This window comes from Diuraphis noxia, unplaced genomic scaffold (genome assembly GCF_037042655.1).
Source record: "Diuraphis noxia isolate RWA-SAM2 unplaced genomic scaffold, SU_Dnox_SAM2 contig0001, whole genome shotgun sequence".
Taxonomy (NCBI): Eukaryota; Metazoa; Arthropoda; class Insecta; order Hemiptera; family Aphididae; genus Diuraphis; species Diuraphis noxia.
Genome location: NW_028301711.1, coordinates 106,038,974 through 106,111,062, shown reverse-complemented (window position 1 = coordinate 106,111,062; position 72,089 = coordinate 106,038,974). Strand labels below are relative to the sequence as shown.

The window sequence follows — 72,089 nt, the reverse complement described above, 5'->3', positions numbered from 1 at the left end:
GTTAACTTGGTAACCTATTATAAACATTTTTAAATTTAGGCTTAGTAAACATTATTTATGATATTCTAATTCAATGTTAGCCATTGTACGTTTATTCAACATTTAATACAAATGTAAAGTTTAATATTTAAAATTTTAACTAAATTTAATGTTTATATAGCATTGAAAATGTATTCTAGTTTTAATGTTTAAAAAAAAATACTTCATAAAGTTTTAATAAATTTTATTTTCTGAACCTTTCAAATTCAACTCAACTTTAACATTGATAGAAGTTTTAACATTGGAAAATGTTATGTGGGATATAATTATATAATCGGCAATACACTAACCCGAAACTGCCGTTAAGCAATGCTTTAGGTGGTGAGTAGCCATCATTTAACAAACTAAAATGATTACAATGACGACTTTTTTGGGGAGCAGAAAGGACAATCCCCCAACCTCAACCTCTCACATGATCAATTACAGGTTGAGCAATGGGCATGGATGTGCCAATCCCCCCGCCATGGTCCCTAACAATGCAAATTACAAATATAGATGGCCCCAGAGCCAAAGACCGGAGCCCGGCCACCAGTGGTACGAGGCCAACCGGGCCACCGTCCCCGGGAGGCACCCCACATCACCTCCGACGCCTTGACGGAGCGACACCCTGTCGGGACTGCCTGTCCCGTTATGCCCCTCCTTGGCTGACATCACGTCCTTCGCAAATCCGGCAACCACCTCCCAGTTAGTCGGACTCTCTAGCATATTGGGTACAAGTCCGCCCGGGTCGATTTGTCCGATCGCGCCGATCAAACGCTCACGTTCACCCCTGAACGCCTAGCGGCAAACGAAGATGTGATGGGCGTTTTCGACTTCCTCGCCGTAGCCACCGGGTGGGCCGCATTGGGAACACCCTTCAGACGGTGCACGGTTCCAGAGGAACCGGTTGAACCAACCATGGCCCGTCATCAGCTGGGTGAGGTGAAAGGACAGCTCTCCGTGCTTCCTGGAAACCCACCGACACAGCAGGTCCGGGGGAACCAGAACCAGAGTCCACTCGCGTTCACTTCCCACAGGTGGCACAGCCTCCTGCAAGCCCCGGGCCCACTTTGCCAGCACACGATACCAGCGACTGAGGATTGTCTGCCCGCACTACCTCCGCTGAGTCGTCCGACTGAGGGGATCCCCCGTCACGAGTTCCGACCGCCTCGCCCTCTGACCTCGAACGACGCGAATCACTCTTCGGCCATCAGAAGATGGGGATGGTACGTTCGACGACTGCCGTGGTCTCGTGGGACACGACTGGCGTGTCTTCCGCGTACCCAATGATGGTTACACCAGTGGGCAGCGGTAAGTGGAACACATTGTCGAACGCGACGTTCCACAAGAGCGGATAGCCGAGCACATAGCCCCGGGGGACTCCAACCGTGACGGTAGGTCAGGTTAGGTTAGGTACCCTATACGTTAGGGGATATAGCGGGTTAACCCTGCTTGTCCCTACTTATGATGTATTGATTTGTAAAGTCATAACAGGATAGGGATATTCGCATATATACCAGATTGCTGTGGAATGGGTATCCCCAGACTGTTATGACTAATCATTTGTGTAAATATTTATATTGATTTTATAAATAAACGATGTTACATGGGGGCTAAGCAATATGAAAACAGTTCGGCCTCCATGTAGCGATTTAACAAGAAAAAAAAAAAAAAAGGTACCCTATACGTATAACCTAACCTAACCGGGTCGCCTCCGTTGTCGTAGCACACGTGCAGGACCCGGTCGTTGAGGTACAAATCGAGGACCCGCCAGACGTTTACCGCGAAACCCATACACACCAGCGCCGCATACCCAACGCCCCACCCGACGGAGTTGAATGCGTTCCGGATGTCCAGACTCACATACTATTACCTGTTAACCTTCGGCGGAGTATAGCCGGCCGCGAAGCAACCGCAACGCGTCGTCAGTGCATAGCCCGCTCCGGAAGCCAAACTGCCTATCGAACAGCCCGACCCCGGAAGCCGCCATGTGACTGTTCATCAGGGTCGCCAGCAGAAACTCGAAGATCTTGCCGACGTCGTTGAGAAGATACAGCGGACGGTACGAAGACAGCATTCCCTCCGGCTTCCCGGTTTCGCGAAGAGCGCAAGCCGAGTGCGCTTCCATCAGACGGGAAAGACGCCTTCTTTAAGGCAGAGATTGAACACGCTGAGAAGCCGCCCGGAACTCTTCGGATGCAAGACGCTCCAGACCCGGCACCCTGGAGCGGCTCCTGAAACAACGAACGCCCGCACCAACCTCCTCCAGAGAGAACTCCGTAATAACCTCGGACCAGTCTCCCCGTCTGTATTCGCTTGGGGAAAGAGGACACGAGGACTCCCGGGTTTGATGCATTGCGGCTACAACCGTGGACCTCACTTTAGCGCTGTGCTTTCTTTAGGTGTTCCCTTTGATTATCAATTCTTGGGCACGCGAGAAGGACGTGCTTCACAGTCTCGCTGCCGTTTCCGCAGCCACATCCTGGAGCTGGTACCAATTTGAACGAATGGAGCTTCCCGCGGAAGTCTCCGTGTCCGGTTATCATCTGGCTCGTGTAATGATCCATGGTTAGTGGTAGTCCGTACCGGTTTATTACGTCTGGGATGAGCTGGAACGTCCATTCACCTTTTCCCTGCGAGAACCATCGATTTTGCCAAACCTCTAGTAACTCTTGGAGGCCCCGTTCGAATTCTGTGTGCGAAATGTCGCTCGTTCTGAGGGCTCTGTGAAGGACAAAGCGTCGCACTTCTAGATCGAGTGATAATTGATCTGATAGGACTTGTAGAGCCGCAGTCGACGTAGTCTTATATGCCCTGTGATGGCGAGCAGCGCCTGCCGTTGAATGCTTCCAAGCTTTTTTATTGAGCATTTAAGCTCTAACGCTTTTTGCCAGATGGAGGTGGCATAAGTGATCCTCCATCTGAACGCCGCTTTGTAAATAACCATTGACGTACTCTGTTCAACTCCCCAGTTAGCCGATGTCATGGAGCGTAGACGTTTGAACATTTCCGAGGACTTGTCCGAGACGCTTGCCACATGGTCCCAAAAGAATCTTCTCGGGTCTATGGTGACTTCGAGGTATTTTACCATCTTTGAAAAAGAATTGTGAATTATTATAATAATTGGTAATATATTATTATATTATATATTATATAATTGCAATGTATATAATCTAATTTATATATTATAATAATTATTATATAATTATATATATACAGGGTGATCTTTTTATCGTTGAACACTCATTATTTCAAAAAGTATTTAATTTTTTTCAAATTTTTAGATTCATGCTTTTCTACAATTGTATAACATTTAAATTGTTTTCACCCTTATATTTATTAGGTAAACCACTATCAACTTTTGATTTTCAAATAGCAACCCATACAAAAATTGTTATAAACTAACAAAGCTATTTTTTTTATGAATTATCACGTTCAAATTTTCATTTTTCATTAATCCATTGGCGAGTTATAGCTGCCTAAAGTTGGGTGGTTTTAAAAGGTTTTACTACACAATCAGCACCGTCGGAACAAGTAGTCGAGACCAGTAGCTATAATAGAAAAAAATTCGATATCGTTAAATCCACGATTGATAATCATTGTACTTTGTACCTATTATAATTTAAGGTCTCAAGACATGCACGGCGCGCGGCGCACGCACACTGTCTTACGTACAGTTAATAGAAACAGTTATTATAGTTATTACTTATTTACCAATAGATGGTGTTCATAAAAAAAAATCAATCCCATGAGAGAAGTAGACCGTTTTATATTTTTTATATTGACTAATCTGGGCCGTTCAGCCGTTGTGGCTCAATTTCCCCTACTATGTGACAGTCGGCATAGACGCAAGTATAGTAAATCATGCACTCGCAGACACCGCACGAATTTTGTTGTCGATGACGGCGCACGATCGGTGATCTGGCTGTTAAAGTGGTGGGAATGCGTGGAAAAATACGAGTTTTGGACAACTTCTCTCTTTGGACGGAGGTATAGTACGGACCACGGTTATCGATAGATAACGGTAGATAACCGTGGTACGGACAATGCTATTCTATTTATGGACATTTTATTGATGTTCTTTTTATTATTTTTGCTTATGTCATTAACTTGTAATCTCAACTCTTGGTAACCATTCTTATCGTTCTGTAAAATTTACAACCGTGGTCTTGTGTTTATCTGGTTCCAGTGTTAACAGTAAAGTAGGTGTAAACAATAATTAAACAGTATTATAACAGAACAATAATATTATAGCGTATAACTTTTAGAATATGGTTAATGACGGTGATATTATTTTTTCATTGATTTTACCACGATCACGTTATAGTTTTTGATGTTTGCCAAACATATCTGCCCGTAAGTATAAAGGGCGCCGTAAATGCCCGGAAAATAATAAGGCGGACTGTAAAAATCCGGAATTTTTCCGTAATATCGCGGACCGTAAGAATCCGGAAAAAGAATTACTACGAACCGTAATTGTCCGGACTGTACTTATCCGGAATTAAAAAATAGTGAACCGTAATACCACAGACCGTAATATCCCGGAAAATCAAAAACCTTAATCTCCTGGACTGTAATTGTACGGAAAGCTAAATGACACGGACCGTAATCTCACGGAACGTAAAATTCCGGAAAAGTATAACATACGACGCTAACGCCATCAAGTGGAACAAAAATATATATTGGTCACTGACTAAGGATAGGTACAGTCGTTGCCAGATAAATGCCAGATAGATCAATATTATTACCGAAAATACATCAATAAACCAACTATTGTTACAAAAAATATTTTACGATATTAATTTAAAATCAAATATAAAAAAGTAAATAAAATACAAAAAGTAGAAATTGTAAAATAATATAATTAATATAATAATAGTAATAATAATACATAGCATACATAACTATATAACAATAGTTTGTTATGGCTGTAGTGGTGCCAGGCGCGGCTTCAGTGACTTACAAGGGGAGGGGCCATTTTTTTTTGCTATGACTAAATAGCAAAGGGGACTTAGAGAGTATCCGAACCTGGAACGTAAGATTGTCAATAAATAATGTCTTGTATTTACACATTATACATGGTTTTATTTAATAAATTATTTTGTATAATTATGTATCTAAGGACTATTATCTTAAATAAATATAGGTTATAGGTACATAAACCGTCCGTCAACAATAATAATATGTTAAAATGTTATGACTGTAATTGAGTATTCACTGATAATAGTCGTTTCCCCAAATTAGTACAGTTTGACTACGTTCCTATATTATATGATACACGCCTCATATTAATATCATATTATCATAATATGGTTTTTTTAGACAAAATATAATTGTTAGGCAGGTATTTCACAAAAACAAATATGCAATAGTATGTAGAAATCAAAATGTTTGGAAAGTCTGGGGAGGGGCCATGGCCCCAGTGGCCCCCTTCTTGGAGCCGCGCCAGAGTGGTGCTACACCTAAATCATCGTCTTCATCTTCAGTACTTGTATCACTGTCGTCAGTTGTATCTTCTCAGTACGTTACTATTAATTTATCCATTTCGATGTCCATAAAACTTTCATTTTTCCACATTTCTTCTTCTAATTTTTTCACGTTTGCACAAACTGATCCCCACTCAGAATCACACATAGATTCCATTTTTTGTTTACACAGTTCTGCGATTTTTTTTATGCTACCATTATGATTTTGTTTTGCAATGTACTGTTTTACTTGTGACCGGATGATACGGCGGTAGTCTAATAATATCATGGCCTTCTTTACTTAATATACCATCTAAAGAATATTTAACAAACACTTGTTTGCAGTGGCGCCGAACTAATTTTTTTTAGGTGTGGCAATGGACATTAATTTATACCCACCCACCTACCTAAGCGCTTTGAAACCTAAGCCGTGGGGGGCTAAGCCCCCCACACCCCCCCCCCCCCAAAGACACTACAGATTTTTTAACTTAGAAAATATAATTTTAATAAATAAATATATAACCCATATATTATTTACTTTATTTTTGCATTATTTCAGTAGGCTACCCCTTTATAAATGTACACCCAAAAAGTGGGGGCTACCCCCCCCCCCCTTTTACAGCAATCAATTTTTATTTTATAATCAACATTCATACATTTTATATTTGCAAAAAAAGATTATATTGGTACAAATAACAATTAATTATATAATTTAACAAAAGTGTAATAATAAAATATAATTAATATATACATTATAAAATTAAAAAAAAAAAAAAACCGTTAAATAATTGTCTTTTATAATAGATTTTTAAGAACAGTACTATACGTTGTAAGGGTTTTTATTACCTCTTCATTATCAATGTTAATATCTTTTTCACATGATATAAGCATAAGTGATTCTAATCGATCTTCTCCCATAGTACTTCTCAATCTACTTTTGATTAGCTTCAATTTAGAAAAGGCTCTTTCAGGAGAAGAACTTGAAACCGGTAAAGTTAAACATATACATAATGCAATATAAATTGATGGAAACACTTCTTTTAAATCATTTTGGTGACACACCTTAAAAACCGTCGAAATATTTCCTTGGTTTGTTGCTAAGTCTAGATCTTCTGGATCAATATCACTTTCAGTATTATCACTTGTTTCTATTTCTTCGTCTATATCATCTGTTTTGTGAATTTTTTCTGGTAGTATCATTAATTTTTTAAACATAAAATATGAATCTGAAAATTGTTTGTATTCACGTCTTAAATCATCAGCTTTTACAAATTTCCCATAGACCATTTCAAACCCATCAAAAGCATCATTGGGTAAATTTGACTGCTCTGCTACTTCTTTTAATCTTTTTTCTTGAAAAAGTGAAATATCTTTATAAAGTGGAGTAGATTGATCACTGAATCGCTCTACTATCTGTGTACTTACAATATCAATTATTGTGTAGTAAGTATTAACTTGAAAATTTTTGATTGGACAACTGATTTGTTCATCTGCTATATTTTCTCCTGGCATTATTTTTTTTTTTCTTATCCTGTTTAATGACAATGGAGTAAAGAATTGAGATTTTGAATTGTTGAATATGACATCCACTTTCTTCGAATTAATTCTCCGGTAGGTAATTTTTTCCAAAACCAGTTATCGTGGAACGATCTCCCATGAGAGTCTTTTGGAAAACAGTTTTTGGGCATTTCACTAGATGATGGCTGCATCGGTCCACATTTGAACAAATAATCCAGTAATTCAGGGCTTATGCTTTGAGTTTGAATAGAACTGAATATCGCTGGATCACTTCCAAATTTAGATACTAAATTAATAATTAAAGATATAGCTTATTAGATACAAATAAAACATAATTACCTACTATAAAAATATTAATATTTTTATATATTTGTTAAATCGATGAGTATCTATTACACTTTTATTTCATAATCATTTATTATTGTTTATTACTTTATTAGTAATTTGAACATTATTGGTACCTATAGAAGTCTGAAGTATAGAAATAGAGAAGTTGATAATGTTTTATATATAGCAATTAATAAAAAAATAATTTAAAGAACTTATTCATTACACATACATTCATTTCCAAAAGTGTTCTTATACGTCTCTATTTGTGATTTTAGGTCTTTGTTGGTAGATATAGCTATTAATTCATCATATTGATTATCTATAAACTCTGTAGAAGGTTCAGTTTCCATAACCACAACATCAGCAGCAACTAAATTTATACTACCTATGTAAACATATAACAAATATGTATATATTGTTATGTTATATTTGTTATTGTAATTATTATATGGAAGTTTAAAATATTGTTTGTAGATATTAAAATATAAAAATATCTCCATATAGCAAGTCTAGTTATTAGAAACAATTATATATTCTTCAAAATGCTGTATAAGTACCTAAACTCGTAGGTATATGCTAGAAATAAGCTAAAAAGACATACAGTACTTTTAATTTACAACCCTAATGATAATTCATACAATTAACTTATTGACATTTATAAAACTATTGAATTTAAATTTAATTTATTTATAAACTTATTTAAAATAGGTACATACATTCATTTCCAATTGAGTTACTGCATGTCTCTATTGGTGCTTCTTTTTCTATGTTGGTGGATTTAGTCGATTTAGAAATTAATTCATGATAATTTGTACACTCACCATACTGGTTTTCTAAAAATAAAATATTCTCAATCAAATATATAGGTAACAAATTAATTTAGATATTCATCTAATAGTTATTTTAATACAACCTGGACTGTGTGTTTCATTGTCTGTAGAAGGTTCAGTTTCCATAACCACAATATCAGCAACATCTAAATTAATATTATATGTGTATATATATGTATAAAAATATATATATATTTGTTCATGATGATACATTGATACAGATAAATATTGTCAGCATCATAAAAATATTTTAAAAGATAATGTCAGTACCATTTGGCATTTAGAATAAAACACTAATAATTAAAGTATTTGACTATAGTATTTTATAGTATGACTATTATTTTGTCAGCACTTAAGATGTCAGGGCATTCTTTGTTTTCTCTCTCTGACTCACGAGCAATATAGACAAAATGCATTTACGCAGAATCATTTTTTTTTATGGTTTTGTAATATTAGAGTAAAATAAGTATTAAGTAATAACCCATTTCAAAAATTATAGAGAATAATATTTTTGAGGGTATAGGTATGTCAAAATATTTCTCAAAACAATTTAAACATCATTTAAATTTCTAAATTTTTTTATTTTGAAACCGAATTCTTAGTGAAATAATGATAAAATATATAACCGGCAAGTTAAACCTAAAAAATATTGCCCTCTATGATTTTAGTAATAGGTGATTTCACTCTTTATATTACATACATAGATACAAGCCATAAAAAAAAACGAATTTAGTCGAAAGCGTTTTATCTATGTTGCGCGAGGGTTTGAGAGAGAAAACGAATATTGCTCTATAAAATAAAATATTTCTCTTAAAAGTAAAATTTAAATACTATAATAATATTATATACTTACCGTTTTTATTTGTTTTGATAAAATAATTTAACCTGTCTAAACTTTGGGACCCTCCATTATGTATTATTTTGCATGCCATAAGATGTCGATTCCAATTGTATGTATTCATTTTTTTCAAATCGCGTTGACGTCCACAATATATGCACTTCATTATAACAACAATAATGTTAATGTATTATAATAGTATATAATAATTAAAAATAATTAATAAACACTCGAGACTCGAATAAACTTGCACTCAAGTATTAACAAATGAAAAATAATACCGATGTATACACACATACGCGCGCTCTGCAGTCAGTTTTATTGTTAACAAATAATAACTATTTTCTATTTTTATCTTTCCAGCAGTTAACTATTATCATTTATCAGTCGATCGCATAATAATATTATCGGATAATGCGAATTGGTATATTATATTCTAGGTATTTACTATTTAGTATTTCCCATTATTGGCAATTGCGATAATTGGAATATTTAATAATTTTATATTTTTATTTTTAAGACTTTTTAGATTCTGAACGGCGGAGTGATGAATTTATTGATTTTACAACTTTTTTTTTCTGCTCATCAAACAAATCTCTTAGAGACTTAGACCTAGATGATAACCAAAGACTTGGAATTTCGAATGTAGCTAACAACGTAATTGAAAAGGTTGGCGACCCTTGGCTTAGCTGGTGCTTACAGTTAACTCTTAATATCATTAATTAGTTCTCAGTTCTCAATTTCTCATATATAAATGCCACAAATTACAATTACCTAAGGTACAAAATGTACAATACCATTAGATACACGAGGACTCCCGGGTTTGATGCCTTGCGGCTACAACCGCGGACCTCACATTAGCGCTGTGCGCTAGTCGAGAGCCGCGGAGGCTCACGGTCGACGTACGGCGGTGTTACCCACCGGCCGCCGGCCGCGCGTCGTCTACGGACCACGAGCACCGGGCGCACGCCCGTTCCCACCGAAGTCGGGAGAGAGTGCGCCCGTACCGTTGGCTAAGGCGTACACGTGCCCTTCGCCACCCTGGTCGGGTCGCGAGCTATCCTCATCGCTTCCCGTATCTGGTCACGGGCAACCTCCGGTGCATATAGCCCCACCAGTAGGCTGGGTGTGCGCTAAGGAGTAATCTCACTCGGCAGCCTTCCCCTAGACCCAGCTTGGTCTGTTAACCACAAGGTTAGCTCCTGCTAACAGCCACTCCGAAACCAATCCGCCACCGACCGCCCACCGACCGAGGCCGATGCGCGACCGGCGTGTGAGGGCACGACGCCAATTCCCTCAGCGCCGCGGGGCTCCCCCACATCCCGAAGTACCATTCCCGCTCCCGTTGGGTCAGCACATCAATGGTTGGATGGTGGGACCGAGCTTCGTCGGCGTGATGCCTCAGCTGTGATCCTACCGAGATTTGGGCCGTGTACCGCGGGCTCACGGTGGGCCCTCACCGGGCAGCGCTCGCTGCCGGCACGGTGGCCGCGACCCCCAAGTTAGAGGCTCGGTAGCCTTGGTGTGTAGCAACGCCTCCCTGAGGCCTCTCCTAAGAGAGCGACCCGCTCTTCTCGAGGTCACGGTCAGAACCTCTCAACGCCCTAGTCCCCGAAGGTTTCGATGCGTCCGCCTCTCCGAGGTCTCTCCGAAGAGAGCGACCCGCTCTTCTCGAGGTCACGGTCAGAACCTCTCAACGCCCTAGTCCCCGAAGGTTTCGGTGCGTCCGCCTCCCCGAGGCCTCTCCAAAGAGAGCGACCCGCTCTTCTCGAGGTCACGGTCAGAACCTCTCAACGCCCTAATCCCCGAAGGTTTCGGTGCGTCCGAGTCCCAGACTCCAGCCCCGCCTGGCCAGTCCCTTTTAGTCGCCTTTTACGACAAGCAGGGAGTACTGTAGTCGTATTCTGTCCTCGGCCCCGACTACAGGTCCCCACTCCTCGTCTACTCCTGACGCGTGAGCACGCCCCGGGTCAGGACGCGCTCGAGCGTGACCCGCCTCTTGTGCCGCTCTACTCCGTGCGTGCTCACCCGGGTCACCCCGAGTCTATGCACATACACCACCTGGTGTGGCTGCGTCCTGACCCAAGTCCATTTTCTGGACATCATCTATCTGACCTGCCTTCTAGACTCTTCCGCGCGAATTTTCTAAGCGCTTCGTACGTGCGTCTTGTCTTCAGGAACGCACCGTCCTGAGGTGGCCACTCTTCATCTTCTTCGCTCATGGTCCTGATGAGATCTATTCTATGTGTCTCTGTCCTGCGACATTGTAGTAAAACATGTGCAACTGTTTCCGAGCCTCCAGCCGAGCACTTACAGTTTGGGCTGCTAACTAGTTTAAATCTGTGGAGCTGTGCCAGGAAGTCGCCATGGCCAGTTAGCATTTGGGACGTATAGTAATCTAGCTCCAGGGGTAGTGTGTACCTTCTTCTGACATCAGGAATCATTTTCTTTGTCCATGCACCCTTTTCTTCATTGTCGTATCTTTCCTGCCATTCTTCCATTAAACTACTAAGTTTACGCTCGTATTCAATCTTGGTTATGTTTCCTCTCTTAAGGCTAACCCCGAGGGCACATTTTCGGATCTCTAAGTCCAGCGGGAGAACTCCTGCTACGGCTGATAGACTGTTCGTCGAGGCCGTTTTGTAGCAGCTGGTTATTGCAAGTAGCGGTGCTCTTTGTATGCTGCATAGCAGCTTAACGCTTTTCTTTAGGAGGCATCCTTTTTCCCAAATTTCGCTTGCATAAGTGATCCTCGGAAGAAAGACTGCTCTGTATATTATTTTTGCCGTTATTCTGCTCATGCCCCAATTGGCCGATGTCATCTGTCTTAGACGGTGGTACATGTCTTTAGATTTGTCCCTCAGTGACTCGATGTGTTGCCAGGAACATCTTTTCGGGTCAAGAACCACGCCCAGGTATTTGACGGAGTTCTGTGAGCCTATTTTGTCCGCGTTTTCTTGAGTCCCAAAACTCACGGTATATCCTGGCTTCAATCCACCTTTTAGAGACATCATTTGGCTTTTTGTTGGGGAGAAAGCGAGACCATAGTCCGAAGCCCACTGCTTTAGTAGTTCTAGATTTTCCTCAATTCTACTGAACGCTGTCTGTGGTCTCGCTGCACCCACGATGAGTGCAATGTCATCTGCATACATTACGATAGACGCCGAGTCATTTAACGCTAGTGAGCTGATGCCAGTCATGGCAACCTTCCAGAGAGTGGGCCCAAGCTGAGATCCCTGTGGACACCCTCTATCCAAGGTTATTGCGTATGTTTTATTCTCGAGTACGAGACTGACCGTTCTCTGTTTGAGGTATTCCAGTACTATTCTTGTGGTTCTTAGTGACGCTCCCAGATCTACCATTCTGGTCATCACCGGGCCCCACTTGACATTGTCAAACGCGCCTGTGATGTCCAGGAAGACGCCAAAGACGTGCCTTGATCTGTTATCGTCTGTCAGATGGTACAGTTTGTTTATTGCCGTTATCGTTGACTTACCTGGCACAAAGCCATGTTGTTGTTCGTACTCATTTAGGCGTGTCTCAGTCACTAGGTCTTGTATTATGATTGTCTCCAAGGCTTTTGCCAATGTAGGTAATAGGCTTATCGGTCTAAAGCTTTTCGGGTTTGTTTTATCCTTTTTACCCGGCTTGGGTACAACAACTAGTTTGGCCACACGCCATACCTGTGGGAATTTGGCTGATTGTAGGCAGTTATTGAAGAGGCTTGTTATTTCCTCGCCAAGGATCGGCCATGCCTTCCTAAGCATGCCGGCCGTAATCCCGTCAAGTCCAGGAGCTTTAGAGGGTTTCATCCGCCAGATGGCCGTCTTGACTCTGCAACTGTCTATCGTTTCATACTTAGTGAGAGGACCAGATCTGGTAAGTGCCTCTGGGTTGTCTTCCCTTGGGAAAAACGACCCAAGGAGTACCCCAGCCGTCTCATCTAGTGTTTTCGTGTGCGTGCCATCTTCGCGTTCCAGCGTGGTCGGGATGTTTTGAGCTCTTGATCCGGTTTTCGCCCAGCTAAACGCTCTGCCCCATGGTCTGAGATTTATGTCCTCGGCAAAGGTGCGCCATGCCGACATCTTTGCCCTCCTAATTTCGCTAAGGTAATCATTTTTCAGTCTATTGTACGCTTGTTTACTGTTATTTTGTCTCCTAATCTTATTGAGCTCTTTCCTCATAGTTGACAATTCGTTGTTCCACCATGGTTGTTTGCCTACGTGGTTCTTGCGCGAGGTTCTAATCGGCATGGATTCAGTGGCCGCTTTCTGAATTGTACTGGCTATAGTAAGAGCATGTGTCTCAATCGATGATGTGTCTATATAGGTTTTATTTACAATAAGTTTGTGTTCGAATTTTGCCCAATTTGCTTTTCTAACATTAAATCTTTTTTCCACAGGATCTGTCAGCTTGGACACTGGGAGAGCTAAGTCGTAGGCGAGAACATTGTGGTCACTATCGGTTGCGTCAGTTACAGTCCAGCTTTTTATGTACTTCGCGATTCTTGGCGTTAGAAGGGTTATATCAATGTTGGATGATCCCATGCCATCACGTTCGTAGGTGGGAACGCTGCTAGGCTTGTTCGCAATGGTAAGGTTGTGATCCTCCACCAGCTCCTCCACATAGCGACCTCTTGCATTTCCATCATTACAGTGCCATAGTTTGGAGTGACCATTTACATCTGCCCCAATCAGAGTCCTAGGCTCATATTCAAGTACTTGTCGAATTTGATCAACAAAACAGGGTGTCGGCATGTTGTATTTAAAATATGACGACACCACTGTTAAAGCCATTGTGTCATCACCTCTAATTATTCTGGCAGTAACAATATATTGGGCAGTGTATCTTTTCAACGTTAAGATTCGGAGTCTGTTGTCGAGAATGATTATTGCAGCCCCGGCGTTTTCGCCGTCGAGGATGCACCTTTGGTCCTCAAAGCAATAAACTCGGCCAGTCTGTATTAGTGGTTCTTGGAGTAATATTACGTCAATTTTGTGTTGAGCACAATAGTCCCTTAGCTGGAGTGATGCAAGCCTACTTTTGTTTAAATTGTGCTGGGCGATCTTAATATTTTGTGTCATTTTGTGCCGAAATCTGTGCGGCGCAGCGTCGTCATGACTGCGCGCGTTCGAGCCTTACACAAGTTATTGGTTGCCTTATGGGGTCCTTTGCAGTTAGCACAGCTTATCTGGTCGATTATGCATGTGCGGGAGTCATGTTCGCCCGCACAGTTTTTACATTTCGGCTTCTCTTCTAAACATTTCAGAGATGTGTGACCATAACCCTGGCATTTATAGCATTGGGTCAGTGTCGTGTATAGCTTTACGGGGCAGCGGGTCATGCCTATGAACACTTTTTTATTTTCCAGTTTACGGAGCACCTCTGAATCTGTTTCAAGTACCCAATGGACGTTGTGTTTGTCTCGTGGTCCTGTCTTGAACAAAACACGCGTTTTGTCGATATCAGCTTCAGTTAAGCCTAACTCCGGGTTCTGGTGGAGTAGCCCCTTTGCGACTTCTGCCTCTGATAGATCGCTCTCTACGTCATAGATTATAAGTCTCGGTTTCTTAGGGCCAAGTTCCCTAAGGTTCTCAGATTTTCTTAGTATGTCGATTGTACTTTCATCATCCGGTATTAGTATAAGGTTACGCTTTCCCCTGATGACATTTAACCTGGGGGTCTTTGTTCGGGATAGGACCTCCTTCCAGACCTGTTTTCTGGAGTTTTCTAGGTCATTTATGTCCTGGCACTTCAGTTCGAAACGTGGGGTAACCTTACTATTCCGGTTCTTAAGTACTGCCGCTTTATTTGCCTGTTTAGCTGTTTTCTGTTTGGGCTTAGGGTCAGGCTTAGAGCTTGCATTTACTGTCGGCTCTACCTTCTTATTGGGTATGTGGGCGACTGATGCATATGTTGCCTGTTTAGGTAATGGGTTCTCCATTGGCTGGCCATCCTCAAGCTCTTTGACACGCTTTTCAAGTTCGGCCACTTGTAACTTAAGTGCCGCGTTTTCTTCCGTTTTGGAAATAATCTTACTATTGCTCTCCATCAGCACCTCCCTAAGGTCCTTCTCACTTGCCCCATTTGCATCTGACAGCCTGCAGTTGTCCAGGCAAATGGTTGTGAACAGGTCACGTATGCACGCTATCTTTTCGCTAAAGCCTTCCGCCGAGGAAACCGTTAGCTTCTTTGACCTTTCTTTTTCCACTGTATGGTCCATAAAATTAAAAATAAAATAAAAAAAATAATAAAAATAATAAAAATAAAACTCGCCGGAGGGATGAGACCGTGTCACGAAGGCGAGGAGAGAGTTCGCCCGTGCAAGACGGATAAGGGCTTGAAACACAGCCACCGGGGTCAGAGCCTCGTTTCTCCCCGTCACAAAGTTGGTTATGTATGGTCCATCCAGCCCACGAGTTCATTGAACTGTTTCATGATCTCCCTGTAGTCATTTGGCGTACAAGTCTTAGCCCTTTTAGACTTAATACCATCACTGGTAGTGGGAGAGTTAGCTGGTCCACGCTTTGCTGTTCTGTTTTCAGGCCTGTCTACATCAATATCACTTTCAGAAGAGTCTCCTGCTCCACCACGGAGCCTTAGCACCTTTTCCGAAGATTTGTGTTTGCGTGCCATAGGCACGACTGTCTCAGCAGTTGTGTGTTTGGATGCCTGGCTGGACACATCCTTAGCGCAGTTGCTTGATAGCGACCGACGGGAGCCCGCTTGCTCACTCCCGCCTGCCGGGTCTGCTTTTCTGAAGTCCGATCCCTCCCAGTAGGAGGGCTTCAGAACAGTTTTATCTTTTGGTGTGTTATTCATATTAGTAGTGTTATAGGGGGGCTGCCCCAGGTAGCCCTACACCCTCCGGCCGACGGCGGGCTAAGTCGTCGGTTGCATTTGCTCCGCGCCTAGGGGTTAGTTCGGTTCGGGGTCGGCCTGCCCCGAACGAGGGTTAAGGTGAAAGCCTCTTAGCGACTGGACAGTGGTCCAGCCGGGCGGGGTCGCCACGACAAGGCGGGCTTTCATCGACCCCGACCATTAGAAACAGCTGATATGCTAAATGCTAATACTAACAGCCTATGTGTTACATGAAGGAAAACTCTTTGCTCTATCTTGATAACTATACAATGACTACTCTTCTACTGTTCCAAGACTGGTTTTCTATCACAGAACTAAAGTTTTAACTTTAAAGTTCCCAGTCCTCGGACCACCCACCCCCTTAAAAAGGTGTGGCGACTGCCACACCTAATACATGGGTTCGGCGCCACTGCTTGTTTGTGTTTACGTATTATATCGTGAAGTTGTGGTTTAAACATAGTTGAATTAAAACTTATATTATTTTCAGTCAACCAATTTACCATGTCTTTTTTTAAGCTATTTGAGTTTGGAGCACGGTTAGATTGATGACAATGATAAGTCGTATTATCCAATACCACAACAGAATTTTTACTTAAATTTGGTAGTAATTTTTCTGTGACCCATTTATAATAATTATCTTTATTCATATTATCGTGGTAATCACCACTAGAGCTTTGAGCTTCCCATGTTAGTAATGCATTAGGAACAAAACCTTCTTCTCCTCCAGCATGAACAATTATTAAGAGGCCGTCACAGTAGGAAAAAATCGACCGTAAAAACATACTTTTTTATTTCCAATAGTACACAGGCCTCATTGATCGTAGAAACATGATTTTAGTATCAAAATAATCACGAGAAGTTGTACTTAAAAATCTTGGAACAGATTTTTGATTTATGTTTTCTAACCAATTTTATTTGCATTTGAAGTTTGTAACAAATTTTAATTTTTTTAAAAAATTATATAAAATCAGCAAATTGAGGTATCGAAAATCTGTTCCAAGATTTTTAAGTACAACTTCTCGTGATTATTTTGATACTAAAATCATGTTTCTACGATCAACGAGGCCTGAGTACTATTGGAAATAAAAAAGTATGTTTTTGGCAAAAAAATCATGAATTCGCCGTCGTCATGTGCTGCTCTAGTGACTACAGTGGCAGCATTTTGAACAGTACTTCTGCCACCACCCCGTGTTCATAAGCAGCGGTACCGCTCAATAGGTCAAAACTGGTTATCTATCTCGGCCGCGCGCTGGTTATAAATAGCCAAATCGTCAATATGAAAATAATAATTTTGTCATTGAATAATATTATTTTACATTTCCAATATTTTCGTATTCCTAATTCCTATTACTATCGTATTTTACGCAAAATGGAACTAAATCTTAAAACTGTAACTAATCAGCAAGAAAACGTCCGATTCAAACAATTTTTTTTTTCAAACTGTAGTTAACTATTCGATAAAATTGGAAATTTTTATTTCAGATGAATTTTTTTACATTTAAATCAGTATAACTGTATATTATTTAAAAACTTTAAATCATACGCTGTAAAAAAAATTATCAACGATGGATAAATAAATATGTAATATTTCATAATACTAAGTACACAAATTATTGTTTTTGTATATTAATTAACATTTAATCAGCATAATATACGCCAATTTTATTATTGTCTGTCAAACAAAATTTGCTGAAACATTAAACGATTTATATAATATTACTAATTTACGGATATATTTTTCAAGATTACGTATTACATTACGTTTATTAATTTATATTGTATTTGTAAGGTGCAAGTACTGTAGTAATTATATTCTAACAATTATTTAACTATTTAATTATTATGATAAAACATTAAATATTGAAATAAATTGATTCAAATATTGACATCCTGCATGTCTAACTGTTCACGCCAGTAATTATTGGTAGTAGTAAACTAGTAACTAATACATTTTCGCTAGATTTTTATTACGGTTTATATATTTTTTAATTATTTATTCACGTGAAAATGGATCAACTCAACAAAAAAACTCGTCGCTGCGCATCAAAAAAATTATCAGTTAAAAAATCGCTGAGTTCTCGAGTGAAGAATATTCTAGGAATTCGTGATAAGACTAAGAGGTAGGTACCTATATATTATTATTATTAATTTAATACAATTCACTAAAATTATGTTAACAAAGTCCCAATCCAGAAATCGCAGAACCTATTGTAGAATCATGTTACTTAGGTGCTGACAATCACCACCATGTTCATCAAAGGAAATAATTAGGTAAAGTTTTAGGTGTAATAATTTTTAGGTTGTTATTCAAATGTATAATACCATAACTATAATATTAATTAAAAATAAATTATAACTAAACTTAATCTATGTACTAGTATGATTTTTAATTATATAATACAATTTTATTGTAATTATTTTTAAGTCACAATCCAGAGGCCATAGAATCTGTTATGGCACCTTTTTTCTTGGGAGCTGTTAATCAAACACCATGCTCATCGAGGGAAACAATTAGGTAAAGTTTAATAATTTATAGCCATTTTATTGTATGAAATCTACTATAAATTTTTATTTTTATGTATAAAACATACATCATATACATTTTTTTAGATTCTGAACGAAGTGATGAATGTATTGATTTTACAATGATGTGTGTTTTTTTTTTGTGTGTGTACAGCATAACTAGTCGAAATAATGCTTCGATTTCAAACTTTGGGGGTGGTTTCCGATGTAAAATTGAAGATCCTTGGTGCATTATAGAGGTCAAAAGTAAACATTTTCCAACAGTATTCAAAAAAATCGAGAAAAACAAAAAAAAAAATGACAGAAAAACGGGAATTTTTACGCAAAACCCGTTTTCGAGCAAATCGACTTTTTTATATGGTTGTCATTCAAAAACTAATCACTGTAAATACTTGAAATTTTCACCAAATGTTTATGTTAGTGTTATCTATATACAGTTTAATTTTCAAAAATTTTCGAATTTTTTTGAGTTATTTATAGACCTCTGAAATTTTCGATTTTTTTGAGAATTTTTATTTAAAATGTTGGACGACCAAAAGAACTTGAAAATTTAATACAAGGTTCCTTATAAGTTTTTCTTATTGTAGCTAAAAAAAATTAAAAATCGTTAGTAACAATTTTTTTTAATAAGCGTTTATAGTTCAAATTTTTACGAAATATGTCGAAAACGCGAAAATTTGCGGGTAATTTTTAAGTTGAAAAATCATAAAATTTTTTGCGTTTACAACTAAAGATTGAAAATACAACACTATGTTTTCTATAAGTTTTACTTCAAGTAGCTATAGAGCAAACTCGAAGCATCATTATAGGAAATGTTTCGGCTCAGTTTCAATTTGAATAAAAAAAAAAAAACTAAAGAAATACTAGTGGACTGTATAATTGATTGATATATTTTATTAATAATACTTGAATAATAATTTTAAATAATAAACACTATTTTAATTGTTATAATAATGTGAATTTACATTACGTCGCGTATATTGACCGGCATTGTCACCGACGCGTCGTCGATATCGATGGTGCTATACATTATCGATAATAATATTGTACATTAAACATAGGGGCCACCTTGAAGGATAGTCTTCAACATGATACAATAAATAATATTAAGGTCACGGTCTCTGAATGGAACAAAAATAGGTAAAAACATATTAAATTAATAACTAATAAATTTAGCCCACAATCAAAAAGATTATTGAAAATTGTATAAAGTTTGCGTTAACTCACCATAATATAAGTACAAAATTATAATTATTAGTTAAATAATATACTAAAATAATATACATAATAAATAATTCGTTAATTCAACATAATATAAATACAAATTACAATAATTAATTGAAAAAATACCCTAATAATACATTTTTTTTTTTTTTACAACTTTTTATTTTTTTTGACTTGATTCATCGTTATCTTGCATTGGCAATAGGCATAATAGCCTCACCGCTCTCTTCCTCGGCCCACTTGGAGTATTGACCGTTGCGACTCGTACGACGCCGTCACTGCCCGGAAATACTTCGCTCACGCGTCCCAGGTGCCATTGTAACGGGGGTAAATTTTGGTCTTTTATCAATACCATGGAACCAATTTTTAAAACGGAATAATCTGGCTTATTCCATTTGGAACGTTCCTGGAGTTGACTTAGATACTCTAAGCTCCAACGTCTCCAAATTTGATGCGTAATGTGTTGTACCTTTTGCCACCGTGACAACAAATTATTGGTTAAGTTATTTATTTCTGGTTCCGGCAACGCTGAGAGTGAGTCTCCTATTAAAAAATGGCCAGGAGTAAGGACGGATAAATCAAAAGGATCAGTAGATAACGGGGTAAGTGGTCGTGAATTTAGACACGCTTCAATCTGTACTATTAGCGTATAGAACTCATCGTCATTTTTACGGATCCTATGCTGCGATTTAAATGTTTTTTAATGCTGTGAACCGCCGCCTCCCACAGTCCGCCGAAATGAGGGGCCCGTGGAGGAATGAAATGCCATATCATTTCATTATTGGTCATAAATTGATTAATCCGTATTTTGTGGTCTTCCACCGACATTAATTGTTTTAATTCGTTAAATTTATTGTTCGCACCTACGAAGCAAGTGGCGTTATCGGAATATATATTTTTACATAAACCTCGGCGGGATATGAATCTTTTTAAAGCAGTGATAAATGCATCTGTGCTTAAATCGCACACTAGTTCTAAATGTACAGCCTTCGTCGCGAAACATACGAACACACATATATATGCTTTTTGAGCTGCGGCATTTCGTCGATTACTGCATTTCAATAGAAACGGTCCTGCGTAATCTACCCCACAATTCTCGAAACATCTACTCGCCCGATCGACTCGAAATTTGGGTAAATTACCCATTAAAGGTGACACATTTTTCGGTCGTGCTCTAAAACATTTTACGCAATGATGTACGACTTTTCGCGCACATCTCCGCCCATTGAGTGGCCAATATTTTAATCGCACCGTTGCAAGTGTAGCATGAGGACCAGCGTGCATTAACCTTTCGTGTTCGCGTAACATAATTAATTTCGAAAAGTTTGTCTCCTTAGGTATAATAATTGGAAAACGTTGATCTGTATCAATAAGTGTCGCGTTGGTTAGTCTACCGCCCACGCGCACGATTCCATCATCGTCTATGAACGGGTTTAATTTATGTATATTACTACTCAACGACACATAGTGTTTGCTTTTTAAATCTTTAATTTCCGAGGAAAAATATGTGCCCTGTAATAGTTTAATTATTGATTTTATTGCAGTTAATACCTCGTCTGTATTAAGCGGGCCGGTAATTCGCGGAATATTATTACGTTTTGATAATGAGTTATTTTTGTATCGTAATAAGTACGCAACGACGTGCGATAATTTGTTCAGCGTCGAGTACTTATCAATGTCAAACGACGCGCCCACCTTTGTAGTACACACTATAATAGGCGTCTTCATTTTTGATATCATTCATATGTGCGGAACCTTCTATATATGCTGTTGAATGTTTAAATTCATTATTTATTAACCATACCGGACCATGCCACCAAAGCGTATCGATTTTTAATTCGTTCGGCGTACACCCTCGTGACAATACATCAGCTGGATTGTCGTTCGATTTCACATGTCCCCACTCCAAACTATTAGTTAATGTTTGGATTTCACTGACACGATTCGCAACGAATGTTTTCCACCTGCCTGAATCTGCAGCTAACCAAGCTAAGGTGACAGTGGAATCTGTCCAAAAATATCTTTTTGACACACTTATATTAAGTGCTGGTATAACTGTGGACATTAGACGTGATAAAAGTAGCGCCGCGCATAGCTCTAATCTAGGAATAGAAATTACCTTTATTGGCGTAATACGAGATTTGGCACACACTAATTGACATGTAATATTACCGTCCTTATCTGACGTACGCATGTATATACAAGCGCCATACGCCTTCATGGACGCATCTGCGAACCCGTGTATCTCAATTTGTTTATCATTATTGGATCCAAGCCAATGTGGTATATTAAAAGTATTTAATTCATTTAAACAATCGATATACCCGTTCCACACCGATTGCATGTGTGGTGGAATTTGACTATCCCATTCAATTTTCTCACGCCATAAATCTTGTAGTAATATTTTGCCCACTAATATTACTGGACCTACTAGACCTAATGGGTCGAATAATGTTGCTAGTCCAGCAATAACATTTCTTTTGGTTACCTCAATGTTTATTTTCGGTGGTTGAACAACGTAAGTGTAATGATCACTGTTTGGTTCCCAATATAAACCCAAGGTCTTCACACTTTCCTTATCCATTGATACTGACGATGTTTCGTTTTCATTTGTGTCCGGGATTAGGTTTTTATGATTTGCTGTCCATTTAGATAATTCAAATCCTGCCTTATGCATAATTGAAATCAGTTCATTACGTAATTATATTGCTTCCGTTAACGTATCGGCTCCGGTGAGACAATCGTCTACACAGAAATCGTTTTTTATAATTTCTTTTAATTTTACGTTGACGGCGTCCTCAGCAACGCGGTTAACACAACTTACTGCCAAAAATCCTGCCGGTGCTAAACCGTATGTTACAGTACACAACTTATAAATTTTTATTTCATCATTTTGATCAGATCTCCACAATATGCGTTGATAATCGCGATCTTCTTTGTGTATTAATACCTGTCGATACATTTTTGTTATATCGACCGAGAACGCATATCTATGTGTTCTAAACCGAATGACGATTTCTAACAAATCAGGCTGTATTTTCGGACCATTCATTAATGTATCATTTAATGATATGCCGGTACTTGTTTTTGCTGACCCGTCGTAAACAACACGAAGCTTTGTTGTTCTACTGCGGTCATTTATCACATACGAGTGTGGTAGATAAAAGCAATTATTGTCATCGATTACCTGTTTATCACCGCCTGCGTCGCATACGCACTCCATGTGTTTAAGGTTTTCATATTCTAGCATAAACATTTTATATTTCGTATATAGCTCGGTATTATTGCGTAATCGTTTTTCTAATGATAAGAATCTTCGTAATGCTGATGCATATGAGTTACCTAACTGCCGATAATTGTCCTTGAATGGTAACCTCACCACAAATCTGCCGTCTTTATTTCTCGTGACGTTCTCAATAAAATGTTTGGAGCATGTATTTTCTTCGTCAGTGAAATTACGTTTTAACGACACCTCTTCCATTTTCCAGAACGCTTCGATTTTACCTTCTAATATTTTATATTGATTCCGAGTTGCTAACAAGCATGTGTTTGGTCTTGTCATACTTAAATTATTCGTCGTTTTACCTACTGCTACCCATCCGAACAATGTTTTTTGTAAATATGGTCCATCATTGATTTTTATTTTATCAGCGCACATTATGTCCCAATAAGTATCTCCGCCGATAAGTATATCAATATTACCTGGATAATTAAACGACGGGTCTGCCATATATATATCACTCGGAACATTCACACTGCGTATAGACGTTCGTGGTAATGGGCCCGTTATCTTCGATAACACTAATAGGTCAATTATCGTAGAGTACGAGTTATTTAATGAGTTGATTACAGCTGTTACCTTATATTTTATTGTATTATTCGTTTCACTGATACCGCATATTGGAATGTTTACTTTTTCCCGCTGAAGTCCGAGTTTGTTTACCAAATTGTTTGTTATAAAATTGCTCTGTGATCCGCTGTCTAACAACATACACTCGCCCATGCGAATGCCTGCCAGCGGGACTCGATATTTTGATTATTGCCGTAGCTAACAACACTTCGCTATCAATGTTGACTTTTGCTGTATGCGCAGATACTACTGCATTGTTTGATAATATATTGACATTTTCGTCAACTGAACTTGTTTCCTTATGTAAAAGTGAATTATGCAACTGTTGACATTTTATACATTTTCTCGATGGACATAAATTTACATGATGATCTGTTTTTTTTAAACAATTTTTGCATAATTTTAATTCATCGACCTTCTTTATTCTGGACGCTATGTCAAGTGCCAGAAATATGGTACATTTGTATATTGGGTGTGGTTGTTGACACATGTAACATTTCATTTTGTATGTAGATAAAAATGTTGACGCACCCTTCTTTGATGTTCCAACTTTTGAGATTTTTGATAGTGAATAATTAAATTCATTTTGCTTGCCTGTTAGTAATCTAGCATTTTCGACTGACTCTAACATTTGATTCCTTTTACCTAAGAACTCCACTAACATTTCTACACTAGGTAGTTCTTCTCTGGACGTTTCCATTTCCCATTGCTTGATAGTGTTCGTATCAAGTTTCGTGTAAATTACATGTAATAACAACGCACCCCAATTGTATGGGTCATGGTTTAGCGCTTTTAATGCTTGCATATGTCCGTTTATCGAATCAGTTAATTGTTTTAATTTGATTGCCGATTCTTTATTGATTGGCTCTAGATCAAAAATACGTTTTGTATGCGTTTGTATTAACATACGTGTATTATTGTATCTTGTGGTAATTATTTTCCACGCTTTTTCATAGTTCGATGAGGAAGTTTCCAAATTTTTTATTAATGAAGTTGCTTCGTCTTCTAACGCATTTCTTAAATAATAAAATTTTTGGATATCTGATAAACAATTATTTGTATGTATCATTGCACAGTATATGTCATGAAACGTTACCCAATCATCAAATTTTCCCGTGAATGTAGGAATTTCGATCGGCTGAAGTTTTACAAATGAAAATTTGTGACTTGCTTTTTCACTTTGATCAGCCTGTATTAATTGTCGACCTTGCGCGATTGCGTTATTTCCCTCTAATCTCTCGTCGACTTTTGACAATAAATCATAGTATAAGTCTTCGAATGTGGACCTATATTGTACCTGTTCATTACTAACGTCTAATATCTCTATATTATTTTGTATGGCATCAAATTCGCTTCATGCTTCACGTATCTTTTCAGCCCGTAATCTTAATTGCGTTGTGACATTGGACTTTGGGTCATCCAGAAATGTTTGAAATCGTGTAAGCTGCCCTTTGATCTGACCGCGACGTAGAACGAATGCTGCTAATTCATTATCATCGCTAGCCATTGTGATCGACTTCTACCCAATATCTACCGTTTATAATGTTATGATGATATAATATTTTGGATATAGGCTTAAGCACAATTTCCCTAACGGATTTATTTTGAGTCAAGGACGAATTAATAAGACTTATATGAGGCCACTTTTTATTTAAATACGTGTAAAATCGAGACTCACTCACCTGATGCTGTCTTCTTTCTTGAAGCTTTTTACTGATTTTCTTCCGTGAACTTGTAATTCAAAATACTACAATGCGTGTAATAATATTGACGCGTACGTTACGATCCGGTTCGTTTGGACCAATGTTTCGGCTCAGTTTCAATTTGAATAAAAAAAAAAAAACTAAAGAAATACTAGTGGACTGTATAATTGATTGATATATTTTATTAATAATACTTGAATAATAATTTTAAATAATAAACACTATTTTAATTGTTATAATAATGTGAATTTACATTACGTCGCGTATATTGACCGGCATTGTCACCGACGCGTCGTCGATATCGAACTGACGACCCGTGCCTTAATATTTAAGTGTTATTGCCCGATCCATAGCGATATCATAAATGATAATAATGGTGCTATACATTATCGATAATAATATTGTACATTAAACAGGAAAAATTTTAAGTGTGTTTGAATTTTAAATTTTTACGAAATAGGGTAACGATAACGATTTATCCTCAAACGATTTTAAATATTTGTAATTATTCAAAAAGTATAAGTCGTAGATACTTGAAAATTTTATCGGTTATTTAGATTGGCGTTTTCTTTACATGATTTAAATTTCAAAATATTTTGACTTTTTTTGAGATATTTATAGATGACTGAAATTTTCAATTTGTCTGAACATTTTTTTTTTGAAGTGTCGATATGAATTTTCAAGTATCTACGACTTATAATTTTTGAAATATGACAAATAATATTTAAATTCGTTTGACTCGTTTGAGGATAAATCGTTATCATTACGCGATTTCATAAAAATTTAAAACTCAAACGCTCAAAACATTTTTCCTATAATGACGCTTCAAATTTTCTCTATAGCTATTTGTAGCAAAACATATGGAAAACTTGGTGTTAAATTTTATAACCTTAGATATAAATACAAACAATATTATGAATTTTGAACTACAAAATAATTTGCAAATATTCATGGTTTTGACGAATTTCTGTCAATATTTGAAATTCAAATGCTAATAAAAATTTAATTTGAATTTCCGGTTGACATTTTTTTTGAGATAAAGATTGACAAATTTGTAAGGAATCTTGTATTAAATTTTCAAATCTTAGATTTAAAAGGAAATTTTTTTATGAATTTCTAGGATAAAATAATTTACGAATTTTCGTGATTTTTATGTATTTAGTCAAAATTTGAACTGTAAATGCTTATTAAAAAAATGTGTGACTATATTAGATTTCTTTTATTTTTCAAATAATATTGTATAAATATTTTAGGAGCCTTGTATAAAATTTTCAAATCTTAGGTATAAAAAGAAAAACTTTTATGAATTTCGATCTAATATAATTTGAACATTGTCGTAATTTTTATGTATTTAGTCAAAATTTGAACTTCAAATGCTAATAAAAAAAATCATGCCCATGTATTTTTGTAATTTTTTAATCACTATATCAATAACTTATGAGGAACTTTGTATTAAATTTTCAAGTATTTTGATAGGGCCAAAAAAATTTTATCAACACTTCAAAAAAATTTTTTCAGAAAAATTGAAAATTTCAGTTGTCTATAAATACCTAAAAAAAAGTCAAAATATTTTAAAAATTAAATCATGTAAAGAAAATGCTAATCTAAATAACTGGTAAAATTTTCATGTATCTACGACTTATACTTTTTGAAAAATAACAAATGTTTAAAATCGTTTGAGGATATATTGTATCGTTACACTATTTCGAAAACATTTAAAATTCAACGCACTTAAAATTTTTCCTATAACGACGCTTCGAGTTTTCTCTATAGCTATTTGAAGGAAAACTTATGGAGAACTTAGTGTTATATTTTTAATCCTTAGTTATAAACAGAAAACATTTTATGATTTTTCAACTTTTAAATTACTTGCAAATTTTCGCGTTTTCGACATATTTCGTAAAAATTTGAACTATAAACGCTTATTAAAAAAAATTGTTACTAACGATTTTTAATTTTTTTTAGCTACAATAAGAAAAACTTATAAGGAACCTTGTATTAAATTTTCAAGTTCTTTTGGTCGTCCAACATTTTAAATAAAAATTCTCAAAATAATCGAAAATTTCAGAGGTCTATAAATAACTCAAAAAAAAAGAAAATTTTTGAAAATTAAACTGTATATAGATAACACTAACATAAACATTTGGTGAAAATTTCAAGTATTTACAGTGATTAGTTTTTGAATGACAACCATATAAAAAAGTCGATTTGCTCGAAAACGGGTTTTGCGTAAAAATTCCCGTTTTTCTGTCATTTTTTTTTTTGTTTTTCTTGATTTTTTTGAAAACAGTTGGAAAATGTTCACTTTTGACCTCTATAATGCACCAAGGATCTTCAATTTTACATCGGAAACCACCCCCAAAGTTTGAAATCGAAGCATTATTTCGACTAGTTATGCTATACACACACAAAAAAAAAAAAACACACATCATTGTAAAATCAATACATTCATCACTTCGTTCAGAATCTAAAAATAAAAAATATTTTTTATGTTATTTTTTTTATGTACATATTATTATAATATTTTGTATGTAAAAAGGGCATAATTACCTACGTGCATAACAATAAAATATATCTTTTTGTAAATATATTTTACATGTTTATTTGCCGCGCTAATTAAAAATCATCTGTAACGATTTATGGTCACAAATAAAATTAATTAGTCACCGATGTTTTTTTATTATTGCGGAAAATATATGCGTAAAATATTTAAGTACATTATATTATATTATATATTTTATTTTATTATTATGTACGTTTAGGTAATTATGCACTTTGTGTATAGATAATATGTACATTGTACAATATGTACAATATGTACATATCACATATTTATAAGCTTATTCATACGTTAGTTATCCATTGTATATGAATCTAAATTCTCAATAGTAAAAATTTGTCTCTAATCCAAATTTGTATATGTATCTCTATTGTATCTTTTAATTTATACATTAATAATTTAATCACTTAAATAATATTGAACACCTCTCACCACAGCTATATTATATACTGTATATCGTTATTTTATGTTTTCATATTATAATTATTGTAATTGGGTTCGTCCGTTTAATAAATTATTAAATATATATTAATGTTATGTTTCAATTAATTATTATACATAAATTAAATGTGTTCTTTACATTTGTAAGTACCTACATTATTTATATTTATATAGATCATATGAACATGATAAGTTTGTAATGTTTGTATACAGATTATTTTTTTACTGCAAATTGCTATTGTATTAAATAATATAAAAAATTAAAGTATTATTCTATTTATTTCATATAATATGTTATGTATAACACTCAACTTCCTATATTAAGTTTAAAAATAAAATAAGTAAACAGGTATGTATTTTATACTAACAAAAATATTTAAAACGTTATACTAATTGGAGATGAAAATATCGTACGATAAGTACTTCAGGTCACTAATAAGTAATATCGTAAAAAACGTGACACAGTTACTAAAAAAACCTATTTAATCGTAATGAAATTATTGTTACTACATGTTATTACATGTATTTTAAAAAGTAATTGGGTTAGAAATACAAATCAAGTTTTGGTGTATTATTATTTGTATGCTTTATTTATCGATTAATATTCTTAAGTAAGCAGGGGCTTTAATTAATAAATAGGTTGCGACTCGTGACTCGTGAACTAGGAGCTACGTACCGAGCGGTAGTGCATAGTAAGAAATACTTGGATGACAATTTACGCAACGGTCAACTACATTGACGCGAAACGTCTATAACGACGGTCCGTGATATAATAATGTACCGCTCCCGCGATTATAACACAAGCGCCGCGGCGCGTAGATGATGGGCGTGGTTACGGCCAGCCGCGACGGCGGCGATACGGAATACAACGCCATCTCTTGAGCGTTGTATGTTTTTCACTTTTACCACGACGGCCTCTTAATGGCTTTCCTTTACTTAAACTTTGTTTCACTGTATTGTCATCATCGACGGAACTCCATGATTTATTAACAACATGTGATGATAATACTTTTTGAATTTACAATAAGGGGCTCCAGCATAATATCATCATGTCTTAAGAGTTAAGGAGTAATATTTAGGCAATTCACGTAACAGAAACTTTTGAGCTATATCTATAGCTGTAGTAAATGAAAATTAGTGTGTGTTTACAAAAATCGCTATGTAATGCCGCGTCGGGTAACTGTCGAGTACAAAGTCAAAGAATATAACAAAATATAAAACCGATATGTGAAACACTCGAAAATGCCATCCACTATCATTTTTTTAAGTAGATGATTTTATTTTATAATTACTCAAAAATCATGAAAAACGGTTGTAAGTGAGAACGTTTTATCCAAGTCGCTCATGAGTGAGAAAGACAACTAATATTGCGCTGATGCTAACTACAAATATGGTACATTTTGGCAGTGTTTGGAAAGAACGTCGTTTATAAACGCACGTTCACGTTTATAGTTAGTGAACGATATGCGAACGTCATTCGTTTTTTTCAAATAGAACGTGGACGTGAACGTTTATATACTTAATAAATAAAATATGAAAAATATTATTAAGAAAAACATACAGTTGTATTAATAATGTGTTCTAATTAATATAGGATTTACTGAAAGTTGATTTGAATTCACTTCAAGCTGAAATGATGGTTGCCAAAAACTGTATTCAAAACTATAATAATAAACCTGAACCGGGACCTGAACAAAAAAATCAAATAAATTTATTCAAAAAAAATATAACTATTTCAACTTTTCCTAATGTATATAAACTTTTAAATTTAGCTCTGACCTTACCAATTTCTTCAGCATCATGTGAGAGGTCATTTTCGACAATGAGACGTGTCAATACATATATACGGTCAACTATGACTCAAGACCGTTTTTCCTCACTGGCAATACTAAATATTGAAAGAGATATTTCAAATAATATTGATTCTAATGATATATTAAATATCTATTCAAAAACCAATAGACGCTTGGAATTATAGTTGAAAACAAATAAATGTCTTATTTTCATTTAGTTTAGTGTTTTTTTTTTCTTATTAAGTATTATTATTTTTGCAGCCCCCCCGATATATTTGATCACCCTACGCATATGTTTAAAACACCAGAACACTAGAACACTCAAACTTTGCGCATAAGAGCCGTAAAACGCGTATTGTCGTAAGCAGCAGCCAGCAATAGACAAACAGTCGAGTCAGCATGTCGCGGTCGTTATCGCAACGACCGCGGCGTCTCTATCGACGTCCGCGAGATCGCGACCGACAACCGGTCTGGCCGCCGCCTGCGGCACGGCCGCCGGCCCGGCCAGCGGCGGTGACGGCGGCGACAGCTTTAGCCGGACCGCCGTCAACGTCGTACGCAGTGACAATCGTAATATATATATATATTGTATTCGGATAATAAACGTGTGTGTCTAAATAATACGTTGTAGAATTTATTTATTTAAGTTCCAAACCGTTCCTACACCTACATTGGCGCAGTCGAGTAAGGAGTAAGGTAAGTGCTAATTTTAATAAAAATAATTTTACGTAAATTAAAGTAAATTAGCACATATCAGGTTAAAAGAACCTACAATAGGTGTCCTGATCATACCGGTTCCTAATATTTTTATTCAGATTTTTTTTTTTTATTATTAATAAAATATTAAGGGCTTGTCCAATCTAAGGTGGTAAATTGTAGCAAAATTTGCATAATTTAGCGTAATTCCTACAGTGCTAAACTTGGTTTAGGCTATTTATAGATTGGAAAGTACATATCTCTACCAGCGATAGCCCGAGTTACGTAATATCGTATCCATCGTAATTTAATTAGATAGATAATAGCAATTAAATTTAATCTGCACAATGGTTACTAAATGCATTAGTGAGTTAAATATTGTCGATATTAACAGGGAATTATTGAAACGTGGTATTGAGACCGGGGGGTCCAAGGCCGATAAACTCTTGGCTTTAGAAGAGTATATTCGGACCAAGGAAAGCATTGACCCAAGATCAGTACGGTTTGGGGAAACTGACGAGACGTCAGCCCAGGTACCGGAAGGGAAAACATCGGAGGCTCAAACTGAGGAGGATGAGGTCAACTCTGAAAAGAACTTGATAAATCAGTTTATGGAGCAGATGTTAGACAGGCTGGAGGGGTTGGAAACAACGGTCGACAAGCAACAATTGACAATCGCTACTCTCAGCGAGAGCGTGGAACGCTTGGAGCGGGAGTTAGCAGAAGAAAAGCATAGGTCGACCGAGCGGGTGGAGCAAGCAAGTTGCTCATGCCGTGAAAATTCCCAACAACCATCAACCAGCCATATATCCGGAGCCAATCAGATTTGCCCGGACGAAAGTCAAAATCGTCCGGTCAAAACTCAAAGTGTGAGTTTTGAGAGCCGATGGGCGAACATACGGAGCAGATTGACCGGGGAAAACCCGAGAAATCGGAGTTCTTCCGGAGTTTCCGGTAACCGGTCCGGAGTGTCCGGTGAAATGTCCGGAGTCTTCGGTAATCTGTCCGGAGTGTCCGGTGAAGTGTCCGGCGGAAGTCATGAGGAAGCGTTACGGAGTAGTTTTTCCGGAGTAAAACGCGTGCATTTCCCGGACAGCCTGCTCATCCCTCAAAATGAGCTAAATATGTCCCGTGCGTCGATACCAGAGTTTGCCGGTAAGAGGGAGGAAGACCCAGTGCGGTTTTTGCTCCAGGCCGAGGCAATACTTGAAGAAACTGGTATCCACAAGGCTAGATGGGTGACCGTTTTGGCCCCTCAGCTGAAGGCACAGGCAGGGACATGGTGGGGAACCATGAGAGCGTTGGACTTACCATGGCAAGAGTTCAGGTCTGAACTATTGGAAAAGTTCAACGGGGACGAGTTGCAGTCGAGTCTGCAATCAGAATTGTTGAGCACCGCTCAGACCAAGACCGAAACACTGGGGGAGTATGTCCTACACAAGTACCAGTTGTATCGGAGGTTAAACCTTGGTCTGACAGAAGAAGCGGTGGTAATGACAGTGATTGGACTCATGCGTGATGAATTTAGAATTCATGCACGTATACAGCGACTGAAATCGTTCAGCGAATTACGAGCGCTTGCCCATGTTCTGGATGGTAGCAAGGCCGTAATATCGGATAAGGCGGGAGTGAGCACCAACGTACCACCAAAGTTAAAATGGTTGGATAAACGAAAAGCTGAGAGTGCTGAGAAATCCCAGGTGCCGAATCCGAAGCAACGACTATCTTCGGGAGCAGGATGCAGGGTATGTGGTAGTCATGACCACTGGCAAGCTGCATGTCCAAAAAGAAAGTCGGAGTCGGGAAACGCCAAAACGACCGGCGGGACCGCCGGGTCCCGGCCGGCCAGGAAGTAACCGGCGGAAAAGTGACGAATCGTCCGAAGAGTGGTAAGCAACGAAGTTCAACTCGGGCAGTGAGTAACGTTCCGATACAGGAACCACAAATTACAAGAACTGACCCGAAAAAACGGAACTTCGGAGCAATACGGACCGGAGACTCGGGAAATGGCCCGAAGAAGTCGGACCAAAAGAGTTCTGAACCGGTAAAATCCGGTAAGAACGGCATTCCTCCGGAGAAAAACTTTGGTCACCCGAAGATAAGCTCCGGAGTGAGGAGTTGTCCGGTGAAAACCGTCGAGCCTCCGGAGAAACACCGGAGAAAGCGCCGAAATCACCCGAGAAAACCCATTGAAAACGACGTTCCGGTAAAGGAACCACAGTTCGTGACAATGGACCGGGAAAATGATTCGGTGATGGAAACGGGTTCCGACCACCTGGACAACAGGTCGGGAAAATCTTTAAGAGTCGAAAGTGTTCCGGACAAAAGTGAAAATCCCACCGAGGTGAGTGATGTTTCCAATAAAAATGTCGCGGACAGCATTTCAAGTGATGCGGAACAAGATGAGTTAACACAGGAGTTGTTAATTTGTCCGGTCACAGCCGAAGATTTTTCCGAGGAGTTTATTCCTTATCCACGGGAAAAGTGCAAGAGGAGAGACTCAGATACGGACTCAAAGTTCGAGTTGAGAGAACGCTTTTCGGATCTGCGGACCGGAGTGTTAGAGTCTCCAGCCATTGCAACGGTGTCAACGGGGAAAACTACAGTAACGGATATTCCGTTACCGGCCATAGAACTAGAGTTTGCACTCGGGGCAGTAGTAGCGCTACTGGACTCCCAGGCGGCGAGGACATACGTCAAACCGTGGGTGGCAAAGAAGTTTGGCCGGAGTTTTACCGAAGAACCGGAGACTGTCCGGATGGCGGACGGTCGGACCCAAGAAATTACGGAGTTTTCCGAATTTCGGGCCCAGATAGTGGGTCTGGAGGTAAGCTTCAGGGCAGCAGTGTTAGACGATCTCATCGGAGATGTCTTCCTGGGCCATGATTTCCTCGTGGAGCAACAAGTCGCTTGGGACTATAGCGGTTGCATAATCCACCTGGGGAAAGAAAGACGTGTTTCCGTGAGTTGGAGAAATCCAGTAACTCCGGTCACCGTAGGAGTGGACTTAACAACCGCAGGATTACCCGAAGGAGAGTACGGTATGCGGGTCAAAGAAGTCCTATGCCAATATCCGGAGGTTTTCTCCGGAGAAGTAGGCAGAACTCGGGTGATAGAGCACCAGATCCGTCTCAAGGATCCAAATCCGGTGGCTCTAAACACTTACGGGTACTCCCGAGAGAAAAACGAGGTGATTGCCGAAATGGTGCGAGACATGGAAGAACAGGGTTTTGTTGAACCTAGCATCTCTCCATGGGCTGCACCGGTGGTACTCGTGAAGAAAAAGGATGGCTCACGTAGATTCTGCGTTGACTATCGCCGTCTGAACATGCAGACGGAGTCGGACGCTCACCCGATGCCGGATCTCCATGACATGGTCCGAGGAATGGGTGGAGCGAAGATTTACAGCACCATGGATTTGAAATCAGGATACTGGCAGGTGGGTCTCTCACCAAAGACACGTCCACTCACGGCGTTTAGGACCCAAAGAGGATTATTCCAGTTCAGAGTAATGCCTTTTGGACTTAAAAACGCCCCCGCCACATTCTGTCGCTTGGTAAGCGAGGTCTTCCGTGGGTTAGTTGGTAAATTTGTGTTGGTTTATTTGGATGATATTGTGGTATACTCGGAGAGTCCCGATCAACATCTAAACCACTTGCAGAGAGTCTTGGAGCGACTGCAGTCTTACGGTCTGACGTGCCAACCGAAAAAATGTACATTCGGGGTGGCACAGATCAAATTCCTAGGACACGTCGTGGACGGTGAAGGAATAGACCGGGAACCGGAGAAACTGACGGCGATTCAAGAACTACCGGTCCCAAAAAAGACAAAGGACGTGTTACGGGTATTAGGCGTTTGTGGTTGGTACAGCCAATTCGTGCCACACTACGCCGAGATCACAGCACCACTCACGAGTCTGTTGGCCAAAGGGACCAAATGGCGTTGGTCCGAAATTGAGCAAGAGGCGTTCCGGAAGTTGAAGGAGTCTTTGGTGTCCGCACCACGGCTCTGCCCTCCTCTTCCGGGTAAGCCATTCAATCTACAGACCGACGCAAGCGAAGTCGGAGTTGGTGCCGTGCTCTTCCAGCGGGGGGAGAGTAGTGATAGGAAAATCATTTCCTACGCCAGCAAAAAACTCAATCCAGCAAAGGGAAGATACTCGGCAGTCGAACGTGAATGTCTAGCCATAGTTTGGGCGGTTGACAGGTTTAGGCCATATCTTGAGTCTGGTAAGTTTATGTTATTCACGGATAACGCGGCACTCCGATGGTTACAGCAAGCCCGCTGTACCAACAGCAAACTAACGCGATGGGCGCTACAACTCGGGGCTTTCGATTTTGAAATCCGGCACGTGCCTGGAGTAGAAAATGAAGCAGCCGACGCGCTATCCCGTTGTCCGGTGGGACCGAATACAGTGGACGAAGAATCGTTGGAGAACAATATCCACGATCCCCCTGTGATTCGGCCCGGAGTGTCCGAAGAAACTTCCGGAGTCTTCGGTGATCTGTCCGGCGTGTCCGGAGGATCCGGTGTGGGTGCAACCCAGTGTGGAGCGATCCAGCCGAAGAGGGATGACGAAAACGTCACATGGCAAGTTGTCCGAGAGTGGCAACAAAATGACCCGAACATACGGGAGATAGTTGGTAAACTCTCCGGAGACGGTGCAAGGTTCGGTCGTCTTCGGAAGTTGTACATCATCCGGGACAAGGTGTTGCACCGCCACCCACGATCCATCGCGCATGGAGAAGAGGGGGTGGTTGTTCCGGTGGAAAAGGCCCAGATTCTGCTACAAAGGTTTCACGACCACGATACAGCGAATCACCCAGGGTGGAAAGAAACGTACCGAAACATAAAGAGTCGTTTCTTTTGGGCCGGTATGCGTGAAGCAGTGCGAAATTACGTGCGGGCGTGCGACGTTTGTGCACGTGTAAAACCACTGAATCGCAAACCAGAAGATCGGATATGCACCCGAGTCCCACGGCAACCTTGGGAGGTGCTGAGCATCGATCTTATGGGTCCATACCCACGAACGCAGAGGGGTAAGACAACGATTTTGGTAGTAACTGATTGTTACAGTCGCTGGGTAGAGGCGTACCCCTTAGGAAAGGCGACGACCAAATCGATTGTGGATACATTCGAACGGGAGTTGTTCCCACGGTTCGGATACCCGAGGGCATTATTGTCAGATAATGGCCCGCAGTTCGTGTCCAAGGCAATGGGAGACGCACTAAGGAGGTGGGGAGTGGAAGGATGGACGACTCCAATATACCACCCGCGTGCCAACCCGGTAGAAAGGCAAAATCAAGAGTTGAAGAAAGGGTTTCGAACCTTACTTGTTGATAAGCCTCATCATCTGTGGGATGTCTACCTGCCACACGTGTTGTTCTCCGTAAGAAACAGGGAAAACCGAAACACCGGACAGTCACCGGCCAAAATGATGTTTGGTCGGGAGATCAAGGCCCCCGGAGATTGGCAGCTCGAGCTGGCCGAAGGATCGCGGGACGCGGGCAAAAATGGTCCGGAGTTGTCCGGAGCAGCGCGGAAACCTCCGGTAGAAATCGAAGATTCTCCGGTGGAACCAGATGATATTCCTGTGGTAGAGGGGGTGGACCCGGTGGTTTCCGGCCCCAAGGGCCCCATATACCCCCAGAATCTCCGGGAAGAAACAATCTGTCGGTAGGGGATTGGGTATACTACAAAGCGCATCCGCAGTCAAGTGCGGAGAAGCGTTTTCACGCGGGGTTCGCCCCGAAATGGTTAGGTCCGGTTAAGTTGGGTAAACCACTAGGAACTGGAGTGTTCTTGACGGAGGGTAAACACCCTACTAAGTTACATGTCTCAGCGATGAAGCGAGCTGTAGGACCGTCAGAGAACACTAACTAATCATACCTTGTTTCAGATGGCAGAACGCGCCAATAACCCGCCACCAAACCGCAACAACCGGCCATCCCGTGGCATGATTGCCACTCACGTGGAGAAGCTCCGGGCAATGGCCGCGCAGTTGTTGCGGGAAGCCAGGAGGCTCTCCGGGGATGGACCGGAGGACACGGTGGGTGGTTGGTCGGCCGAACGCGTCGTTCGGCCGGATACGAGCAAGCCCGACTGCATGGGCCTTGTTCGAGCGGGGTTTCGCCGAGGGACGCCGGTCCACCCGAGCGAACACCCCACAGCCCGAAGCCGCCAGGCCCAGGGCAGGACCACCCGGGCGAGTGCCACCTCGTCGAACAGCACCGGCGTACCAGCGCCACGACGTCCGGGATGGACGTGGCCGGTTCAGGCGGCCAGCGGGGCAGCCGCAAGCCGACCCGACCGACGAGCGGCCCGTGGTGCAGCCGCAAGCCCAGCAGCCCGGGGTGCAGCCGCAAGCCCAGCAGCCCGTGGTGCAGCAGCCAGCAGAGCAGCAGCTAACTCCACCAGCAGGCACCCAGGAGCAGCAGCTAGCCACGGTGGAGCGGTGGATCCAGGCCATGGAGGTGACGCCCGGGGACCCGGTAATCCTCCCCGTGGACTAGGTTGCTCGGTCGCGTCTCGTGGACTCGGGGGGGAGTATGTCGCGGTCGTTATCGCAACGACCGCGGCGTCTCTATCGACGTCCGCGAGATCGCGACCGACAACCGGTCTGGCCGCCGGCCCGGCCAGCGGCGGTGACGGCGGCGACAGCTTTAGCCGGACCGCCGTCAACGTCGTACGCAGTGACAATCGTAATATATATATATATATTGTATTCGGATAATAAACGTGTGTGTCTAAATAATACGTTGTAGTATTTATTTATTTAAGTTCCAAACCGTTCCTACACCTACAAGCAGTACAGGACATAAAAACATAATGAATATTATACTATTTAATATTTATATTATTGCAGACCAATATAATTATTAATTTTGTTGATCAATTATTATTGTGTATGATATGATCGCGATAATAATGTATATAATATATATATATATATATATATATATATGTATTTGTATATACATATATTATAAATGGATATACGGGTTGTTATAAACTAAGCATACGGAGAATTAGGGTATTACCCAAAAATAGGAAAACAACACAGCCGCCGCCGCGCTACGTCTAATTATAACAAGAGCCCTTTGATAACGCTGCGTTTCATGTGTACCATGTGACTCTGGCTTATCTTAAAAGACTATATCACAGCTAAAAATATATTACAATATATTATAATTCACATACTAGTCCACTGATATGTACAGTAAATTATAGGAAAAGAACATTGTGATATTTAAAAATTAAACAGTTTTAGACGTCTCGCCACTGTCATTTGCGATTTGCCCTTTATCGACTTTCGATATTCTCACGAGCCACTCGAGATTTGTTTTTCTTTGAGGTCTTTGTTGGTGTATTAATTGTGATTGTGTCATATTTAATATTTTTTATACATTTGTATAGTGTATACTGTATAGTGTATACCTAAATTAATTTAATTATAAATAATTAAAATTAAAAATGAACCCCAATGATGGGTACAAATATAATAATAATGGCAGTCGAAATGGAATCACGTAAGTATGATTAATTATAAATACCTACCTACCTAGTAATTATGCCAACTTAAATTATATTAATTTTGCACAATTTATTCATTTCACTTGAATTTTTTTTGTTATACCTATTCAAATTCCAATATTCAATTGTATTACCTTTGCAATAGTGATGTTTTTTCAGTTAATATGTCATATTCAACATAGGTAATAATTTAAGACACGTCATTGTTATTATAATTAACTATGAATTTAAAATAAACATGCAGTTATTGTAATTATTTATTTTTAATATTTCAGTTATTTTAAATGCATTAAAGCTCGTACACATTTTTGTAACGGTTCTATAAAAAGATTGGAAAATGGTACATTCGTTACGGTTAAACCACACAGAGGTCATGGTAGAGAACCAGGGATCAATAACCAGGGCTTGATCTCTAATTTCCGAGCAGTTTTAAAACATCGAGCAGCTACAGAGAATATACCCTTGAAAAGCATATACGATGAAGAATCAAGAAGGTATGTTCTTAGGGTCATAAAAAGATGAAAAATAGTGATAGTCCCCAATAACAGTCATTCTAAAATTCAACATTTAATCTTTTTCAGAATTGATAAATATCTCACTTGTTGTAGATGTTGTAACTGGTAATACTGTAGAATAAATAAAAATTGACGTATGTTTGGAAAATATAAATATCCATATTTTTTAAATATTGAATAATTTTCTATATACTTTCAGCATGAAGTATTTACAATACTTTTTTTTTGTATTAAATACTTAATTGTATTGAATAATTTTGTTTTTTTTCAAACATTTTATTTTTATTCAAAATATTTGGTTGGAAAATTATTATTGCCAACTACAGTAAGTTTTATTTAGTATTCTGTATTTCTGTGTTAGCCCAAAAGTTTGTAAAAACCAGGTTTTTTCAATAGATATTCAATAAAAATATATGTACATTTTGAAAACTAAGGTCCATATTCAATTTAATACTATTTGTAGTCGATGCTTAAGAATAAGTATTGCTTAAGCTACACTTATGATTCAAATGAGATACATAAACGAGACTTTGGCTTAAAAAAAGAAAAAGTATTACCTACTTAAATTAAGGTTGGCCCGAGACCTACCTTAAGCGTTGCTTTAAGTTATTATCACAAATTTGTATTTTTAAATTATAAAAATTAGCTTAGGCTATATGTATTCTTAAGCATTGACTATGAATATTGAATAAGGCCCTAATGTTTTTAAAATTTAATAAACATTTATTTAATAAAGTGAATAAAAAAATAAAAATAAGTGATGGTATATACAAAGAATCTTAAAGACCTTCATTTGAAATCAATTATTCACATTTATTTTTATTAAATACTGTGTCATTTATACTGTAGGTAATTTATTGATATTGAAAAATAATTAATACAGGCATGTGGTAGCAGCAGGATTATATCCATGGTCTACTGCTGAATCGATTATGCGATTTACCAGGAGAAGTACAATGCCAAGACTGCCAAATTCACTATCCGACTTGGCCACATTGTTTGAAAATGAACAACTCAATAGATTTGGATGTTGTGATGCTCCATTCTTTAGAGGATGTGTACGTGATGTTGACGGCAGGAGTAATGTTATTTTCGCATGCACCAACTTGATACAGCATGTACTTAGAAATGTTGTCACTGAAATACATGCCGATGCAACATTTAAAGTGGTCCCGGTTAATATGGGATATCAGTTGTTGACAATACACTGTATGATTCAGAACTATGTAAGATATTGTTTTATTTTCATATGCCTAATAAAATTTAATATTATTTCAATAATTTTTCATATATATGAAAAATTAAGGTTAAAAATGCTAAATTCATTATTTCAGTCCATACCCATAGTATATGTTCTAATGGAAAGCAAGTCGAGGAATTCGTATGATTGTGTAATACGATTTATTAGAAATAATCTATTGCCAAACTTAGCTCCAGAAACCATAATTACAGATTATGAAACAGCACTGAGGGATGCGCTGATTTCGGCATTTCCAGAATCTCGTGCTGTTGGGTGTTTTTTTCACCATAATCAAGTACCTATTAAAATAAATAAAAAAATAAAAATTAATGACATAATATTTTTGTATGTACATTGTTAAGGCTGTATGGAGAAAAATGAAAAACTTAGGCTACTTACACCATGTCAACAACAATGACAATGCGTTGAAAGCTTTAAGACTCCTCTTGTCTCTTCCGTTATTGCCTGCCAGAGATATAAACAGTGGGTTTTTATTGATTCGGGCATTTTGTCGAAACCATGGAGTGCATCTAGAACGTTTGTTGACATACTATGAACGGTAACTTATAATAAAAATATCTTGTTTAAAATTTAATTAACAAAAAATTATACATTTACATTTACAACTAATAACAAACCTAGATTATTAAAATAAATATTTTGTTAAATACCTAACAACTACTTTAAGCTATGAGCAATGTCAGTAGGCAACATTTAACAGTTTATTGAAGCCAATAATTTTCAATAACATTAGTCATTACTCATTACATTAGTAGTTAAGAAACTATTCTTAGCTGTTCGTACATCCTGTACAATTTCCATTAGGTGTCTTAATCTTAAAATAATAAAATTTAGAACTTATCTACACAATACATTTTTGTTGTTAGATAATAACTTTACAACTTATGGGTTTTATTGGAAATATTTATTTAAATTGTATTATAATTAAAAACAAATTTTAATTCTAGAATTTCATAAATGCATATATAATATTATATAAATCATTTAAGTCCAAGGGAGGTCAATAAGAAATACATAACATAAAACAGTTGATTTGCCTGCAGAGATAATATAATAATGTTTTAACATTCTAGCTTACAATAACTACTTTACTCTCGTGTTCTACTAAAAAATTCCCCCAAGAGCCAAAGCTTTGTGTAATAAACTTACAGTTGGCTAAATTTACATTTAAACTGTAATATGTAAAATTGAGTAAGAGAAAAATGTATTTGTTTTATATTATTATTAACTTTAAGTACTGACGGTATATACACTATAACCTAGTAACCTACATAGTACATTGTTTAGATCTGATCTATATCAGATTATCAGGTGTACTATTGGACACTTTTCCGTTTTATTCATCTGAATATATTATTATCGTTATAATTATTATATCTTTAAATTCTAATTTTAAATTAAAAAAAGTCTAATCTTGTATAGAAAATTAATCTAACAAAGGTGAAATCAATAATTTTGTTTAAAGGTATTGGATAAGAAATGTTGGTCCACAAATTGTATCAGTTCACGGATTGCCTCGTCGAACTAATAACAACATAGAAAGCTTTCATAATGCTCTAAGAATTAAGTTTTCTGTGACTCATCCTAGTTTGTGGGTATTTCTTGGTAAGAAAATAATATCACATACAATAAATTCAATTTGACAAAGAATGTATAGTTGTACAGAAATGTTATTATTTTTTGATTTTTTTTATTATTTTTAGTCAAAAACATAATGGACAGAGATTAAGTGAAAGGGGGGGAGGGGGTAGCTTTACCAGTCAAATAATTTATTAATTACATTACTTTACTTCTCAATACTGGTATTACCATTCATTATGGAATAATCAAAAATAATAATAATAATAATAATGATAATCAATGGTATTACCATATAAAAAGATAGTTCAACAATGTATTAATAATAATTAATTTATCTCTTGAAGGTGTGTCTACCAAACTTAGTATAGTTAAAAATTGTATATCATATTGATCTCCACTAAGTAGAAATAATGAATGTAATGATAGGTATTAAAACTTGATAGTGGATATTATTGCTAACATGGAAAAATATTAGATAGAGTAAAAAAAAATAGTTAAAATATGACGGTGGAAAATTCAATAATATTAATTTTGATTTTTGATCTATGAAAAGGGCATAACATACTTAAGTCATGTAAGTGATATAACAGTTAAATTTAAATGCAGAAGATACAAGTCATTTAAATATTAAATATAAAACTATTTATAAAACATATTTAAAAACCAAATTGAATAGAGTAAAAGAAATTATTTGATGATATTTTCTGGGTTTCTTGAAAAGTAGGAATTTTTGTCCCTCTTTATATGAACTTTGTCCAAATGATGTATTAAAATATTTGTTACCAACTAGCAATAATTTAATTTAATAATAACTAAACCTAATTTATAGGTAATAAATAAAAATATTACCATAACAATTACAGAGAAAACTTATTCTTATTAAATAGTTGGAACAAATATTTACATTATTTATGAATTTTTACATAGGCCATCTAACTCATTTAAACCAAAACTACCACATAATTGAGCAACAGTTGTTCAACAACTTGCGACCAACGAGGCATTTGAGGACAAAGTTCTTAGCAAATTCCCGCCGAATAAAAAATTCTACCGAGCAGTATGACTTGGGACTCATATCAATATGGCAATTTCTTCAACAATGCTCATATGTTAGTGCAGCATACGAGCAGAGGCAACGGAACTGGGAGATAATGAACGCTGATGAACCAGCCAATGCTCCAATTGAAGCAGATCCTTTGCCCAATAATGTCCCTAATGCAGTTGATCCACAGCCAATTGTCCAGATTGAAAATCCTCTGCCTAATCGGAATATAATAAGAGAGATTTTAATGGAATTGGATCAAGAAGAACCAATAAGGCCTGCAGCAGTTAATAATGATATACCTGATTCTCCACCTGAATCTCCAAATGCACCGCAAATGCAAGACGGTATTGGAAATGGAAATGTGTGTATGATATGTACAACTATATCACTAAATCAAACAGCAGAACAATATATTGTGATACCGTGTGGTCATGCATGGGTGTGCAGCACATGTGTCAGACAGTTGGAAGTTCCAAATACAGTTTGCCCCATGTGTCGTACTAGAAATATTTCATTTCAAAGAATATATTTTACTTATTAATTATGAATAATGATAAACAAAATGTTTTATAAATATACATATTTATAAATTTATACCAACCTTTATTTTATTTCCACGCTGTTTGCCCGTTTAAGAGATTTGATTTATTTTACTAGCAATTTTTTTTTATAAAAATACTCAATAACTCATAATTCAACCGAAATTGACAAAAATAATTAACATAATTAGTAATTTAAAATATTCATAATAGTTAAGTTTTATTTTGTAGTACAATAATGTAAAAGATAGATATTTTATGTTATATGCTTACCACATACTCATAAATTCAGAATATAACAATGTATACCTACTTAACACAGTTTATGACACTTCATATAGGTACTTAATCTATGTATACCTACTTTTATTTTTAGCTTTTAGTATGAAACTATGATAGCTCAATAGTTATATAAACAAATAAATTGGAAATTGTAAAAACCAATATTACAAAATCTATGTACTTACATGGTACCTAAAGAAAATAGAAACACACATTGAATAAAATTTTGTTCACGAGTCACGACGACTGATGTTTTAATGTATAATGATCAAATATCAAATAAATAAATTCGAATTTCAATTAATAACATTATTAAAATGTAGGTTTAACACAATATTATAGGTAACTGTTACAGAAGCAAGTTCTACTTTTCAGTGTTAAAGAAATTCAATAATAAATGTTACTTGCAACAATGTAGCAAGACACTATGCAAATCTAGACATAATACACAAATACAGTAACAGAATAAAATACACACTGAAATACTGAATATCGATAGGTTGTAGGGATTCTTTAAATGGCGCAACAAGAAACGTATAAGTACGTACGGCTCGTCAACATAGAGACAGATATTTGGATGAATTCATGTGGGTAAAAAGCACGATAATCCAATTATAGAAAATATAAATTGCAATTTTATTCTTAGTTTTTATAATACCTAGTTTTTGTAATACCTAGTTAATTTTTAATTTTCGCAATCATTTTTAATTAGTTTCTTAATTTCTTTTGATAATTTTATGAATCGTTAATATATTTTTTATACGTCTTTTTATACCACTATAGCACGGAACAATATAATCACAGATCAATAATAATCGCGCTTTTAACAGTTTAAATATTTACTATTTATTGTTAAGGCAATTTATTATGTTCCACTTGAGAGCGCTAGTAACGTTTTTTTATTTTCCGGATTCTTACGGTCCGGGGCATTACACTCCGCGTATTTATATTTTCCGGATCTTTACGGTCCGTGATATAACGGTTCGTACATTTATACTTTCCGGATTTTTACGGTCCGTGATATAACAGTCCGTACATTTTTATTTTCCGGATTTTTACGGTCCGGAAATATACGGTTTACCACTTTCCGGATTCTTACGGTCCGTGATATTACGGTCCGAATATTTACATTCCGGAATCCTACGGTCCGTACAATTATTTTCCGGGCTTTTACATGCGTCCAAGTATAAAATTTAAATAACTATTTGTAGAGCATTTACTAAATGTTTGTGTCCTAGGTATAAAGTAACGAAAGATGTTATTAGTCTTCAAAACATGAAGAATTTGATTTAAAAGAAGAAGCATTTTGATACAAGGTAATTTACAAATAATATACTTATATGTATAACTTAAAATATATTATGATATTAAATAATATTATTACAAACTATATTAATAATTATTTATATTTTAATAAGTGTTCGAACTGTTTGCCATTTGCGGCTAAACAAAATGATAAACGCTTCATCACTTCAGTTGATGTAGCTTTACTTATCACTGAAGATTTAATAAAGTATTGGTGTAGACAAGGACAGGTAATTTATTCTTGTATTGATGATCATTAGACAACTTACTAATGTCTGAGTCACTCATTATCTAATAATTTCGAAAAATTATATATAGTTTTTTAATAAATACATAAAAACTTTTCAGATAAGGTGTTGCATATTTGATAGAAAGACGGGAGCGGACAAGCACGCAGAACCACCAGATTGTTGGGTTGAATACATTAACAACCAAAAAATAAATGATTTACCTGATTTGAAATCATTAAAAATTTCAAACAATTGTATATCTTCATATGAAGAGATATAATTTTTATTGATTAAAAAATTCAATATTTAATACATAGTTTATTTTATTATAAGCAGTGTTACCTTACAGCTCTTAAAAACATTGTAATTTATTTACAGTGGTGGCGTGATTAGCTAGTACCAATACTAATGACTAAATTTACTAAATATGGAAGGTGTGAAAGAAGCTAATTATATTTTATGTAAAAACTCATTTTGATGTCATGAACAGGGTTTGAGACAGATATAATATCAAATTGTTACAATAGTAATTTGATTTTAACTTTAATTTAAAAAAAAATTTATTTTTAATGAAATGAGAATAAATAAAATAAATACAAAGAATCAAACAATTTTTTGATAGGTTCTTTATGACACATTTTAGTTTTTTAATGTATATTTTCTACTTTAATGTGATGCAAGTGATAACCATTAACAAAAACTAAGGAGATTATCCATTTTTTAGATTAATTAATTTTGGTTATTTAAATTAATTTTTTTTAGCGTTTGATTTGAGGTTTCTTTTAGCCTTGAACCCTGTTCACGATAAAATTCCTCACATTTTATACTGATATTATTATGAACCATTAAACAATTTTACTTAAATAAGCCCAGGACTATGAAAAACCTATTTCAAAATGATGATACAGTTTAATCTAAATGTTCGTTTTGCAGTTAATATGCAAAATATGAGTAAAGATGAAACATGTATTCAAAAAATTAAAACAAACTTTTCAATCACCCCAAACTTAAAAAGCAAAATTTAAAAATGGTGTTAATAATATTCTAACTTGAATTTAGTACTAATTATTATTTGGTGACAACACCAATCACTGACGCAAATTATTTAGTATTTAATATCATTATGACATTATACAATGTAGCACAGTAGACTAATGTTTTTGGATGTTTAGATAATTATATCTTTTTTGCTAAAGGGCTTGTCCGTAAAAAAAAAAATTTAAAATAAAATTATTATTAATCACATAGCCATCTAATAATTCGTAATTTGATTTAGGGCATAATCTACATATTAAGCATAAAATATATATCTATATCTATGTACCTATATTATCTTAGTATTATATATATTATTATTATATATTATCTTATTTAAGTTGTAATGATTGATTTTGTCACCTAATTTAAATTATTTATAAACTAGCATACAAATTATAAAGCTTTAAAATTAGCACAATTTTTAGTTTTCGATACATTATTTTTTTTTTTTTTTCATTCCAAAGATCGGTTAAATGATTATTGATGTTCCACTCCACTTACATTCATCTTCAACTCCCAGTATGTTCCTCCCAGATACCAAAATTAGTTTCACAGAACATTTTAAAAATGTTAAAAATTAAATAACAATGTTCTGCTAATATTTCAAATTATTTATAGTAATGTAATTTTAATGTTCTTCAAATGTTTCATCATCATTATTTGGCCACTTTATTTCGGGTTTCTAAAATATTTTGAAAATAATATTGCTGAATATTATTAATAAAATAATATTCTAAAAATATTTATTTTAAGTTGGAAAAATATTCCATAATTATTAGTATAATGTTATTTCAACAAGATTATAATCTTTAAAATGTTCTTAAAATTGTTGTGTAAACGTTTCAATAATATTTCAATTAAAACATAAAAAGGCCATAAAAGGGTAAATAGCAAAAAATTGAAGAAAATAACAAATAAGAAACTAGAAAATATAAGATAATAGAAAAAAAATAATGTAATTTCAAATCAGCCAGAGAAAAAATTTCAAAAAATTTGGACAGAATGCAGCTAGCTATTATACATGTTCAACCGTATAATATGATTGAATCATCATAACCAGATTTGTTCTTGATACTCCTCTCTAACATTCCTAACATCTTAACCTCCCTAGCTACAGATTGAGCTGAGAAATGTAGTTAAAACTTGACAACTTATACTATGTCAAATTAACAAACATAAGAAATTGTGAAACAAATATAATTATTGTTCAAGCAATACAATTTCTTCCAAATAGAATATTATTAGTACAACTACTGTACTATAATAATGAACAAAAGTAATAATAATAACATGTAAAAAACAAAACAAATCAATTTGTATGTCTTCTGTGCAATACAGGCATATCTAATATTACAAATGATTGATAAAAATTATTATTATATTTTTAATTTTTATACACATTTTTTATCACTTTGAATAAGAACAAAAAAACAAGAATGAAAACTTTATTGTTTTTACTGTTAAAATAAACAAAATAGTACTTTCAAATACACTATTAATCATAATTTATTCATAATTAGTTTTTAAAAAATTTCACTCCATCGTAGCAGTATTAAAATTATTTTTGTTGATCATCCTATACTTAGCATGGGCCAACCATGTCGCTAGTGGTACATCAAACTCTCTATCAATTAGATTTTGAAACTTTGGATGAACTCTAATTGCATCTATAAAAATGGGTTACATTTTATTATAATAAACAGATTTAAACATAATAAAAATATATAAACTTACCAATCAATAAACGATAAACTTTGCATAGTTTGAAAGATTTTTTTTTTTTAAACCCTTGTAAAGAGAATTCAAGTAAAACTTTGTCTTCAAACATTTTCGCCATCAGCCTTCTAACACTGTCACCAACACTTTTTGTTCCAACCAACAATGTTAATTTTGAGATCTACAATTGAGTTTAATAAAAAAAAGTCAAATAATACAAAATGAACAAAAGTATTTTATGACACTCGTCTATAATGTTAACATACTATATTCAATCTGAACTGTTTATCAAAATCAATTTTTTGTTCTAAATCCTCAAGTTCATTAATTGACTTTATTGGAAAAATTTCATCAAGAATAAAAGCTTCTTGAAATGCGTTTGGTAGGTTTGAAGAAATTAATGTACCACCACTCTCCAAAATCATGTTTGATGCATTTACAGTGTGGCTTAATGCAGTTAAATCGTATTTAATTTTAGTCAAAGAAGTTATAATAAACTTTTGAAAATCTGAAACAATAAGCATACAATTTAAGAACACAATTTTTTAATTTTTATTTCTATTGAATTATCAGAATAATAATATAAATGTCATCATGCAGGTAATCAAAAATAACAATTAACTTAAGTTTTTAAGAAACTGCATATTTTTACATACATTTTTAAGTACTATTTAAATTTTATTATAATATTATTGATTTATTTATAATTCCTAAGGTTAGCATTTTAAAATAATTTACATTTTCGGTTAAATTATGTCTAGTTATGTAATGTGCCATTATTTAGTACTAAACTTTTATAATTCTTACTTACCAATTAAGCAACAAAAAAGAATACAATTTTTCAAATATGTTACTTTAGAATAAAGGCAATTATTTTTAGTCAATTTAGTAATTTTTTATAGTATTTTATTATTATAAAACATGATAACAGACGTACGTGAATCTAAAAGTTTGACTACAAATTTATTTATGGCTATTTATTAATGCATTTATAAATTCTATATACTAATATGGAATACAAATCAATTCCCATAGTAGACAAAAGATATTATTTATTTAGATCTGTGTCTTACAACTTACAAGCTGAAGTATGGTAGTGTTTACATTTAATAAGGAGTATATATAGGAACAATTTTATCTTAAGTGTTGAAATCTTTGCATTATTACTAGAAAAATAATACAATTTTCATTGAATTTTGCAGCAATAAAATAGGTTTCTTGAATCAAATAAATGTTGTGGATTATACATTTTTTTTTTATATAATAGCCATAAAATGATTAATATGGTTAATATAATTGCAATAAATAAGCTATAGATATGTGTTAGTATTTAAAATAACACATGACCAACAATAATTCTTTATAAATAAGAGCATTATTGTAGGGGCATAATAATACAAATTATTAAAACATAATTTTTTAATTAATTATTTGTAATATAATATTTAATTTTAACATACCAGCTGGTGGCATTAAATAACGATCTTTTTCCACATTAATTCTGGGTCTTGTGGTTGTGCTTGTTTTAAGAAATCAAAACAGTATCTGTAATAAGTCATAAAATACAACATGAATTATTTCAATTAAACATAACTGACAAAAATAAAATAAAAAATAAGTTTACTTCAAACCTTTTATAGTTTTTTTTGATGGCTCAGACATAAATAATGCTCGCTTATAAGTTTTCATCGTTTCATCAATAGGAGAATTCATAATAGGCTGGGATGATGAACCAATAAAATGATTTTGATTATTACTGCTCAAAATATTATCGTTTTCAACAAGTATTTTTCCGATTGATGATTTCAAATAGTAATTGTTGACATTATCTGGGGATTTATCAGGCGCATTATCATACACAATGGTTGATTTTACTGGTGTATTGTATGTATTAACTGGTGATTTGATTGGGCTCATATCAACTGAATACAAAATATACAATATTATAACAATTATAGTTAATTGTATATCTAGCAACCTACATAGATATTCAATATAATATATTATATAAGGAAATTATTATAAAGAATTTAAACATACCATTTTCTGAATATTTGGGAAGGTACTCTGGGTCATTATCTGAATCGACTATGTCTTCAATTTCAGATTCTGAAATGTTATTAAAATCAACTAGTTTGTCCAGAGAGTTTTTCTTTTCTGTACAAATTCAAATTATTTTAATGTACATTAATCAATATACTAATATTGAACTAATCATGGACAACAATTTAATTTAATTGTATGGTAGAGAGGGTGGATGGGTGATAAGATATTTCTATACAAAATCTGACAATTAATAACATTAAGAGGACGTTATACCCACATGTGTTGTCTCTGTCTTACAAGTGTAAAACATAGCAAAAACTGTTTTGTGTGGAAATAACCGAAAAAGCTACAGTTATAATTAAGAAACTAAATTTTCACCATATAAAAAGGAGAACTTTGGCTATGAAATATTGTTTTTATTTTTTCGATATCACTTATACGAAAAAAGTTCTTATTATTTCAAAATACATTTTTTTTTGTGTTTTTAAAACTTGAACAACTGTTTTTGTAATTCCGATATCGAAAAAAATAAAAACGAAATTTCACAGCCAAAGTTCTCCTTTATATGTGGTGAAAATTTAGTTTCTTAATTATTACTGTAGCCTTCTCAGTTCTTTCCCACGCAAAACAATTTTTGCTATGTTCTAAACTTGTAAGTCGGAGACAACACATGCGGGTATAGTGTCATCTTAAAAAATTTTTTTATGTTGGACAGATTTGATTATTTCTTTACAACCACCATCTATGATACTAATTAATTTACATTTATAAAATTTAATAATAATATCTAAGTATACATTATTATAAATTTGACAAGTGTTTCATATTTATTTATAAAATAAATTAAACAATTAATCATATACCTATTTCTATTTTAAAATTGACTTATTTTTTAAAAAAACTTATTAAAAATGTATTTTACTTGTTATTAAAGATGGAGGACTTGGAATTAGTGAAGACTTTGAAGAATTTTCATATTTCTTGATGGATTTTTTTTTCTTTTTAAAATCTTCATTTTCAGAAGATAAATCTGACAAGAACTGAGCTTTTTTAGCTTTTAAACGAGCTTCAACTAAACTGCCTAAAATATAGCACACATTAATTAAATAAACAATAACTTTAAAATATTGAAGTTCAGCTAAAAAATTTGGTCATTTTTCTTACCATATGGATGTCCAAGAATTCTAGCTGAAAACCATTGAAATTCAAATTTGTTTGGATAAGTCCGTTTTTCAATCATTCTTTTAGCAGAGTTTTTTGATAATGGCCATGCACATTTTTTATCCTTTTTATTGAACCAAACATTAGGAACTGACTCTATTGTATTATCTTTGAGAAAATGTACAACAACCCACATTATGCTGTTTCGTCAGTATTAAAACAATAACATAAACAAATTAATAGGTATTTTAATAAATTAAAATGAATAAATAAATAATAATTAAAAATAATAATAATAATAAAAATAATTTAAATACATTTTTAATAAATCATAAGATATTATAGGTATTAAGTATAGTAAAAAGTTTAAAAATAATAATTATGAATTAAATAGGTTAATAAAAATACAAGTTTATGTATGAATTAAAGGCATTGAAATTAATATGTTATTGTGAGTTAACAACATAACTTTTTTATTTATTTCAAAATAATTCCAATATTTTAAATTTTTAGAAGGAGAATCAACAATAAAAATATTTAATAATTTTGAATCAATAGGATTTTTATATAATGCATTTTTAGTTTCAAAAATTCTTCCGATTATTATTATGTGGTTTTGACTTTGTACAATGTTCAAACATTTAGCGACCTCTCCGCTGTTAGTTAAAAAAAAACTTTCTTTTTCAATGGCTATGTTCAGTTTTATATGGCCTATTTGTATTTTTTTAAATTGAATTCCAACAATATTATTAATTAATGGTCCATCCGTAGGTATGTGATTTTGATGTAATATATTGTTTTGGATTTTGAGAAACATTCTTTTGTATTTCACTACTATAATATACTTCATTAGGTATATCGATTTATTATTTGTTCAAGAGGCTTATCATGTTTTCGTACTTTGGATTTCAATTCTTTCATAAAATTTTCGAAAACAAATGCGCTACAATTATCAAGAGGACCGTAGCGTTCATAGTCATCTGATATGTGTGTAAGTCCATGAATATTGTGCGAAATATGTTGACAGCCATATATCATTTCAAACGTTTGGACAAAGTAATTCAAAAGTTGTTTCGAATAATTTACATATTGCTGGTAATCAGGACTTAGAAGTACCAACATAGAAACATGTAAGGCAATAAAATTGGTGTAAGCATCTTCATTCACAATATTTTTTAGCACAACCGGTCCTATGTACAACAAAAACAACCTTAACTCGGTAGCTTTCCACCTGCATACTTCTTGTATTTCTCTTGTTTTTCTAACAAAGTCAGAGGGAATATACGGTTTTAAATCTAACAATGAAGAAGTTAGCTTCTTGACATTACGACTATGTAAACGAACAAGCAATGGCCCTTTATGCAACCAAAGTAAAATTAATTTCTTAACAGCACCCAAACAGACTAAATGCATGTAGTTCAAAGAGAATGAATGAACTAAATCTAAGTTGTAGGCCACGTTGAGGAAATTCTGTAGCGGAAAACGTTTTTCTGTATGAACGTTGAAAAGGTAGAAATTCGTGAGCGCTTGGTTTGGTGCGGTGTGTTGTTTAACGGTGGTGTAAGACATAAAAAGTTAATCATGGTAACTGATAAGTCGTGATTCATATAGCGATAGCGGAAAAAGTATAAACAAATTCTACCACGGTTTTGTATTACAAGAACGTCAAGAACTAAACAGGCCAAACGCTGGATCATGGCGTTTGCAAACGTTAAGTTTGTAGCTTCATTTAGCAAACAGACCGTCCGAATTTCTTCGTTAACAAACGTTTTCCGCTACAGAATTTCCTCGTTGTATAATATGCATCATAACGTATACTCGCTATAATGTGTTAATACGTCTGTGCCACTATATTATCTACTTATATACTTTTAATTGTTAATGTTTTTATAGTTCAATTTTGTAAACAGATTGAATATTTAAAAAATAACAAAAAATCTAATTCAGTTTTATTCCGCACGGGCTATAATAATAATACATATATTATGAATGACAATATCTTATAATCACTCTGTATAGCGCTTGTTTCGCACTGTATGCACGCTACAGCCCTACACTGAATGACAGTATGACACAAAGAGGCCTCGGAACGGTCGCTGCCGACTGCCGTCTTTATCTATGCGTGATGCGTCAGTCTACTCAGTCTGCAATTCTGCATGCGCGTAGCGCCGTAGCGGGATACTCCTCTCGTGGGTCGGAGTTAAAATTATTATTAAATATTTAAGTAGAATGCAGATAGCACTGAAGTACTATAAAAGTTATTGCGTGTGTACAAATACTATATACAATAGTGAATAGATGATATATATATATAGTATTTGTTGTGTATCATAAAAAACAATTGTCTATACAGTATACAATCGTTATTTTATCAAAGTATTTTACCCACTCAGTCGTAGATAATATGTGTAAATTACCCGAGTAATGTACAAAATAAACTACGTTTTATAAATAGTATTTTTACTTTATCCAATAGGTACAGGACACAGGCGCGGATCTAGAACTAAAATTGAGGGGGGGGTCATATTTACGAAAAGACAAAAACTTAATACACAGTTAAGACATAATAAAATAAGAACTTTATTGATAATTGTTGTTTTAATTAATTAAATGACAAAGTTTAGTCTTCTTTGTTTTGTTTTTCCAAATCTGGTTATAATGTCATCAACATTTACTGCTATATTCTTGTGAATATTGAGTAAAGCGAGACCAGTGAGGCGTTCCTCTCCCATGTTTGAACGAAGCCACGTCTTAAGGCGCCTGAGAGTGGAGAACGATCGCTCCGCTGTAGCTGCACGTACAGGAAGTGTTGCGAGTATTTGCAATAGAACATTTATATTTGGGTATAAATCTGTGTCACACTGTTCTATTACCTGAGGTAAGAATTCCGGTACTTTATTTCCACTTTCTACTTCACGTTTCCATTTTGTAACCCAAAGCTGAAATTCTGACAATACCGTAGATATATGAGGCCTGTGTAGAAGTTCAGTGTAGTTTTTAACTGCTTCCCGTACGGCTACCAAATCAACTTCTGAGTAAACAGTTTTTGGTAAAAATACACCCAAATTAAACAATGAAAGCACTTCTGGAGAAAGTCGTTCTTCTAAATCTGCTATTATTGAATCCAAGAGAGGAATATATATACTTTTGCGGAAATATTCTTCTGCAGTTTGACCTGGCTGATTATTTTCTCGGTGCTTCTGTCTAGGAACAATTCTTGGTAATCTTATCTCCACATCTAACTGCTCGAAAATCTCTTTTGACTCTGAAAATAATTGCTGGAAAACAACATCACTATTTGTTCTCTTTTGCTTCAGAAGAAAAATAGTGTCTTTCATTGCGTCGGTTGCCCTTTTCAAGTCAATAGACGAAGTCTGAAGAAAACGGCTAAGTGACACAGTTGTTCCTAAAATGTAAAATATTAATACATTAAATAAAAAGTCATAAATTTTTTTTTACAAATCTATAAATCATCACATACCTAAGACATCATTCAAACATACTGATGCAATAATGGACTCAGAACTACATAAAACATGTCGGAGACATTGAGCATCACTCGCAGTTTTGCTGTCCTCCCAAGTTATAATTCGATGCAGGGCATTACATATTTTGACCAAGTTATCGCCTTGAAATTGTAAGTGTCCATCATGCCTTTCAACCCAACGAGTTTCACATATTCCTTGTAGAGCCATTCCTTCAAGCTCCTCTTCAAAGACTTTGTGCCGTTTTGCTGACGCATTAGCAAAAGCTACTACTTTCCTCATAGTTGCTGAAGCATTACGACAAGCCGAAACTTTTGAAGATTTGGCTAATAAATTGTTTAAAATATGGTTGTTGCATGGACAACGCTTAGCGTTAGTGGCTTTTTTAGAAAGTTCATGAACCGCACCCTTAGTTTCAGAAGCCATCACAGAGCAGCTATCTGGACCAATACCAACACACCATGCTAAATCAATATCAAATTTAAAACAAAGATCTTCCACTATACGTGACAATTCAACGCCTGTCAAACGACGCTCTGCTCTTGCGTCCTCAAAATGAATCATCTTGTAAGCATCGCAAAAAGTTAAAAAATCCTCCTTGATTACTCCATTATAGAAATATCGAATGGAGAGACTCAGCTGCTCAGTGTGAGAGATATCAGTTGTTTCATCAAATATTAATGAAAATAATTTCGCTTCCTTTACTCTAGCTAAAATAGCTTCTTGAATCAAATCTTTACATGTATCGATCAGTTCGTTTTGCACTGTTTTGCTGATATATGTTGCATTGGAGTTTGCTACTTCTAAATGTTGACGCAGATTTGAGTCACCTGACTCGATACGAAACCTTAGGAGAGCTCTAAAATTCCCCTCTTGATTTGCTACCACGCTATTTTGCTCATTTTTGTCAACATTTAGAATTATTTTTCCGTCGTCCCTATGCCCACGCAGGGGAATATTTTGGCGGCCACATAATACAATTGTACTGACAATTGGTCGCAAACGATCTCTATTTTCTTTTACCTGCGCCATTCGCTGCTTACAGACTTGGTTAGCAATATTAAGGTCAGGGTTATGGTAAGTTACAAGAAAACTTTTCCCAGCTTCGACCGACATTTGGTGATATTTATTTCGCTGGTGTGTTAATAGAGACCCCTTTTCTCCAAGTAGGTCATCAAAAGCTTTTAAAGGTTGTTTAACAAGCCGTTTAAGAGGCGTATTTGTTTGAACTCCACCACCTGAGCCTGAAGCAAATAGAGCACAATACTTGCAATACAGCCCCTGGTCTTTATGTGATAAAACGAGCCAATGGAATTTATTAAGATGTGATCTTTGAGCGTACTTTTTGGTTTGTTTTCCATTCTTGGTGACCACACAAAAAGGAAATTCGTAATTTATAGGTGGCATCCAGTGTTTTTCAAGAAGATTAGCTTTAGAAGAATTGTCAATGCTTTTGCTTCCTATAAAACAACCAATATCTGAAGAGTAATCAAAATTGATATGGGAGTCGTTTTTCTGTTCAGATTTAGATGCAGATAACGTATTCGTACACGGAATGTCAATCGCCAAATTATTTCTATGGTCAGAATTAGGTACCGAAGTAGATATAGATGACTCGTTTTGTCGATTGTCAGACCCAAGTTTTGGCTTCTTACTGAAGAATGTGTCTATTTTTCTTACCGACCCGCTATTTCTTTTAAATGAATCACCCTACATAAAATACAGAAAGACATAATTTTAGATATTTTTGTATACCTATAGATTATAAGTAATTTTCTATTGGTATAGAATAAATAATATATCAGAAATCAAAATCACTACTACTTATTAAATATTTTATCATTTAACAAATATAAAAAATTATATTTATAATATTATTTTTTTTTATTGTGCTACCAATATTAAACTATACCAGTAACAACCTATTTAAGTATTAACAATCAACCATGTTGCCGTTGAATATGATAATTATAAAATAAAAGTCCTTGATATATGACGAGAAACTTAAGATTTATGAATCAAAAAAGTGAATTTGCATTATAAATAAAGATATATTAAAAATGTTATAAAAGTATTGCACACTTTTTAATTTATTGCTACACATTTCATAATTGCTACTGCATTGCGGGATCACATTTTACGTATAGCTTGTATTTTTTCTATAATTTTAATCAAATATAATTAACTTATAATTAACGACTATATAAGATATCGCTATAAACATATTATGAATTAGTTCGTACTTTATTTTAATAATGAAAAATAAATAATTTGGAATTTAAAATTTAAAATTTAAAATTTAAAATTCAATTATATGTTAGTATGTTATAAATTATATAAACTTAATTTTTATACAAAATACATGTTTTTACTACGGATGTGTCCCTCAAGATTTCTAGAAAATAATAGGCCCACTGCATAAAAAGGTTGTAGACTCCTAATATAAACTATTAGCTTATACATTATAATCATTTGAATAATAAAATGCTCGATTGAAACTTCATTCGAATAGGAATTGTATCGATTATTACAATAATTATAATTATATACTCGCCATAGTTTTTTTTCGTACTCGACGACTGATGCACGTGTCCCAGACGTTCACAGCAAAATAAAATGATTCAATAAGCAGTCAAACATTTAACGTTGTATATGGTATATGGTTGTAACAAATTATTAGAACGCAAATTAGTGATTAGCGGTGGCTGCGTCGCCATTCCAAGTACCTATATAATATATAGACGTACGCGTGTCGCGTGTAGACGGTAGGTAAGTGTAACTGTGTAAGTGTACCTTATATTATTATACGGGTTGAAAATAATATTTCCGCCGAACGACGAACATATTCTTTCCGCCGATTTCTTATTAATTATCGTCAATCGTCAATCAGTTTATAAACACTATTAATATTCTTAGAAAATATATGTTTATTGGAAATCATGATTTTATGAACAAGTGATGATTTAGTTTAAATGCAGGCTGTAGCCTGTAGGTACCTATATAATATAATATATAAATAAAATATGTTCTATATATTATATTTTATATATTTTTTTTTTTTGAAAAAAAAATCTGTGAAACATTAAAAACACAATTTCTGCATATTTTAATTTTTAAATAAAAATAAAGGACTTAATTTTGATTTTTTGGGGTGGGTCATGACCCCCATGACCCCCCCATAGATCCGCGCCTGACAGGACAGGTAGTGTTCACACTACCCGGGTAATGAGAACACTAACCGTATTTTGTACTTTACCCGTAACATATTATAATATATAATTATATATACATATTATTATATATTCAATATATATATATATATAATCGATTTTATTTTAGATTTTTAATTTTACATTATTTAAATGTTTTGGGAAAATTACAATTAAAATATTATAAATTTAACCAACTGGAAACATGCAAAAAATATTCTCAAAATAATGTTACTTTACATTTATAACTAAATGTTACTATAATATTCTGGCATAGTTCAAAATTGAATATTACAAAAAAAACAAAATCGTAATATTAAGAAAATATTTTAAAAATTATATTAATATTTTAAACACAATACAATATTATAGGAATGATAAAATGGTAATATTTTAAATTCAACCTAGTTAAAATGTTATCCCAACATAAATGTTATGAAATTGCTATCTGGGCTATTCTGATAGCTTCCATCACTTGCTTCAGAAATGGAGTTCTAAGCCATTCTCTTTCAGGTTTCTTCCTTATTACGTGTCCGATCCATGCTTTTCTTCTCAATCTTAGCATATTTCATATTGATTTTTGGGTATTTATTCTCCTGAAAACCTCAACATTTTTAATTTTTTCTGTCTATTGAAATTTTAGTGTTTTCCAACACCATGCTATAAAAGCTTCTATTTTGGCTTTCTCAGTCTTCAGTATTGTCCAAATCTCTGCTCCATATATATCTAAATTCCACACAAAGCCTTTTATAACTGATTTTCTGCTGTCCAAACTTATTCTATTTGAGGTAAAAAGATTAATTTTTTTATAGTAGGCCTGTTTGGCATGCGCTATTCTACATACTGGATCTGTATGACTATTTCCATCGCTTGTGATTGAATAGGTATGTGAAGCTTAAGTGTTCTTTAAGCATGTCGTTCATTTTTTCGAACATGTTAGTGATGTCTTTTTCACTTTCTGCGATTACAACAACATCATCTTTTCAATAAATATCATTGGTAATGTGTAGTTATAGTCCAACTAGATTTTTTCTACTTCTTTGCAATTATCCTGATAATCTAAAATATTTGTATGTCAATATAATAATTAAATAATATTACAGTTAAAAATATTAATACTTACTTAATTTATTTTGTAGTGTGTTGAAATATTTTAATTGAATATGTATAATAAAGATTTTCCTGATTTACATATTTCATAGTGAAATCTACTATTAGACAACATTTTAAAGACCCAGTTTATGCTTCAAATCATCTGTCTTAATAGACTCTCAATATGCCACATTTAATTGTGCAAGTAAAACACTAAAGTAACTCTCAGGTACATATTAGATGGTTGTAACTATAATTACTATAGTAATATTTATTTTTGTGTTTACTAAGTACCAGTGTTTTATTGGTTAGGTAGACATTTGAACAAAAATTGTATAATATGTATAAATGATTGAACTGAAATCAAAATGTCTTAAGTTAGGAGATATATTGTTTCATTAATTTTAATTTTTGCAACTACCAACTAGTAAAACTTACCAATAGATACTTTGCAAAGTATCCAATTTACGTGTGATTAACCAATTTAGGTACTTAAATGTTTGATTAAATTACTAAATAAAATACAATATGTGTTAAATATTATAATTTAAGTATAAACAAGAACTAATAATTATAATATTATTAATTTAATATTATAAATTCACCATCAAAATTTGAACACTTAAAATTGTTAAGTATTAAAAAATAAAATACTCTTTTAGTTATTACTTATTACTTATTAAGGGGGTCGGTGCCGGTCATTTATTTAGGAGTACAATTTAGGCAATTCAATTCACATGTTGTATCGGCGGCGCTTGGACCGTACATGTGTGTGAGTGTGTAAGTTTGTATTAGTGTGAGTGAGCTAATATTTCGCACTCAGCGCGCGGTTATCGGAATTTCATAATGTGTATGTGTATACAGGGTGATTCTTTTATCAAACAACACTCATTATTTGAAAAAGTATTGACTTTTTTCAAATTTTTTTTTTTTCAAAATTGTAGATTTATGCTGTTCTAGAATTGTATATCTTTTTTATATTTTTCACCCTTATATTTATTAGGTAAACCACTGTCAACTTTTGATTTTCAAATGGTAACCTATACTTAAAATTTCATAATTGAATAAAACTATTTTTTTCATTAATTAATACGTTCTAATTTTCATTTTTCGTTAATCCGTTGATGAGATATTGCTCCTCAAAGTTAGGTGGTTTTGGGAGATAGTTATAGTGTGTAAATGTGTTATACCACTTATACCTCGTCAGTAGATACCGCAGCTATCAGGATTTTTATGTCCCAGGGCAAAAGATATCACACTTTTCAAATCAATTCAAGTAGTAGGTACAGTAAGCTTAAGTTGTGCCCCTAAATGTATTTTATAATACCCATTTGACTGGGTGTAATGTAGTTCGCCCCACTGGTCATAATAATACTTATCTAATATAAAGACCAGAAGTTAAAAGTAATAAATTCGATATCATTCGAACCCAAGATATACCTAATAGTGATAAATGATATTAATTGTACCTACTAACTCGCTACATTAACTTATTGTCATGATGTCATATTTTAAGTAATCCGACCATTAGTGTCACTCGTGGTGCCGTGGTGGCATACCTACTCACGTCGTATACCCCCGTCGACCCCCCTCCATATCTATGGAGTACGCCGTAACCATAGACATAACATTATGGCCGTGACGGACTACGGATAAGAAGACAGAACAACACGGGTAATACGATATGGTTTATTAGGCTGATTTGCGATTAGGTAAAATCGTGAGTAAAACTAATTTTGATCAGCTGTTATTTGTTTTGTACGCTGTGGACGATTAAAGTCTGGTACCATGGTTACATGATATGGAAGTAAACCTTATACCTGGTTAACGTAAATCACATACCAACAATACGTTGAGTGAATAAACGGTTATAATTTAGGTTAAAATTTTATAAGACAAGTCATAACAACAATATTTGAATCGTGAGTCGGTAATAAGTAATAACTAATAAAATATTTTATTTGTTAATACTTAACAATTTTAAATGTTTAAATTTTAATGGTGAATTTATAATATTATTAGTTCTTGTATATACTTAAATTATAATATTTACCACATATTGTATTTTATTTAGTAATTTAATTAAACATTTAAGTACCTAAATTGGTTAATCACACGTGAATTGAATACTTTGCAAGTGCATTTGTGCAATGTACCTATTGGTAAGTTTTACTAGTTGATAAATGCAAGCAAAAATTAAAATTAATAAAACAATCTATCTCATTAGCTTAAAGAACACTTAAACCTCACATACCTATTCAATCACAAGCGATGAGAAAAGTTGTACAGATGCAGTATGTAGAATAGCGCATGCCAAACAGGCCTACTATAAAAAAATAAATCTTTTACCTCAAATAGATTAAGTTTGGACAACAGAAAATCACTTATAAAAGGCTTTGTGTGGAATGTAGATCTACATATATGGAGCAGATATTGGGACACTACTGAAGACTGAGAAAGCCAATATAAAAGCTTTTAAAGTATTATTGTTGGAAAACGCTGAAATTCAATAGACAGAAAAGATAAAAAAATTTTGAGGTATTTAGGAGAATCAAAAATCAATACGGAGTACGCTAAGATTGATTGAGAAGAAAAGCATGGATCGGACACGTTATAAGGAGGAAACCTGTAAAAGGAAGGGCTAGAACTCCATTTCTGAATCAAGTGATTGAAGGTACTAGAATAGGAACATACTGAAAGTTGAAGAGGAATGTAAGTGGAGAGGGACATCAAAAATCATTTAACCGATTTTCGGAATGAAAAAAAAAATGTATTGAAAACTAAAAATTGTGCTAATGTTAAAGCTTTATAATTTGTTGCTAGTTTATAAATAATTTAAATTAGGTGACAACATCAATCATTACAACTTAAAAGATAATATACATAGATATAGATATTTATTTTGTGTTTAATATGTAGATTATGTCCTAAATCAAATTAAGAATTTTTAAGTGGCTATGTGATTAATAATTTTTTTATTTTTATTTTTTACGGACAAGCCCTTTAACAAAAAAGATATAATAATCAAAACATCCAAAAACATTAGTCTACTGTGCTACATTGTATAATGTCATAATGATAAATACTAAATTATTTCTGTCAATGATTGGTGTTGTCACCAAATAATAATTAGTACTAAATTCAAGTTAGAATATTATTAATACCATTTTTAAATTTTACTTTTTAAGTCTGGGGTGATTGAAAAGTTTGTTTTAATTTTTTGAATACATGTTTTATCTTTACTCATATTTTGCATATTAACTGCAAAACGAACATTTAGATTAAACTGTATCATCATTTTGAAATAGGTTTTTCATAGTCCTAGGCTTATTAAAGTAAAATTGTTTAACGGTTCATAATAATATCAGTATAATATGTGAGGAATTTTGTCGTGAACAGGGTTCAGGGCTAAACAGAACCTAAAATCATCAAATCAAACGCTTAAAAAAACATTTAAATAATCAAAATTAAGCAATCTAAAAAATGGTTATTCTCTCCCTAGTTTTTGTTATTGGTTATCACTTGCATCTTATTAAAGTAGAAAATATACATTAAAAAATTTAAAACGTGGGGTGCTATAATATTTTATATTTTAAAAACATTAAATTGAGGGTATTTCACTATAATAATGATAGTTAAATCTAAAAAAACAAGAGGTGCTAAAGACCCTTTTGCACACTCTAGTTGCGCCAATGGTCTCAAACCCTGTTCGCGACATTGAAAATATGATTTTTTTTACATAAAATATAATTATATAAATTGATCAGTGCCATATATGTATATTTGGACGTATGTCATTGTTTATTTAAATAGCTACATATTGATTAAATTCATGTGATTGGTCAAAAAGACCTAGTCCTACAACGTATATTACAACTATTGAAGCAATGTATGGTGAATTATTTATATTATACTAATATTTGATTTGAAATTGTAAATGTATTAAATTGAAATTGTAAACATAAAAAAAAATGTTGTTTATACTTAATATTAAATTAGTTCAGAGTATTGTATTTCCAGATTTGTAATAAACATATGTACCATAGTGTTATGCACTTGTCTAACTTCTTTATTCAATGTGCATGTGCTCAAATGATACTTTATATGAGAAGAGGTACAATATTTGATTTGTTAAAAAACAAAATTATCATTAAAAAACTTAAATCCTAATAGGCATTTACATGTTCAAAGTATCCATATGGTAAACAGCATTAAATAGATATATTAAATCTATAATAATAATTAACACATTATTTTGTATTAGTTAAATCTACCAAAGCTATACACAGTTATATGTATATTATATGTATAAAAAAATAAATTAAGTTAATTTATTGTTAATAATATGCCATTAAGGTCCATTATTAGATATGGTTATTATATAATATATTGTACATTTATTATTAATTGTTATTGCACTCATTTATCATTGAAAATACCATTGGTTATTACCAATGACCTTAGAATAAAGGTTATTACTTTTGATAATACCATAGAATACCTAAATAACTAAAATTAATTTTGCCAATAGTGTGTGTAGGATGGTAGGATGGTAGGATTAATAAGTTTGAAGTCGTATTCAGTGCTTACTGTTTAGATTTTTGTTTTTATTATTAATTTAAAAATCTTAAAATTAATGAACTAAGCAAGTTCGTTGGGGTGTGAATGTTTGGTGTGGGATTATTGATGAGTATTTAATTGGTCCATATTTTTTTGAGGAAAATCTTAATGGCAATAAGTATCTTGGTTTTTTGAAAGATGATATACCCATACTATTGGAAAATATTTCACTTCAACAGCGCTTGAATTTGATTTGGCAGCAAGATGGTGCACCAGCACATAATACCTTGGCTGTACGTGCATACCTCAATAAGATGTATGGAGACAATAACTGGTTTGGAACTCACAGCCCCATTATTCAATGGCCACCTCGTTCCCCCGATTTGAGTGTTCTTGACTTCTTTTTTTGGGGCCATCTAAAAAATGAAGTGTATAAAGAAAAATGCAATAGTGTGGAGGAACTTAAACAAAGAATAAGAGATTGTTGCAACAAAATTGAAAACTCAATATTGAAAAAATCTACTTCCTCTGAAGTATTAAAACATTTTTGTTTAACTGAAGATGGCAAGCAATTTGAACATAAGCTAAAATATAAATAACATGTATTTTTTATTCAAATTGTATACAAATACATACATGTATATTTATGTATGTATGTTACATTTTTTCCATTCTTAACCAAAGTTTGTTAAAATTTATATTTAATATGAATTCTTATACTTACAAACGAATGAATTTTTGGTAGGCACATGTACATCAAGTTAATAAATTGGTCTTGGAATTTTATTGAAAATAACAAAATAAGTAAGTTGATAAATTAAACATATTTAAATATTTAACTAGAGCTCCAGTTAACTAGATCAGCTAGTTCGTTAAAACTACAAAGGCACAGAATATTATTTATTATGATAATATTATTGTGAAAATGTGAAATTTATTAAGTTTACTACTGTAGACTGTAGTACACAAGTAATTAGTACTTGGTAGTATTGGTCGCTGACGCCATAGCACCATGCTATAAATTATACTGACCAGTAACGAGTAACAGACAACGGAAAATAAATTACTGTACGCTACAGCAGTGATTTAAAACAGTTAACAGTTGTTACAACTGTAGTACAGGCTGTCTACTAGAGTAACAAAAACGGGATTTTATTTGTATCATAAATAAACAGTAAGTTACTATTTATTTTGTAAATTCACATACTGGTAACACTGTATTTTCTTTATGATAGACAGTAAATGTTGTATTAGTTGTAATGATAAACCATGGACAACAGTAACTTTTATGGACTAAACACTAAAATAATTCTGTATTTCCGTATGTTATTCTATGGTGTGTTGGAGCATAGAATAGAGGTGAGATCGTGATCGAAGCTACAAACAGAAGCAGACCAATAATAATAGTAATATTATGATTGTGTGTTATTGTATGTAGGTATTATCGGCGATCAGGTACAAAGATTATCGCCGCTATATCTTGGGTTGAACGATATCGAATTTATTACTTATAACTTCTGGTCTTTATAATTGATAATAATTATTACGACCACTGACCATTGATGTAATCACCTTCGTGGGGTGATCTTCGTGTCTCCCTGCAAAATGGGCATAATAAAATACATTTAGGGGCTCTAAGTACTTAATGAACTGATTTGAAAAGTGTGATATCTTTTGCACTGGGACATAAAAATCCTGATAGCTGCGGTATCTGCTGACGAGGTATAACACATTTACATATTACGATAACTATCTCCCAAAACCACCTAACTTTGAGGAGCAATATCTCATCAACGGATTAACGAAAAATGAAAATTAGAACGTATTAATTAATGAAAAGAATAGTTTTATTCAATTATGAAATTTTAAGTATAGGTTACCATTTAAAAATCAAAAGTTGACAGTGGTTTACCTAATAAATATAAGGGTGAAAAATATAAAAAAGATATACAATTCTAGAACAGCGTAAATCTACAATTTTGAAAAAAAAAAAATTTGAAAAAAGTCAATACTTTTTCAAATAATGAGTGTTGTTTGATAAAAGAATCACCCTGTATATGGTATATAAAATATCTTATTAGTCCGCGCATTACTGTTTCATAGAAATCCTATTATGGATTGTGTTATTATTATTAATTATTATCAACCGGAAATCAACAATAATTAGACTTGACATTGTCTCTTGCTTTCCACGACCGACTCTTGTAGTCTTCCTCAGTCTCAAATTGCATGTACTTCACTACGTAAAACGCTGATTTATTTTATTTTGACGCAAAATATCAGAAGATGGAAAGAAAGCAAAAATATTCAAATAAAAAAAAAAATGTCTCAACTTACCGGAAGGTAAAAGGACGAAAAAAAATTCGGTAAGTACGTTATTTTGGTTTTAATAAAGAGAATACTGATACTAAACAATGAATATTTGTGTAAACAAATTATTTCATTTATTTACACGGAAAAACATTCATAAAATATTATTATTTTTTTTATTATAATGCATAGTTTGGTTATAAAAAATAAATCAGAAAATGTTTGTAGTTCTAAAAAAATAGAAACACCATCAACAATGATATGTCCCGATCCTGTTATAGAAAATGTGTCAAAAGATCTTAATCAATAGTAAGATTTTTTTAAGTAATCATATTTAGAAATTTAAAATAAATATGTATTTCATAAAATGTATTTATACTATGTGTTTAGCCATGATTCCTCATTTAATACAGCAACTTCAACAAATAATTTAAAGGATACGCCTAATGCCCCAGAACAGAAGTAAGTTATGATGAAACGATAATATTTAAGTATTCGTTATTTTATTAATTTAAATTTTAAAAGTTATGGTAAAAAAAACTACCCGAAACGGTGAAATGTACTGCGAACATGCAAAACAATTTTGTTTTTATTTCTCTTAAAATAACCAACTAAACGACTTGAAACTTTTTACATACTATGAAAATTGGCATCATACATGCTTCAAACGAATTGTGTGTACTAAAAAACAGGGAATTCTTACACAAAGTCAAATTTGATAAGTATTATTTTGCCTTTTTGGTGTAACTATAAAAAAAAAAACAGATTTTGATAGGTACATTAAATTTTTATCAAATGTTTGTTTTCACATATGCAGCATACAATTTTCATTATATTTTGAGCTTTTTGGAGGCCTAAGTAATAATAAATATAAAATTTTGGGTTTATTATTTTTAAGATTCTGAGCGAATCGATGAATGCATTAATTTTACAATGTAGTGTTTTTTTTGTTTGTGTATACAATCAGTTGTCTAAATAATGCTTCGATTTTCAACTTCGGTAGCTTTCCTAGTAGTTTTCAAAAGCACCGGGGGAAAAACAAAAAAAAAATTAATGAAAAATGGAAATTTTTACACAAAATCAATTTTTGAGAAAATTCATTTTAGATATTGGTGTAACTCTAAAACAAATTACTGTAGACACATGAAATTTTTACTGAATGTTCATACTGGCCTTTTCTATACTTGATAAATTTTTTAAAATATTTAAAATCTTTTTAAGTTATTTATATAGACATTTAAAATTTTAAATCTTTTTAGTTTTTTTTTTTATAAATGACAATACAATTTTATTTGTTGAGTAAAATAGCTTCAAAATGTACTACAAGGCTCCTAATATATTTCGGAATGTTACTTAAAAAGTATTAAAAATACATAGGCAGTCACAATTTTTTTTTAATAATCATTGAAAGTTAAAATTTTGACAAAATACGTAAAAATTACGAAAATGAGCAATTTATTTTGAGTTAGAAATTCATAAAAATGTTGCTTTTTAAATCTAAGGTTTGAAAATTCTAATCAAGACTCTTCATGAGTTTGTCTACTTTTATCAAAAAAAAATTTCCACCGGAGAGTCAAATTAAATTTTTATGAGCATTTGAATTACAATATTAGATATTCACTCAAATTCTGTTGTACCGATATTCTTATTTTGTTGTTATATAAAAACGAATAATTATAGAAACTTGAAATTTACATCAAAAATGTATTTCATAAATTAATATACTTGATAAAATTTTCAAAATATTTCAACAATTTTTAAGTGATTTATAGACATTTGAAATTTTCCGTTTTTTTAGTTTTTTATTCTATAAATATCAATAAAATTTTATTCGTTTGGTCAAAAAACTTGAACATATAATACAACGTTCCCCATAAGTTAATATAATAGCAGATAGGAAATATTAAAAATACATAAGCACTATTTTTTTTTATAACCATTTAAAGTTAAAATTTTGACAACATTTGTTTAATTGAAAATTTACGAATTCTTTAATTGTACAAAATTTATAAAATATTTAACTTTTATAGCTAAGGATTGAAAATTTGATACAAGGTTCCACAATTTTTTTTGAGAAGCATTCAAAGTTAGAATTTCGACTAAATACGTCATAATTACGAAAATATGCAACTTTTATTTTATTTAGAAAAAATACAGTGACCCATTCAAGTGACCTTTTCCAACGATTTTTTTATTTTGTTTTTAGATTCAATATTGAAGGACGTCGTATAGTTGATATTGGTTATATGTTTAAAAAAATTGCTCAAATATACCATGAACCATATGGTTGTAATTTTAGTAATTTACTTTTGGTTGAAGAGCGTAAAAACGGATTTTTTAGTGAATTCTTGTTTACATGTAACATGTGTCATAAACATGAGGTTATTGAATCTGAAAATCCAAATTCTACTTTAATGAACGTCAATACGGCAATAGTAACAGCAGTTGTGAATTCAGGCCAAGGTTTTACTCAGCTGGAAACCTTTTCTGCTATTATAAATATGCCTAGTATGTGCAATAAGTTGTATCAAAAGCTACATGAAGATGTTCATAAGTTTACAAGTGAAACAGCTTGGGAGTCAATGTCACTTGCCGCAGAAGAAGAGGCTAAACTGGCAGTGGCAAACGGTGATGTCCGAGAAGACGGACTTCCTATGATTACTGTCATAGCTGATGAGGCTTGGTCAAAGAGAAGCTACAAGTCAAATTACAATGCTTTGTCTGGAGTTGTAAGGAACAATAGTTAAATTTATCAATTTATAAATAATATAAGACAGTAAATATAACAAATATTTATCTTAGGGTTGCATTGTTGGTGAAAAAACCAAAAAAGTTATTTTTTTGGGAATCAGAAACAAGTATTGCTCGGTTTGTGTGAAAGCAGAGGCAACCTCCAAGGAACCAACAACACACAAGTGTTACAAAAATTGGGAAGGGACGTCAACGGCTATGGAGTCAGACATAATACTTGAAGGATTTAGGCAAAGCATAAGCATGCATAATTTAATTTACCGTAAACTTATTGGAGATGGTGATAGTTCGGTCACAAAAAAATTAAGTATTGCTCAACCGTATGGACCCAACTGTTTGGTAAAAAAGATTGAGTGTAAAAACCATATTTTGCGAAATTACATCGGTAAACTTAATGACATGGCAGCCAAACGAAAAAGTTCTAGTGGCAAGGTGGTACCAGGATTTTTGAGAAAACTTTTAAAAAATAGTAAGCTTCGAATTAGGTAAGTGTTTAGTCAAATAATAAGTATTATTGTCTTCATACATAATAACTTTTTTTATTTTGTTTTTAGGTATGGAATAACAAAAGCAATTGATCATTGGAAAAATAATGGAAATTTAACCCACAATCAAAAGGTGACATTTTTAAAAAAAGATATCAACAATGGTCCATACCATGTATTTGGGAGTCACTACAATTGCGATCCGCACTTTTTATTTTGACACTTGGTCTTACCAACACATTTTGTTTATTTTGATCATATTTCTTATTTCATTTCTGGCATTATACATAATACCTAGGCAAAGCTCGTATTGTGTTTATTTCCGAGTGATTTTCGGCATTTTATATAATGCCTAGGTATTTTTCAAAACACCGGATTATCCATATTGCCGGTAACATATCCAATGCAAAGACTATATACGGCACGACTGCTACGCCATCTCGGCTAGTGCGTTTCCCCCTCTATTATTATAATATGATAATCCTTATCACTTACAATATTAAAATACCTCACCTACCAATATTTTAGGGTCATATAATACTAGATGTATGACAGCAGTATCGGCATTTAACTTTGGTCCGGAATATATACGAAGACTACACAAGACAGCTACAAAAGAAAGCCCCGGTAGATTTACGAAGCGTTTCATTTCCAAGTTGCAAAGGGCAAAAGAAGTTAGGTCAAAAACCAAGAAAAAACTAAACTTTAAAACATCAACCAAATTGTATGCTTTCTAAAGACAATTTTCAAGTTATTTTATATTAATATTATAGTAAAAGCAATTTTTTTTTCGTTCTAGAACTCGGGGTAAAATTTTTACTGGGGCTGATAAGGATTATGGGGACTTAGATGAATTAGGCTGTACTGAACTTGAAATTTCATCAGCAGAGTTGGAGGCCAAACGATCAACTGTTATAAATAGTTTAAAACTTAATTCCCAAGAAATATTTGTTCTAGAAAGAAACACAATAGATCAGGTTTGAAAAATAGGATATAAATTTTATATAAAAATTTAGGATACTAAAAAAAAAATTAAGCTTGAGATTCTGAAGATTTTAATAGTGTCAATGTTATCCTCAGGGTAAATGTGATACTTGGCATACTGAGCGTAAACATCGGCTGACTGCTTCAAACTTTGGTAGAGTATGTAAGCTCAGAAAAAGTACTCCTCGGACTAATACTGTCAAGTATATATTGTACGCAGCAGATTTAATATCGAAGACTCCAGCAATGACGTAAGAATACTATACAGTACATTTTATTCTATATTATTTATGTAGGTTACGTTGATAATTTATTTATTTAGGCATTTGTGATTAATTAATAATTATTAATTTTTTTAATTTTTTTTCTATTAACGCGAGAAACTCCGGACGGGACAGCTAATATTTTATAGAATACCTATAATGTACGAATGTAGGCATAGTGTAAATAATTAATTGTTATTATGTTCATTTTGTTTTGTTTGCTAATATAAATACGGAATACAATATGAACCAATGGCTAGGGAAGCATTTGAATCTCTATTCGATGTTAAAGTTTTACCAGCTGGTTTATTTGTTGACGAACAATTTAACTTTTTAGCCGGTTCTCCAGACGGATTGGTGGGAGAAAATCAAATTATTGAAATAAAATGCCCACACAATAGTAAAGATTTGACACCTCGCCAAGGAGTTGTGGCTAACAAAATTAAATATTTAAATATAAATGATTATGGTGATCTGCAATTGAACAAAAACCATGTCTATTACTACCAGGTTCAGGGTCAATTAAGAGTAGCCAATAAATGCTCATGTTATTTTATAGTTTGGACTCCTAAAGGTAATAAACAATAATATATTACATATAAGATATAACCAATATTACCGTTCTTTTTTTTTTACACATAAACATTTGAAATTAAGTAGGTACATTAGTGGGTACAGGTAACACAGTACAAGCTACATATATTTTTTTAATTCATAGTTACTCTTTAAATATGTACCTATGGTTTTTTTGTTTTCAGTTTTTTTTGTAGAAATAATTATGCGTGATGATGACTTCTGGAAGGATAAAATGGAAACGCAATTGATCGAATTTTATAACTGTCATTTATTGAATGAAATTGTAAATCCTAAAATTTTAAAATAAATGGAAATTTTGTAAGCTATTATAACTGCAATTAGTCAAGTACGATGTATCTACTATTTTTTTTTTAGTTTATATTTTATTTGTTATTCGTATATTATTTAAATAATGATTTACAATAATAAATAATAATATATACGATGGACGGCTTTTACAATTTATTACTGATAAACCGTACTATTACCTACAACACGCCGCATCGTCAAAAGCAAGTTATTGTTTGGTGAATTGCTAATTGATGTATTTACGAGTATACCGGTTATGTGTGGTGACACAAATGCACGCACAGATAAGAATATGTACGCACGCGCATGCACAAGTCAGTGATCGACTTCAATTACTATTTATCGAAGTACTATTTAGATGAACAAAAATGCTTTTACAGGAAAAACTCTCACGCCTTCATTATATGTCGGATTTTGATTTTTTTTTTTTTTATCTGAAAGATAAGAACTTTTTGCAGGTCGGATCAAAGCCCGAATTTTAGTTTTACTTTAAACAGTGCTAGAAAAATAAGTTTAAAAAATAACAAATTTTGTGTATTATTTAAATGCACATTTTAGCTTTTACAATTCTAATTTTAAAAATTGAGCTTTGATCCGACCTGCATAATATTCTCTTCTTTTAAATAAAAAAAAAATTAACAAAATCTGACAATTCTACAGAGCACGAGAGTTTTTCCTGTAAGACATGTTTTTGCACTAAAACCGCACTGGCTCCGACCCCCTTAACGACTCACGATTCAAATATTGTTCTTATGACTTATCACTTATCAGTTATCTTATAAAATTATAACCGTTTATTCACTCCGCATATATTGTTAGTATGTGGTTAACGTTAACCAGGTATAGGATTTACTTCCATATCATGTGACCATGGAACCATGATATCAATATAATAGACTTTAATCGTCCACAGCGAACAAAACAAATAACAGCTGATCAAAATTAGTTTTACGGTTTTACCCGCGATTCACCTAATCGCAATTCAGCCTAATAAATCATATCGTATTACCCGTATTGTTCTGTCTTCTCTGTCCGTAGGTAGTCCGTTACGGCGTACTCCATAGGTAATGAGTGGGTCGAGGGTATTACGCGAGGATACGTGAGTAGGTATGCCACCACGAGTGATACTTATGGTCCGATTACTTAAAATACGACATTATGAC

General features: G+C 34.1%; 4 protein-coding genes and 1 pseudogene across 4 annotated transcripts; 2 read left to right on the top strand and 3 right to left on the bottom strand.

Moving 5' to 3' along the window:
• Positions 1 to 21,285: 21,285 nt before the first annotated feature.
• Positions 21,286 to 22,284, bottom strand: LOC149063165 (uncharacterized). The gene has a single exon (XM_089215542.1). The coding sequence runs from the start codon at positions 22,282 to 22,284 to the stop codon at positions 21,286 to 21,288; it is 999 nt and encodes a 332-aa protein (XP_089071668.1).
• Positions 22,285 to 22,308: 24 nt separating this feature from the next.
• On the bottom strand, positions 22,309 to 23,337 carry LOC149063164 (uncharacterized). The gene has a single exon (XM_089215541.1). The coding sequence runs from the start codon at positions 23,335 to 23,337 to the stop codon at positions 22,309 to 22,311; it is 1,029 nt and encodes a 342-aa protein (XP_089071667.1).
• Positions 23,338 to 30,360: 7,023 nt separating this feature from the next.
• On the top strand, positions 30,361 to 37,162 carry LOC149063163 (uncharacterized; annotated as a pseudogene).
• Positions 37,163 to 39,630: 2,468 nt separating this feature from the next.
• On the top strand, positions 39,631 to 45,771 carry LOC149063162 (uncharacterized). The gene is made up of 8 exons (XM_089215539.1): positions 39,631 to 39,924; positions 40,033 to 40,233; positions 40,301 to 40,497; positions 41,425 to 41,564; positions 42,468 to 43,066; positions 44,825 to 44,941; positions 45,060 to 45,120; positions 45,704 to 45,771. The coding sequence occupies exons 1-8, from the start codon at positions 39,631 to 39,633 to the stop codon at positions 45,769 to 45,771; spliced, it is 1,677 nt and encodes a 558-aa protein (XP_089071665.1).
• Positions 45,772 to 53,508: 7,737 nt separating this feature from the next.
• LOC107166431 (52 kDa repressor of the inhibitor of the protein kinase-like) lies at positions 53,509 to 58,161 on the bottom strand. Its single transcript, XM_089215538.1, has 3 exons — positions 58,072 to 58,161; positions 54,384 to 56,097; positions 53,509 to 54,308 (listed from the first exon to the last, which is right to left on the bottom strand). Exons 1-3 carry the CDS (start codon positions 58,159 to 58,161, stop codon positions 53,509 to 53,511), a joined length of 2,604 nt encoding a protein of 867 aa, XP_089071664.1.
• Between the last annotated feature and the right edge of the window lie 13,928 nt (positions 58,162 to 72,089).

Bases quoted from the DNA above. Each gene is read 5' to 3' on its own strand.
- LOC149063165 (XM_089215542.1), bottom strand. From the start codon at position 22,284: ATGCATAAGGCAGGATTTGAATTATCTAAATGGACAGCAAATCATAAA.
- LOC149063164 (XM_089215541.1), bottom strand. From the start codon at position 23,337: ATGGCAGACCCGTCGTTTAATTATCCAGGTAATATTGATATACTTATC.
- LOC149063162 (XM_089215539.1), top strand. From the start codon at position 39,631: ATGCGATTTACCAGGAGAAGTACAATGCCAAGACTGCCAAATTCACTA. The intron at 40,498-41,424 runs GTAACTTATAAT...TTTTGTTTAAAG, and splicing joins TTGTTGACATACTATGAACG to GTATTGGATAAGAAATGTTG. The intron at 45,121-45,703 runs GTTGGGTTGAAT...AATTTTTTTTAG, and splicing joins GCACGCAGAACCACCAGATT to CGTTTGATTTGAGGTTTCTT.
- LOC107166431 (XM_089215538.1), bottom strand. From the start codon at position 58,161: ATGCTAAGATTGAGAAGAAAAGCATGGATCGGACACGTAATAAGGAAG. The intron at 56,098-58,071 runs GTGATGGAAGCT...TATTTTATGTAG, and splicing joins GAACTCCATTTCTGAAGCAA to GGTGATTCATTTAAAAGAAA. The intron at 54,309-54,383 runs GTATGTGATGAT...TTTACATTTTAG, and splicing joins ATGTTTGAATGATGTCTTAG to GAACAACTGTGTCACTTAGC.